The sequence below is a fragment of the Silene latifolia genome, chromosome X (genome assembly GCF_048544455.1).
Source record: "Silene latifolia isolate original U9 population chromosome X, ASM4854445v1, whole genome shotgun sequence".
Taxonomy (NCBI): Eukaryota; Viridiplantae; Streptophyta; class Magnoliopsida; order Caryophyllales; family Caryophyllaceae; genus Silene; species Silene latifolia.
The window spans coordinates 223,394,153-223,466,241 of record NC_133537.1 but is presented as its reverse complement, the minus strand read 5'-3'; the positions used below and the strand labels follow the sequence as shown (position 1 = coordinate 223,466,241).

Genomic DNA, 72,089 nt, shown 5'->3' with positions numbered 1-72,089 from the left:
CTATAACGTAAGTTTAGCATGCGATTTATGGTCATAAACGAAAAACAATAGAGAAACGATAAAGAACAAGAATCAACCTCGGGTCCTTTGTAAATACGGCCTAAGAACAGAAATCAATATAGATTTCCTCCTAATCGTTGCACCCAAGATCGTCTGAGACTATGCCCCTTGTGCTAGAAAGTACTCTCTAAATGCCTTGCAATATTGAGAGAGTTTTTGTGAGGTTTTCGATGTGAGATCTAGGTTTCAGAGAAAATGCCTCCAAAAACCTAATTTTTTGTGCAAATGAAAATGCATTAGGTCAAAAAGGAGAGAAACTCCCCTTTTGTTCCATTCGGCCGTGAGGTTCATTAAGGAGGGAGTGGGCTTTCCACTTTCTCCTTATTTTAACTCGTGGTCCGACTCAAAATGCTAAAATGTATATGACGGGATTTTATTATAAATCGTCATCGGTTATCGGTTATTAAAATATCAACTAGTAACATGACTCAGTCGATATATTAATACATGTCCGACAATGACAATATTGTATAATTAATTAATTCAATATACATTAATTAAATATAATCGTTTATATTCGATTTACGAATTAACTGCTTAATTCGCCTTAGCCATTATTATTTAATCCGTATTAAATAAATATCTCAACATCGCGTTTGACTAATTATTAGTCAATAATAACTCCGACTAACTGCTTAGTCATATTAGGCATCAACATGACTGTATTTTCATACTGTCACATCTCTCAAACGTATCCTATAGGTGTGACTTTTAGGGACCAGTTGATCACCGCCATCTGTATGACAATAACGTCAAACTTATCTAGCAAGCCAACCGTTCTTGATAAACGTGGACCAACTGTTAATAATACAAAAGTATACCCTTTGATCCTTTTAGAGATTTAAATGTTATTGCACTAACTGTAGAGGACACCAGCCCCAACAGTTAACGCCACTTTGACTTGTTTGATGACCTTCACCTTGTTCCCATCATCAAGCCAATGTAACGCATATGGTTTGGGATGAGGTATGGTATCCAATCCCAACTTGTCCACCATCTTTGTAGAAGCAACGTTGGTATAACTCCCTCCATCAATGATTAGGCTACACCACTTGTCCTTCACTTGATATTTGGTGTGAAAAATCTGGTTCCTTTGTTCTGCCTCAATTGGTGTGGGTTGAGTCTGCAAAGCACGAAGAACTAAAGCACAATCATAGTTAGGAGCGTCATAAGTTTCGACATCTCTATCGTTCCCCTCCTCTTCTCTTTCTTCGAAGTTGAACACATCACCCAATCGTTCTTCTTCATCATACAACTCGTCTCGAACGGCAATAGCTTCCCTTAGTGCAATGTTTCTCTTATTTGGGCACGCATTCTAAAAATGCCCAAATCCTTGGCATTTGAAACACCGTACTCTAGATAAACTTGTCTCCTTAGGAACGGGTATCTTGGGAGCGGACTCAGGGGTGGAAATCGTCTTAGGTGTAGTCTCAATCGTATGACTACTCGGACTTCCCCTTGATTGTCCTTCGCTCCTCCAGCTTCGACTACCCTCACCATGAGTTGGGGTGAGCTTGGCCTTCCCTTGAGCTTCGACCTTGAGACATAGATTACACAAGGAATCGAAGTCAGCGTAAGATTGTAATTCAACTGAATTGGCTATGTTACGATTTAGTCCACGAAGGAATCGAGCCATCTTCAAATCTTCACTTTCCTCTAATCCTCCCATCAAAGTAAGATTTTCACTCATTTATGTAATCTGAGACACTGCTCCTCTCTTGAGTCAACTTAGCAATCTTGCGATACGTCGTGAGCCTATACGTGGCTGGGACGTATCTCTTGCGTAGCTTCCTTTTGAGAGATTCCCAAGAGGATATCTTTTCCTTTCCTGCCCGGGCACGTTTTACCTTAAAGCCTTCATACCATAGGGAGGCTCCACGACTTAGTCGTAGAATGGCGTACTTGCAACACTTCTCGTCATCTAGGTCCTTGAACTCAAACATCCGTTCAATTTTCCTCTCCCATTCGAGGTAATCCTAGGGATCCGTGACTCCCACAAACTCGGGTAGTTCACTTACTTTGAATTCTTCTCGACTTTGTTCACCTCGACGTGGTGTTCCACGTGGGCTAAGTTCCGAAAGATTTTGTAGTGCTTCTATAACACTTTCAAGGAGATTAGGATTATCGGGATCCATATCTTTTTTTTTTTTGGATGAACAGTACCGTGAACAGTGCTTTTTTTTTCTCTGATGAACAGTACCGTGAACAGTATTGGACGTGAACAGTAACTTCTTTTTTTTGTGTGAAGAAATCAAGACCCCTGGATCGTCTCAATTAATGGAAATCAAGAGCCGAAGCTCTGATACCACAATTGATGTGAATCGCAAGCGGAAGTCTTAACTTGTACTAGCAAATAGACGAAGGATCCGAATGCACTAGGTGCAACCCGATCAATCCGTATATTCGTAGCGAGATTTGAATGAAAAAGAAGGGATATTTGTCGTAGCTAGACCTATAGCTACGCCAATGGGTGAATTGTTTGATACTCGTCAAACAATCTGACTTAAACTTAGGATCACGTCCCTCGTTCAAGCAAGGTGCGAAATCGTGTTTCGACCTCTTAAGCCAAACTACTCATGTAACAACACAAGAAGACAAGAAAAGTTTTAGATAATACAATCAAGTTTTTACTTCAAATTGTATGATAAACAAATGAGGACTACAAGCCTTATATAGGCCGAAATCCTTGATGCCCAAGGCTAGTCTTTAATGCCTTGTTGTGAATTCTAGGCTATGTGGAAGAACTAGGCAAGACTAAACCAAAAACTAGGTAAGACCTTTGTAAAAACTAGGCTATGACAAAAACTAGGTGAGCTTATTCCATGCATTTGGTCTTGCCCATTTTCGAGGTCCATCCCTTGCTCCACACGGTTTTACCCGTCCCATTGGCGGGTGATCATGCACTTTTCTCGACTCTTATTTGAACCGATCCATGCTTGGTGACTCGGGTTGTCTTGGTTGCTTGTTTCGAGAATTATTTCATCAAGGCGATTCGTATTCACATCACTAGGATTGTAAGATATAAACCAACTCGATCCATCACAACAATAATTGCTTGCTTATAATTTGAGAATATGTTTGTATGATCAATTCCCATGAATCCCCTATGACCCCATAACACCCTAGTGCCTTTTATCAATTGTTTACACCCCTTTTTAATCATCTTGCTTGTTTACTTTCATTGCTATTTAGTTTAGTGATCTTCTATTCAAACCCCAAATTGTGACACCCCTAGACACCGCTAGTTGCAATTGAAAATCTCATCTCAATTCCCGTACCATGGGATCCGACCTTTACTTGCCTCTTTACTAATAGTAGAGTTGTTTGTGGAGTTATAAATATTGTTTTGGTCTAGGTGCTCCTAACGACAAGTACCGAACACTAAACCTCTCAAGAGAGTCCGACCAAAAATGGCGCCGTTGTCGGGGACGGTGTTAACTTGATTTAGATTTTCTTAGATTGTTATTAGTTGTGTCTTTCTTTGCCTTGGGGAAGTAAAACTCCTCAAGGTTTGTTCTAATTATTTTCAAGTTGTTTGATATTTTGCAAGATGGATCTTATAGATTGTTTTGTAGAGGACCACTTAAGTATACCTTTGTTCAAAGACCCCATGCAAGCATTGGAAGCCTTGGAAGCAAGTGAGGCTAAAAATATGTATTGGGAATTGGAGGTAGATCTTTTTGAGGCCGCTCTAGCTAACAAAGAACTTACTCATGAGCAATCCGAATTAGTACATAACATCTTTGTGAAAGCATATCAACCTATTGAACATGAGCAATCAATCCTAGAAGAAATCTTACAAGCCCAAGAGCAAGAGGAATTCGTCATGGAATTCGAGTATGACAAGATTGATGAGACCGAAGAACAAGTTGAACATGCTATGAGAATGGAGTGTCTAATGGAAATGGAGCAAATTCTCAATGAACCTTCAAAGGAGGAAAGTGAGGTACAAATCCATACTTTAAAACCCCTTCCCCCAAATTTGAAATATGCTTACCTTGATGAATCAAAGACCAAACCCCGTGATTGTTAATGATAGACTTGATGAAAGCCAATTGGGAAAATTGCGTGATGTGTTAAAGCAACATGAAAAGGCTATAGGTTATAGTCTAGATGACCTTAAGGAGATAAGTCCCAACTTTTGTATGCATAGAATTCATCTAGAGGAGGACCATAGACCTACCATCCAATCTCAAAGGAGATTAAACCCCCACATGCAAGAAGTTGTCAAGGGAGAGGTTATGAAATTACTTGATGCGGGAATCATATATCCCATATAGGACTCTTTGTGGGCTAGCCCCGTTCAAGTGGTACCTAAGAAAGGAGGTACCACGGTGGTGACAAACGAAAAGAATGAGCTAATACCCACAAGGAAGATCACCGGTTGGCGTATGTGCATTGACTATCGAAAATTGAATTCCGCAACAAGAAAGGATCATTTCCCCCTACCATTCATTGACCAAATGCTTGAGAGGTTAGCCTCCAACAAATTCTTTTGTTACCTTGACGGGTATTCGGGATTCTTTCAAATCCCCATACACCCGGATGACCAACATAAGACCACCTTCACATGCCCTTATGGTACTTTTGCATATAGGAGGATGCCTTTTGGCTTATGTAATGCCCCCGCCACTTTCCAAAGATGCATGATGAGTGTCTTCTCCGATTACCTAGAGACCATAATGGAAGTTTTTATGGATGATTTTAGCGTTTATGGAAAAGACTTTGACTCATGTTTGCATAATCTTTCTCTTGTATTGCAAAAATGTGAAGATGTTAGTCTTGTTTTAAATTGGGAAAAGTGTCACTTCATGGTCAATGAAGGAATTATTTTGGGTCATTTAATCTCGGAAAAGGGCATCGAGGTCGATAAAGCTAAGGTTGAGGTGATAGAGAAACTCCCACCTCCCGTGAATGTTAGAGGGGTGAGAAGTTTTCTCGGTCACGCGGGTTTCTATCGCCGTTTCATAAAATATTTTTCAAAAATAGCGAAACCCCTCACTCAACTCTTACTTAAAGATGCCCAATTCCATTTCACTGATGAGTGTGTTGAAGCCTTTAATAGAATCAAGGAAGCACTAATCTCGGCACCGATCATTCAACCTCCAAATTGGGAACTACCGTTCGAGATTATGTGTGATGCTAGTAACTACGCCGTTGGAGCGGTTCTTGGCCAACGGGTAGGAAGAGCTCTTTATGCCATCTACTATATAAGCAAGACTCTTGATCCCTCCCAAGTGAACTATGATACCACCGAGAAAGAGCTTCTTGCCATTGTCTATGCTTTGGACAAATTCCGTTCCTACTTACTTGGATCCAAAGTGATTGTCTTTTCGGATCACCGTGCTCTCCGACACCTCTTGATAAAGAAGGAGGAAAAACCAAGGTTGTCGAGATGGATTTTTCTTCTTCAAGAATTCGACTTGGAGATAAAGAGACAAGAAAGGAGCCGAAAATGTAGTGGCGGATCACTTGTCAAGAATCCGGTTTCATGATGAACAATGAGAAACGCCGATCAATGACTCATTTCCCAACGATATCTTGATGGCCATTCAAACACAACTTGAAAGGAAAATCACCCCATGGTTTGCCGATTATGCCAACTATATCGTTGGAAGAGTACTCCTTCCAAACTTGAACTACAACCAAAGGAAGAGGTTCTTATTCGAAGTAAAAAGGTACTTTTGGGATGACCCAAATCTCTACAAAGAGTGTAGTGATGGGATCTACCGGAGGTGCATCCCTCAATGGGAAGTCCAAGGAATCTTGGAAGGATGCCACTCATCACCTTACGGTGGGCACCATGGAGCAAGGAGAACCATTGCAAAAATTCTTCAATCGGGCTTCTATTGGCCTACGATGTTTCAAGATACAAGGGAATTTATCATTCATTGTGATGCTTGTCAAAGGGCGGGGAATATCTCTTGGAGAATGAAATGCCACAAAGGGGCATACTATAGGTGGAGATCTTCTACGTTTGGGGGATCGACTACCAAGGTCCGTTTATGACATCCAATGGGAATAAGTATATCCTTGTGGCCGTAGACTACATCTCAAAGTGGGTGGAGGCAATTGCCACCCCAAACGATGATGCAAAGACGGTCACCAAGCTCTTCAAGAAAATAATCTTCCCAAGATTCGGAGTCCCTAGAGCGATCATAAGTGATGGAGGAACGCATTTTCATGAAAAGAAGCTCGCATCCCTTTTGACCAAGTATGGTGTTCAACATAGAACCGGCTTGGGATATCATCCTCAAACAAGCGATCAAGTTGAAGTTTCGAATAGAGAGATCAAGCAAATTCTTGAGAAAGTTGTAAACAAGACCCGAAAGGATTGGAGCATAAAGCTTGATGACGCTCTTTGGGCCTATAGGACGGCCTATAAGACTCCGAGCCCTTAACCTTGATCTCAAATTGAGTGGTCAAAAGAGGATGATACAAATTCAAGAGTTGGAAGAATTCCGACTACAATCTTATGAGAATGCCAAGATCTACAAGGAAAAGACAAGATTGCTCCATGACAAGAGGATCAAGCAAAAAGCCTTGCACAAAGGGGATAAAGTCCTTCTATTCAATTCCCGCTATCGACTCTTTTCGGGAAAGTTGAACTCTAGATGGATAGGTCCCTGTGTGATCACCGAGGTTGGAAAATATGGGGATTTTGAAATCAAAGCGGAATATGGAAGCAAGTTCAAGGTCAATGGTCAAAGATTGAAGCCATATTATAAAGGAGCATTTGTTGGAGAGGTCGAGGTGTTAGGAATCAATAATCTCATTAATTTGACATATTCATATATGTGAGAAATTATTTAGTCATAAAATAATTACAAATCTTATGCATGCAAACATAAATAGAAATAAAGAAGAAATCGTTTTCCTTACTATGTGATTTCGGTTTTATGGGCACCAACAAGATCTCCTTCTTGTTAGTTCTTCAGCTTTCCAACAATGGATGAACAAGATTCAAGTTTAGAATCTCTCCCAAAAGCATATACCCAAGGAAACCTCTTAACAACTAATATTATTTTGTACTAGAAATAATAAAAGTCTTACTTAAAAATTGATACAAAATAATTTGTATTGCTCTTGAAAATTTCGGTCAAGAGGAAGTGATTATGTGAGTTTTTCTATCTCTAAAATGTTTCACAAAAATGTAGAGAATTCATTTTCTTACTCTAGAAAATATTGAAAGAAAAGTAGATCTATATACTTACATATTCATATATGTTTTAATTTAATTTGTCATAAAATTAACTAATGATCTTATGCATGCAAACAAATAAACAAAATAAGGAAGAAACATCCTTTCTTACATTGGATTTTCGGTTCAAATGGGCACAAGAGAGATCACCTTTCTCTCTTGTTCTTGAGCTTTCCTTTTGGATGAACATTGACCCAAGTATAGGATCTCTCCCAAGGATTTATACCCAAAGCTTACTCTTAATTAAAATTAATATTATAGATACTAGTACAATATTAATCTTGTAGAAAAATGACCCAAAAATATTATAAGACACTTAATATTTTCGGTTTTGGGAGGAAGAAGAAGAGAGCTTTTTGTCTCTCTAGAATTCTTATTTTGGATGAGTAAAGAATGAATTGCACTAACTACATTTTTTTAGTGTATTATTAGGTGAAATAAGAAGAAAAACCAAAATGGTTTTTCATCTCAAAAACCGGTGGGAAGGAGGGGCAAAGGGAGCCAATGCATGCCTTTGTTTATCTTCACAAGGTAAACTAGGGTTGCATGGCTACTAAAGCAAGTAATCATTATGTTTACCACTTATAATATAAACACAATATTTAGCCTAAACCCCTCTTAATTTCGGTACATAAGATAATATGGATTCCATATTATTTTTGTCATTTTGTCAATATGTCACATGTCATATGTAACATAAATTTGTTATGTATTTTTAACATGTTAAAAATCAACGTATTAATAAAAATACGTCATATACAAAAAATAGACTTAGTAATTCATAATTACTTGTACCAAAATATTTCTCCAATTATAAATCACAATAAATTGTATTTATAATAATTCATTCAAATTTAATTGTTTCCTTAAACAATAATTTCATCTGAGTAATGATACAATTCGATTACTTAGACCGTATCTCATTTAATCAAATTTCAATGTGATACGTAAATTTTTACTTCCAAAATCGTCCGTCAATTTTCAAGTAATTTAATTAACTCGTAACGTTATACGATTAATTAAATGATCAATTAAGAGTGTTGCCCTATAGGTATGACCTAGGGGATCAACTGATCACCACCGTCGCACGACAGTAATGTCAAACTCTAGTCAGCTAATCATTACCGATATGGGCTTGCTTGGATTGAGGGTAATAGGAGGGGAATGAATAGGGGAGTAATATGTGAGGTGTATTTCTCGTGTTTGGTATGCGGGTAATTATTCACCTCCTGGAATTATTACCCTTGTGAAGGGGTAATACATTACCCACCCTCCCCCCTGGGTAATGATTAAGGGAGTAAAATATCTACTCAGTAATCATTACTCTTTTGCCAAACATATCATCAAGGAACTCATTACCCCACTAATTAATTTCCCCAGTAATTATCGCCCAATAAAACTTACCCCCTTAATAATTCCATGGATTCCAGGCAAGCCCTATATGTTGATCAGTTGACAATAAAAATTACTTCCCAATTGTATTCTTTATAATGAGATTTAAACATGTGATCATCATGATCAATAGTCGTGATCGCATTATTGTCGGAGGACACATATTCCAACAATCTCCCACTTGTCCTCGACAAGTGTGCGTCACCAATTCTCTTGTCCTATTACTATCTCCCACTCAATGCAAGGTGTCTTTCAGGTCGTACTTGCAAGTGATCATATCGAGAGTGGTTTCGTCGATCTGGAGAATAACAGATTGACCGGATTTATCTATCATAGATACCTTCCGAGCGTGGCCACGCATTTCCAGTTCATTACTCCTCGAGTGGCCCTGAGATATTGTTATAACCCTGACTAGGGATGGACAATTCCTATCGCACTCATTCCCTTCGACTAGCCACAGCCATCATAACCCAAAATATGCCCATTTGACCCCATTTACGAAGGTCGTAGTAACACAAATCAAAGTTAATCTGAAACTGTGCCATCTTAAGCGAATAGTCTTTAGTCAAAATAATCGACTCATTTGAATACTATAGCAGCTCTCGCCACGACCAGGCTATATAAATTTGCCAGAACTCTATAAGCGGTCATTAGGCCCGACAAAATGTTCCTAACAGTCTGCCTATGTGATCGACTAGTCATCTCACATGACTCTATGGCACTTGAACTTGCCATCAATCGCATCACACTCTAGTCACTTCGAGACGTCACCTCATGTAAGTAACTATGGGCAAATACAATGTTAATCCATGTTCACTTTAACAGGGTTCAATTGTCTCCACAACCCGTTTGGATATAACAATGTACAAGGTGAGTTAATAATAACTCAAACGACAAATGTCGACATCACACTCGGGTAGTCAATACCATATTACAACCTTGTGATGTATATCGTAAGTGTAAATACTTATTGATTGCAATAGAAGTTAAACATGCCATGTGTCCATGTGTTCAAACTTCTTATAATCGCATTTTCCTTTACATTCATGTTCTCTCTCATAGCATGAATCTTACCAAGTACACATCAAGGTTCCCGACCTCGATTTTGGTTCTTTATCTTGAAAGAACTTCCTTATCGATTATCACATAACGAACGAATTTGTGGTGAGTGATATAACTTGTACTGATCAAGTACTCCATCCACACACAATGCACTAGGTACATGTTTTGTAAAGTCTTGCAACAATTTGTCAAGATTATTAGCCTAGCACTTCTTACAAGTCCTAGCTTAGTTAGGAAAGATTAGTTTTGAGTAACTTCTTATTCAACTAAGTATCTTTCCAATAACCTCTTATTTCTCCTTTTGATTTGAAAAGTTTAGGATTTTCATAAATCTTTACGTGTGTTCGAACTTTCTATAATATGTGCAACCTCTTAACACATAATAGAGTATTCTGTCAAACACCGAAATCGCTCATCGGATTCTACTCGAGAATTCATGACGTTTCTATTATGGCTTACCAATCAATCATCATGCTCTTATGCATATGATTCATAATTGGACATGTACATGATTATTCTAATGGCGAAAACATTAGTTACTAATAATCATGAGATCAACCATTCATAGGTTCAATGAACGACCATGACTGCTAATGGCAATTCCATTTTCATCTACATGAATAACCTATGTGAATGTTGATACGATGTGTATCTCTTAATACTAATCCAATATTTCTTATCGTAATTGGATTCATCATAGTCCAAATTCATCCAGAATTGAAAACTCAAAACTTCCTCTATGAAGGAAGGTATTAGCTCGTCATTCTTCAATGAGTGGTGAGTTGTAAACATTCAAAGGATGATAGCTCCCACTAAATTCCATGTCTTCACATGATAATTTCTAATGCTCCCACTTAATTCCACATGTTTCGAAATTGATTACTCAATTGAACACATTTCAAAATTTGGAATGTATGTTGCTTTGCAAAGTTATTAAGATGAAACCATATATGTTCCCATCATATCCTTTCAAAATTCCTATTTCGGAGAGGTCTCATTTTAACCTTATGGAAAGAGATTTTAAATCTCTAACACATTCATGTCATAATGATGTGTGGCAATGTCATTTATTAAATATAAGTAATATCTAATACATATTCTTCAAAATATCCCTTTTAGAAGGAGGTTTAACCAATTCATTTTCATAATGAGGTTAAGTAATGACATCTGCGTGGTTTAAAACTTTGGCTATTGAAGATATCGGTATATCAATCCTTGCAACCTCTAGTCATAAATATCGCTTATTACTAGGATGTTACATTGATTCATTTAGGCTCTTAAGTAAATCTCAAGGTTGAAACTATTGGTCAAAATTTATCATAAACTTAGTCAAAAACTCTTGTTAAGACTTTACATTAGTCATTTTGTTTCAAAACTTTCTTTTGGTCTCCTCGTGTAGTTATCATAAGAATATACTCTTATGATTACTTCACTTGGTCTCTTTAGTCATATAGACCTTACTTGAGACCATAGATCTCATCTATTTGGTATACTATGTGAATAGATATACCCTTATTCAAATCATTCTCTCTTGCGTAGATCTCATTTACACAAGTACACAAATTTATCTTGTCTCGTGTGTTGTGTCCTCATTTTTCTCCCACTCTATCTTTAGAATAAATACACTATAGATTCAAAGATAGCATATGAGACACAAATAATGATGTTGAAGTTATAAGGAGAACTATCTCATAGATTGACTAATAGTTTTAGATTTCATATGTGCACTTGGTGATTGACATTCCTTTGATCGAGTTCATAGACTCAAAATCACTTTATAAATGATCATACACAAGCCTTAAGCATGTGGACATATAATGAAACCCGTCATTATATTTGTCTATTAGATCACTTTAAGTTATATGTTTCTAAGATCAAGCATTTAAATACGGATTTTAGAACAAAGGGATAAAAATGATAAAACGGGTGACTTGGGTTGCAAACCAAGTCACCATTATCCAAAATACAACCCATTATCCAAAATACCTTTCCATGTCAAACACGGAAACTTGAGGTTCTAAAAATCCATAACATAATTTAAAATAAGACAATGAAAAGCAAAGCTCCATAAAAGCTATCCCTAGCTTCTTGATGGTTTCTCATGCTTGCTTTTCCTTTCCCTTGTCTTTGCTTGGTAGAGGCCCTATTTACAATAAAAAGGGAGATACATTATCACAACTTTGTATCATAATACCATAGTTGAATTAGAAACATAAAAGAAAGGATAGTCATTTACCTACTGGAGTGATCTTTCCAGCCTTAATATCACCAAGGTATTTGGAACAATTTCTTTTCCAATGTCCCATACCATTACAATAATGGCATTTATCAAGAGGACCCTTCTTGATTTTTGAAGTGCTAGCTTCACAAGTCCTAGATTTGGTGAATGTGGGAGCTTGCTTTTTACCCTTCCTCCCATTCTTCTTGAACTTCCCCTTACTCTTAGTGCTTATGTTAAGCACATCCTTTTGAGGGTTCACATTTAACCCCATGTCCCTCTCGGCTTGCATAAGTAACTTGTGCAATTCTTCAAGAGACACATCCTTGTCTTGCATGTTAAAATTCACCCGGAATTGAACATATGCTTTGACTTTGGACAAGGAGTGTAGAATCCTATCTACAACAAGTTCTTTGGGGATTTCAACCTTTTGAATCTTCAAGGTCTCGACAAGCTCCATAAGTTTGAGCACATGAGGGCTAACCTTTTGGCCCTCTTTGAAGTCGAGATCAAAGAATGCCGCGGCCGCCTCATATTGGACGATCCGCGGAGTTTGTGAAAACATTGTCACAAGCTTGGAGTAAATCTCATTAGCATTGCCCATTTTAAAGGCTCTCCTTTGGAGGTCCGCCTCCATCGCAAATATCAAGACATTTTTCATTGCGGCGGACTCCTTTTGGTAAGCCTCATATGCTTCCCTAGTGGCGGCGGTCGACCTAGTAGTAGGTTCGGGAGGAGAGGCCTCGGTAAGGTAACGAAGCTTGTCGTCACCTTGGGCGGCCAATTTGAGTTGGGCATCCCAATCGGAGAAATTTGACCCATTCTTTTCAAGTTTACATCGATCCATGAAGGATCGGAGCCATGATGAACTAGCGAGAGGCGTGGCGTTAGGGGTTGGTGTTGCCATTTGTTATGAGAAAAAGAAGTGGTCTACAAAACAAAATAGAAGGAGTAAAATAAATGTCGTTTTAATAATAATAATACTCGTAAAAATTTAATTTAAACAAGTTTTATGCATTTTTCTAGTGACCTCTACCCAACTAGATAAATGATTCCAAGACCCAAATTCATATCAACTTAGGGCACGGTGTGCCGAAATACCCTTTATTAACATAACTCGGTGGATTAACCTTTTAATCGATTCTACTTTTAGAACTCTTGGTCGATGATATTTACATTAATATTCATCTCTAGCCCGAAACACATCCGGAAATCGTCGTGAATACTTTCGTTGAGTACAACCCAAATTTCGAATAAATGTGTCCATAATCCAAACCCATGTCAACTTAGGGCACGGTGTGCCGAAATACCCCTTATAAACATGAATTCGGTGGATAGACATTCATCACCCACTTCCCCTACGTAACAAGGTTTGTACCCGGTATGGCCGAGTGCACTTCCTCACAAAATAGGTTTTCATGGTTTCTACTATTTGGTAAGGCTATGTCTCAATTGATTGTTTTAGCGAGAGGTCATGTCAATTTATTATCTATCACGTTTTAAGTGAACTAAAGCAATGAACTACGATAATTGTAATTGACACGGTCGATAAACTCGATGAAAGAAGATGATGCATGTTTTAGTTATGGCGATTTAGCGATGCATGCGACATATAAATAAAATGCAAACATAAAATAAATCCTAGTATGGCCTTTCCTAAAATAGAAAAACTATTTAACTATTACAAATTCGAAAACCAACTCCATTGGTCCCTTAAACTTCGGTTGTGGCACGCATCTCGAGGTAACACCGTCTTTATGTATCGCCATCTTGAAGAAATCCGTCTATGGGAACTCCGAGATAAATTAAATTACATAACAAAATACATAATTTCCTATTATACATTTGTAACTAAAATAAAATAAATCTATTAAATTACAAAACGGTGATACGAGATCACAATAAAATTACAACCGAATCGATATTCCCATACATTTCGGGAAATACCAATTAAAACTAAGGCCATACTAAGTAAAAATTACATAATTCAAAATTACATAAATTAAAATTATGACAATCATAAAGAAAATGCAGCATTGTAATATGTATGAACATGCCCAATTTTATGCTAAATCGCCTTTAATTAGCCAATATCGTATATTACTTGGTTTTTACGGATTTGCGTGATTTCAACATTTTACAATCACAAAAATTACATAAATTCATATTTATGCATAAGTTAATTACCCTAACCTCTTAGGACACAAAATTTAGTCTTCACTAATTATTTGACCATAATTAACTCATATTTCTAAAATTGTTCATAATGGACCAAAAATTACAAAAATAAGCTATAAACTTCAAATAAATCACAAAATTTCAAATAAATTTGAAATTTGAAATTTAAACTCATGAACATTCTGGAAAAATAGCACGACACTCATAATGTTCAAAAACTTAGGTTAAAAATTTGGAAATTTTTCCGGAAAAACAATGTTGCGGTTTATCGGTTTTTAACAAAATAATCATAAAAACATGGAAAAATTATATTCATCAACTTTTCAATTTTAGATCTGAAAAAGGTAATAAAATGCAACATATAATGTTTTTCCTTAGTCATAGATTATGTTTTATTAATTTTTCACTAATAATGTCACTATTTATGCTATGTTTCTTCAAAAATCCATAAATCATGCAAAAAGACTTCACTATAGCCTATTATTTTACACACATCTTGTAAAATTGCATGCGACAACATACTAAATTTCTATGACCAGATTCGAAATTTATCTCATATTAACCTATTTGTTACTTAAATCCAAATTTAACAATGAAAAATCCATTTTTCGAGCATACGAAGTCCAAAAATTATGAAAATTTACAGGTTATCTCAAAATAATATATGTGACAACATATCCAAAAATCACTGGAAAATACGAAGTTTAGCTAATTTTAGTCCGAAAATGACATTTTTACTCATAAAATCATATTTTCATGCCATTATTGTATAATATGAACAATAAAAATCCGTAAATTTAACCAAAATATCCTAAAACATTTTAGGACCAGAAATTTTAATATGCATGAATTAATTTCGTGATATATTATAATAACACAAATTTTACAAGTTTTATATGTTAATCTTTATAACTCGGAAAAACTTTTAACCGATTTGCATGCAAACAACCATGGCTCTTGATACCGTTTGAAAGAAAAGTAGATCTATATACTTACATATTCATATATGTTTTAATTTAATTTGTCATAAAATTAACTAATGATCTTACGCATGCAAACAAATAAACAAAATAAGGAAGAAACATCCATTCTTACATTGGATTTTCGGTTCAAATGGGCACAAGAGAGATCACCTTTCTCTCTTGTTCTTGAGCTTTCCTTTTGGATGAACAAAGACCCAAGTGTAGGATCTCTCCCAAGGATTTATACCCAAAGCTTACTCTTAATTAAAATTAATATTATAGATACTAGTACAATATTAATCTTGTAGAAAAATGACCCAAAAATATTATAAGACACTTAATATTTTCGGTTTTGGGAGGAAGAAGAAGAGAGCTTTTTGTCTCTCTAGAATTCTTATTTTGGATGAGTAAAGAATGAATTGCACTAACTACATTTTTTTAGTGTATTATTAGGTGAAATAAGATGAAAAACCAAAATGGTTTTTCATCTCAAAAACCGGTGGGAAGGAGGGGCAAAGGGAGCCAATGCATGCCTTTGTTTATCTTCACAAGGTAAACTAGGGTTGCATGGCTACTAAAGCAAGTAATCATTATGTTTACCACTTATAATATAAACACAATATTTAGCCTAAACCCCTCTTAATTTCGGTACATAAGATAATATGGATTCCATATTATTTTTGTCAATTTGTCAATATGTCACATGTCATATGTAATATAAATTTGTTATGTATTTTTAACATGTTAAAAATCAACGTATTAATAAAAATACGTCATATACAAAAAATCGACTTAGTAATTCATAATTACTTGTACCAAAATATTTCTCCAATTATAAATCACAATAAATTGTATTTATAATAATTCATTCAAATTTAATTGTTTCCTTAAACAATAATTTCATCTGAGTAATGATACAATTGATTACTCGCATCGTATCTCATTTAATCAAATTTCAATGTGATACATAAATTTTTACTTCCAAAATCGTCCGTCAATTTTCAAGTAATTTAATTAACTCGTAACGTTATACGATTAATTAAATGATCAATTAAGAGTGTTGCCCTATAGGTATGACCTAGGGGATCAACTGATCACCACCGCCGCATCGACGTAATGTCAAACTCTAGTCAGCCAATCATTACCGATATATGTTGACCAGTTGACAGTAAAAATTACTTCCCAATTGTATTCTTTATAATGAGATTTAAACATGTGATCATCATGATCAACAGTCGTGATCGCATTATTGTCGGAGGACACATATTCCAACAATCTCCCACTTGTCCTCGACAAGTGTGCGTCACCAATTCTCTTGTCCTATTACTATCTCCCACTCAATGCAAGGTGTCTTTCAGGTCGTACTTGCAAGTGATCATATCGAGAGTGGTTTCCTCGATCCGAGAATAACCGATTGACCGGATTTATCTATCATAGATACCTTCCGAGCGTGGCCACGCATTTCCAGTTCATTACTCCTCGAGTGGCCCTGAGATATTGTTATAACCCTGACTAGGGATGGACAATTCCTATCGCACTCATTCCCTTCGACTAGCCACAGCCATCATAACCCAAAATATGCCCATTTGACCCCATTTACGAAGGTCGTAGTAACACAAATCAAAGTTAATCTGAAACTGTACCATCTTAGGCGAATAGTCTTTAGTCAAAAGAATCGACTCATTTGAATACTATAGCAGCTCTCGCCACGACCAGGCTATATAAATTTGCCAGAACTCTATAAGCGGTCATTAGGCCCGACAAAATGTTCCTAACAGTCTGCCTATGTGATCGACTAGTCATCTCACATGACTCTATGGCACTTGAACTTGCCATCAATCGCATCACACTCTAGTCACTTCGAGACGTCACCTCATGTAAGTAACTACGGGCAAATACAACGTTAATCTATGTTCACTTTAACTGGGTTCAATTGTCTCCACAACCCGTTTGGATATAACAATGTACAAGGTGAGTTAATAATAACTCAAACGACAAATGTCGACATCACACTCGGGTAGTCAATACCATATTACAACCTTGTGATGTATATCGTAAGTGTAAACACTTATTGATTGCAATAGAAGTTTAACATGCCATGTGTCCATGTGTTCAAACTTCTTATAATCGCATTTTCCTTTACATTCATGTTCTCTCTCATAGCATGAATCTTACCAAGTACACATCAAGCTTCCCGACCTCGGTTTTGGTTCTTTATCTTGAAAGAACTTCCTTATCGATTATCACATAACGAACGAATTTGTGGTGAATGATATAACTTGTAATGATCAAGTACTCCATCCACACACAATGCACTAGGTACATGTTTTGTAGAGTCTTGCAACAATTTGTCAAGATTATTAGCCTAGCACTTCTTACAAGTCCTAGCTTAGTTAGGAAAGATTAGTTTTGAGTAACTTCTTATTCAACTAAGTATCTTTCCAATAACCTCTTATTTCTCCTTTTGATTTGAAAAGTTTAGGATTTTCATAAATCTTTACGTGTGTTCGAACTTTCTATAATATGTGCAACCACTTAACACATAATAGAGTATTTTGTCAAACACCGAAATCGCTCATCGGATTCTACTCGAGAATTCATGACGTTTCTATTATGGCTTACCAATCAATCATCATGCTCTTATGCATATGATTCATAATTGGACATGTACATGATTATTCTAATGGCGGAAACATTAGTTACTAATAATCATGAGATCAACCATTCATAGGTTCAATGAACGACCATGACTGCTAATGGCAATTCCATTTTCATCTACATGAATAACCTATGTGAATGTTGATACGATGTGTATCTCTTAATACTAATCCAATATTTCTTGTCGTAATTGGATTCATCATAGTCCAAATTCATCCAGAATTGAAAACTCAAAACTTCTTCTATGAAGGAAGGTATTAGCTCGTCATTCTTCATTGAGTGGTGAGTTGTAAACATTCAAAGGATGATAGCTCCCACTAAATTTCATGTCTTCACATGATAATTTCTAATGCTCCCACTTAATTCCACATGTTTCGAAATTGATTACTCAATTGAACACATTTCAAAATTTGGAATGTATGTTGCTTTGCAAAGTTATTAAGATGAAACCATATATGTTCCCATCATATCCTTTCAAAATTCCTATTTCGAAGAGGTCTCATTTTAACCTTATGGAAAGAGATTTTAAATCTCTAACACATTCATGTCATAATGATGTGTGGCAATGTCATTTATTAAATATAAGTAATATCTAATACACATCCTTCAAAATATCCCTTTTAGAAGGAGGTTTAACCAATTCATTTTCATAATGAGGTTAAGTAATGACATCTGCGTGGTTTAAAACTTTGGCTATTGAAGATATCGGTATATCAATCCTTGCAACCACTAGTCATAAATATCGCTTATTACTAGGATGTTACATTGATTCATTTAGACTCTTAAGTAAATCTTAAGGTTGAAACTATTGGTCAAAATTTATCATAAACTTAGTCAAAAAACTCTTGTTAAGACTTTACATTAGTCATTTTGTTCCAAAACTTTCTTTTGGTCTCCTCGTGTAGTTATCTTAAGAATATACTCTTATGATTACTTCACTTGGTCTCTTTAGTCATATAGACCTTACTTGAGACCATAGATCTCATCTATTTGGTATACTATGTGAATAGATATACCCTTATTTAAATCATTCTCTCTTGCGTAGATCTCATTTACACAGGTACACAAATTTATCTTGTCTCGTGTGTTGTGTCCTCATTTTTCTCCCACTCTATCTTTAGAATAAATACACTATAGATTCAAAGATAGCATATGAGACACAAATAATGATGTTGAAGTTATAAGGAGAACTATCTCATAGATTGACTAATAGTTTTAGATTTCATATGTGTACTTGGTGATTGACATTCCTTTGATAGAGTTCATAGACTCAAAATCACTTTATAAATGATCATACACAAGCCTTAAGCATGTGGACATATAATGAAACCCGTCATTATATTTGTCTATTAGATCACTTTAAGTTATATGTTTCTAAGATCAAGCATTTAAATACGGATTTTAGAACAAAAGGATAAAAATGATAAAACGGGTGACTTGGGTTGTAAACCAAGTCACCATTATCCAAAATACAACCCATTATCCAAAATACGTTTCCATGTCAAACACGGAAACTTGAGGTTCTAAAAATCCATAACATAATTTAAAATAAGACAATGAAAAGCAAAGCTCCATGAAAGCTATCCCTAGCTTCTTGATGGTTTCTCATGCTTGCTTTTCCTTTCCCTTGTCTTTGCTTGGTGGAGGCCCTATTTACAATAAAAAGGGAGATACATTATCACAACTTTGTATCATAATACCATAGTTGAATTAGAAACATAAAAGAAAGGATAGTCATTTACCTACTGGAGTGATCTTTCCAAATTTTTAATATCACCAAGGTATTTGGAACAATTTCTTTTCCAATGTCCCATACCATTACAATAATGGCATTTATCAAGAGGACCCTTCTTGATTTTTGAAGTGCTAGCTTCACAAGTCCTAGCTTTGGTGAATGTGGGAGCTTGCTTTTTACCCCTCCTCCCATTCTTCTTGAACTTCCCCTTACTCTTAGTGCTTATGTTAAGCACATCCTTTGGAGGGTTCACATTTAACCCCATGTCCCTCTCGGCTTGCACAAGTAACTTGTGCAATTCTTCAAGAGACACATCCTTGTCTTGCATGTTAAAATTCACCCGGAATTGAACATATGCTTTGACTTTGGACAAGGAGTGTAGAATCCTATCTACAACAAGTTCTTTGGGGATTTCAACCTTTTGAATCTTCAAGGTCTCGACAAGCTCCATAAGTTGGAGCACATGAGGGCTAACCTTTTGGTCCTCTTTGAAGTCGAGATCAAAGAATACCGCGGCCGCCTCATATTGGACGACCCGCGGAGTTTGTTAAAACATTGTCACAAGCTTGGAGTAAATCTCATTAGCATTGCCCATTTTAAAGGCTCTCCTTTGGAGGTCCGCCTCCATCGCAAATATCAAGACATTTTTCATTGCGGCGAACTCCTTTTGGTAAGCCTCATATGCTTCCCTAGTGGCGGCGGTCGACCTAGTAGTAGGTTCGGGAGGAGAGGCCTCGGTAAGGTAACGAAGCTTGTCGTCACCTTGGGCGGCCAATTTGAGTTGGGCATCCCAATCGGAGAAATTTGACCCATTCTTCTCAAGTTTATATCGATCCATGAAGGATCGGAGCCATGATGAACTAGCGAGAGGCGTGGCGTTAGGGGTTGGTGTTGCCATTTGTTATGAGAAAAAGAAGTGGTCTACAAAACAAAATAGAAGGAGTAAAACAAATGTCGTTTTAATAATAATAATACTCGTAAAAATTTAATTTAAACAAGTTTTATGCATTTTTCTAGTGACCTCTACCCAACTAGATAAATGATTCCAAGACCCAAATTCATATCAACTTAGGGCACGGTGTGCCGAAATACCCTTTATTAACATAACTCAGTGGATTAACCTTTTAATCGATTCTACTTTTAGAACTCTTGGTCGATGATATTTACATTAATATTCATCTCTAGCCCGAAACACATCCGGAAATCGTCGTGAATACTTTCGTTGAGTACAACCCAAATTTCGAATAAATGTGTCCATAATCCAAACCCATGTCAACTTAGAACACGGTGTGCCGAAATACCCCTTATCAACATGAATTGGGTGGATAGACATTCATCACCCACTTCCCCTACGTAACAAGGTTTGTACCCCGGTATGGCCGAGTGCACTCCCTCACAAAATAGGTTTTCATGGTTTCTACTATTTGGTAAAGCTATGTCTCAATTGATTGTTTTAGCGAGAGGTCCTGTCAATTTATTATCTATCACGTTTTAAGTGAACTAAAGCGGTGAACTACGATAATTGTAATTGACACGGTCGATAAACTCGATGAAAGAAGATGATGCATGTTTTAGTTATGGCGATTTAGCGATGCATGCGACATATAAATAAAATGCAAACATAAAATAAATCCTAGTATGGCCTTTCCTAAAATAGAAAACCTATTTAACTATTACAAATTCGGAAACCAACTCCATTGGTCCCTTGAACTTCGGTTGTGGCACGCATCTCGAGGTAACACCATCTTTATGTATCGCCATCTTGAAGAAATCCGTCTTTGGGAACTCCGAAATAAATTAAATTACATAACAAAATACATAATTTCCTATTATACATTTGTAACTAAAATAAAATAAATCTATTAAATTACAAAACGGTGATACGAGATCACAATAAAATTACAACCGAATCGATATTCCCATACATTTCGGGAAATACCAATTAAAACTAAGGCCATACTAAGTAAAAATTACATAATTCAAAATTACATAAATTAAAATTATGACAATCATAAAGAAAATGGAGCATTGTAATATGTATGAACATGCTCAATTTTATGCTAAATCGCCTTTAATTAGCCAATATCGTATATTACTTGGTTTTTACGGATTTGCGTGATTTCAACATTTTACAATCACAAAAATTACATAAATTCATATTTATGCATAAGTTAATTACCCTAACCTCTTAGGACATAAAATTTAGTCTTCACTAATTATTTGACCATAATTAACTCATATTTCTAAAATTGTTCATTAATGGACCAAAAATTACAAAAATAAGCTATAAACTTGAAATAAATCACAAAATTTCAAATAAATTCAAAATTTGAAATTTAAACTCATGAACATTCTGGAAAAATACCACGACACTCATAATGTTCAAAAACTTAGGTTAAAAATTTCGAAATTTTTCCGGAAAAACAATGTTGCGGTTTATCGGTTTTTAACAAAATAATCATAAAAACATGGAAAAATTATATTCATCAACTTTTCAATTTTAGATCTGAAACAGATAATAAAATGCAACATATAATGTTTTTCCTTAGTCATAGATTATGTTTTATTAATTTTTCACTAATAATGTCACTATTTATGCTATTTTTCTTCAAAAATCCATAAATCATGCAAAAAGACTTCACTATAGCCTATTATTTTACACACATCTTTTAAAATTGCATGTGACAACATACTAAATTTCTATGACCAGATTCGAAATTTATCTCATATTAACCTATTTTTTACTTAAATCCGAATTTAACAATGAAAAATCCATTTTTCGAACATAAGAAGTCCAAAAATTATGAAAATTTACAGGTTATCTCAAAATAATATATGTGAAAATATATCCAAAAATCACTTGAAAATACGAAGTTTAGCTAATTTTAGTCCGAAAATGACATTTTTACTCATAAAATCATATTTTCATGCCATTATTGTATAATATGAACAATAAACATCCGTAAATTTAACCAAAATATCTAAAACATTTTAGGACCAGAAATTTTAACATGCATGAATTAATTTTGTGATATATCATAATAACACAAATTTTACAAGTTTTATATGTTAATCTTTATAACTCGGAAAAACTTTTAACCGATTTGCATGCAAACAACCATGGCTCTTGATACCGATTGAAAGAAAAGTAGATCTATATACTTACATATTCATATATGTTTTAATTTAATTTGTCATAAAATTAACTAATGATCTTATGCATGCAAACAAATAAACAAAATAAGGAAGAAACGTCCATTCTTACATTGGATTTTCGGTTCAAATGGGCACAAGAGAGATCACCTTTCTCTTTTGTTCTTGAGCTTTCCTTTTGGATGAACAAAGACCCAAGTGTAGGATCTCTCCCAAGGATTTATACCCAAAGCTTACTCTTAATTAAAATTAATATTATAGATACTAGTACAATATTAATCTTGTAGAAAAATGACCCAAAAATATTATAAGACACTTAATATTTTCGGTTTTGGGAGGAAGAAGAAGAGAGCTTTTTTGTCTCTCTAGAATTCTTATTTTGGATGAGTAAAGAATGAATTGCACTAACTACATTTTTTTAGTGTATTATTAGGTGAAATAAGATGAAAAACCAAAATGGTTTTTCATCTCAAAAACCGGTGGGAAGGAGGGGCAAAGGGAGTCAATGCATGCCTTTGTTTATCTTCACAAGGTAAACTAGGGTTGCATGGCTACTAAAGCAAGTAATCATTATGTTTACCACTTATAATATAAACACAATATTTAGCCTAAACCTCTCTTAATTTCGGTACATAAGATAATATGGATTCCATATTATTTTTGTCAATTTGTCAATATGTCACATGTCATATGTAACATAAATTTGTTATGTATTTTTAACATGTTAAAAATCAACGTATTAATAAAAATACGTCATATACAAAAAATCGACTTAGTAATTCATAATTACTTGTACCCAAATATTTCTCCAATTATAAATCACAATAAATTGTATTTATAATAATTCATTCAAATTTAATTGTTTCCTTAAATAATAATTTCATCTGAGTAATGATACAATTCGATTACTCAGACCGTATCTCATTTAATCAAATTTCAATGTGATACGTAAATTTTTACTTCCAAAATCGTCCGTCAATTTTCAAGTAATTTAATTAACTCGTAACGTTATACGATTAATTAAATGATTAATTAAGAGTGTTGCCCTATAGGTATGACCTAGGGGATCAACTGATCACCACCGTCGCACGACAGTAATGTCAAACTCTAGTCAGCCAATCATTACCAATATATGTTGATCAGTTGACAGTAAAAATTACTTCCCAATTGTATTCTTTATAATGAGATTTAAACATGTGATCATTATGATCAACAGTCGTGATCGCATTATTTTCGGAGGACACATATTCAAACAAATATATGTTGAAGTTGTGTATAAATGATGGAGGAAAAACTCTCTTTTTCTCACATGGAAAACCGGTTAGAGGAGCTCATTGGGGAGCCAATGCATGGATCTAATTTCTTCCCAAGAAGTGTAGGCTTGCATGGCTACAAGCAAGGTCTTATCATTGTGTTTTCCACTCAAAAATAAAAACACAATATACACCTTAAACTCCCTCCATATTTCGGCACTTTTATAAAATGGATGGTCCATTTTATTTTTGCCATTTGTCAATTGTGACAAATGTGACATGTTACTTAACATGTGAAATTGTAATGTATTTTTAACATATTAAAAATCAACATACTCATAAAATATGTCATTTACAAAATCGACTAGTAATTCGTAATTACTTGTACCTAAATGGTTTATCAAATTTTAAATTACAACATCTTGTATTTATAATAAATTATTCATTCAATTTCAATTGTTTCGTAAACAATAATTTAATCTAAGTAACAAGACAATTTGATTACTTAGACCGTATCTAATTTAATCGAATTACAATAAGACACGTTAACATTACTCACAAAATCATCCGTCAATTTTTAAGCAATTTAATTAACTCGTATCGGCATACGATTAATTAAATAATCAATTAAGAGTATTTCCCTATTGGTATGACCTAAGGGGATCAACTGATCACCACCGTCGCACGACAGTAATGTCAAACTCTAGACAGCCAATCATTACCGATATGTGTGGACCAGTTGACTGTAAAATATTACATCCCACATGTATTCTTAAAATGAGATTTAAACATGTGATCATTATGATCAATAGTTGTGATCGCATTATTGTCGGAGGACATTTATTCCAACACGAGGTCACCTACCTCGGGCCTCCTCATCCTTGAAGGAATCATCAAAGGGAGAGTTTGGTGGAGTCCTCCCTAAACCACCACTTGTAAATATACTAACCCTCTAACTTGTATTTATAATTTTGTTGCATTCCTTTTATCATAAACATAAATTCTTTCCATGAGAGTAAGTGAGGGAGGGTCACTAATAATTCTTGAATGAAGGAAGGAACTAATTTTCAAGTGTGGGGAGCCTTTTATCGGAGTCAAGGAAATCAAGGGAAATCCGTAGCTAGGAATCCGAGCATCTAAACAGGGAATCCGCCCGGTTTGAAAAAAGACGCCCGTATTATTGAGAATCCGCTCGTCCAGCAGGAATCCGAGCGTCTGATGACCAATCCGCTCGTCTCTTTGGTGCAACATTTTAAGAAAAGTTCCTGTAACAGAATCCGCTCGGCTTTGAGAAAAGACGCTCGTCTTGCTTCAGAAAAGACGCTCGTCTTGTGCTCGATCCGCTCGTCTTGGCTGCTTCAAAATTTTGCAAAATCCGTTGTAAGATAATCCGAGCGTCTTCCCAGGAATCCGCTCGTCCCAGAATGAGAGAATCCGAGCGTCCCAAGCCCTAATCCGCTCATCTCCCTGCGGTCTTCACTCCCGATTTTCCCAATTTTATTTCTCCCCACCACACAATTTGTGACACATCACCCTTCCTTCCACTTGTATTATAAAAATCCACCTTCTTATGACTCCAAATTAAGCATATCCCAAACACTCTTTTATTCCACAAAATCAAAAAGCCCCAATTTCTAGGGTTTCAAAAGCAACATTCAATCCACAAAGAGCATCTTCATACTTTAACAAATCAAAAATTCCAACTGAACAATCAAAGAATGGGACCAAAGGGATCTTCATTTAGGGATAGAAGAAGACCAAAAGTAAGAGGAAGCTCTTCTACTTCTCACATCAGCACTCTAAGGAGGGAGCATGAAGAAATTGTGGACCTTACAAGGCTTGATGACTTCTCAAATGTTGAATTCGTCAATGATGTGCAAAGGCTCGTTTTTCACCGACTTCTTCGTAAGAACATTCTCCCTACTAAGTTTTTATGTCATAGAACTTTAAGGAAGCTTGGGATTTACCATCAAATGGAAGCCCTTTTTGAGTTGTTTGGTCTCTCTACCCTATTCCACATGCACGAGCAAACTTACCGATCCCTTGTTCTTGAATTTTTAAGCTTCTTGAAAATCACAACCTTGAATAGAACGATATGCATAGAATTTAGGTTGGAGAGTGTTTCAAGAATGATGACTCTAGTGGAATTCGCTAATGTGCTTGGTCTCGATGTCTCGCCTACCCGGACATCAAAACCGAAGAGGTATAGTGTTGCACCCTTATGGAGGGCCATGACCGGCCGAGATTTCATGTACATCAAGGAGTGTCTAGCTTTCCACATTCAAAATCCTATTTTGAGACTCACTTACCGGTTCCTTTCCGGCACCCTCCTTGCTCGCCGAGACCCGGCAATTGTGAACGAACTCGATCTTGTGTTCATGGAGTCTTATCTCGATATCCAAGGAAGGGGTGGATACCACTTTAATGCGCCTCTTGTGCTACTTGAGAAGTGGGCTAAGTTTAGAAACGGTGATGATGATGGGATGAAACACATCGTTAATGGAGGGCTCATTACAAAGATTGCAAAGCATTTCAATCCAAAATTTAATGAGAATAATGAGTACACTCCTCTTTCCGGGAATACAAGGATAAATGAAGACCTTCTTCTTGTGCATCATCATTGGATAACCCTTGAGGGGGTTGATAAAAGGATCAAGTGGATAACAAAAGGAAGTGATCCAATCTACTTACCGATGACCGAACTACCAAGAATCTCACCAAGAAGGGGACCTTTATCACCAATCCCATCCTACCTCATCCCCGCAAACCCAACCCAAGTAAGGCAAGCACCACCACCACCAAATCCCCAACAATAACAAGAGCAACAACCACAAGATGGGAAAATCAAAGTACCTCCCTACCCTTTTCCATATCAACCGTACAACCACCCTAACCCCTTTATCCTCCTCCGTGATGACTTTGTAACGGGAATTCTCCAAGACTTGCACTTCCGACAATATGAAGCTACCGTGGACAATTATTATGCACTTTACCCTCAATACCACGATATGATTCAAAGGGGGAAGATTAGTGAGGAGGGAGCATTTCCCTCTTGGGCACAAATGGATATACTCTTCCCCAATTTGGAAAGAGCAAATGAAGGGGCAAATGGGCGACAAGATGAAGGGAGCGACAAATCTTGCGGTGGGGATACGGTGGAGCTTGGTAGCGAAGAAGATGAGTTCATGGACCCTAATACAAGTGATGCATCCAAGGAAATTTGGGATAGTGACCTAGAGGGAGATGATGGCAATCTCTAGAGGATCTCTTCATAGCTAGATGGAGCGGGCATGAGGCACCCATCTCAAGCTTAAGTGAAGTTTCCTCATCTCCTCTCTTTATTTTCAATTTTCATAAAAGAATTTAATGTTTTGTTAACTTTTACAATGTTTGACTTTAACTAGTTTGGAGAGTCCTAGCAACATGAGGACTAACACCTCGGCCCCATTGAGGTGTTCTTTTATTGTTCCCATTTAAAAAATCCCAAATGACAATTTGTTTCATGCATTGCATCTTGTGTGCATGAACTACCCCAAAATTTAAGACATTAGAAATAATGTCTATCTCGGTTTGGGGAAGTACATGCATACGCAACGGGAGGTAATCTAAATTACGCTCTCCGTCATAAACAAAAAACCCATGCATCATGTAGTGTAGATTAGTATAGCTTGCATTTAGTATAGAAATCATGCATCATACTTCCATAATTTCCTATCATATTGGCCATTGAGGACAATGCCCATATTAGTGTGGGGATGGGAAATTCTAACATAACTTTTATTCAAAAATCCAAAAAAATCAAAAATTTCGAAAAAATTGAAAAATCCAAAAACAAGTTCATTTCCTTTGTAGTGTAGACTTGTATATATTGCTTGTATATATTATGTTTGTCTATCCTTGTTCACATTGATCGACTACGCCACATCCGAGACATGAGGATATTGAAGACCGCATGGTATAATCTTTCAAATCTCCTTTTTCCTCTTTATGTTAATGACTATGTGGCTTTATTTTGATTGATGCGGTATAAACAATGTGAATTTAGGACTTGCATTTAGATTATATGGCATATTAGTTGGTAGAATCATATGCATTAGGATGTATATATGTTAGTTGCATCATGGCATGTAGTTTGCATGTTAGAAAATTTTGCGAAACCGTCTACTTGGGAAGCTTGACAAATGTATATAGGCCCTAGTAGATGTTTTTTCTTCTTAAGACTTTGCTTGTTAGAATACTTGTAAAACACCCTAGGATGTGTCATGCTAGTATCCTTTGACCCATGGATTAAGGCCTAGTCAAGAGTATGGTGTGATAACTCCTTGGCTACCGTTTATTCCAAGGTGACCCTTGAAACCATGCATCCATCATCCATGTTCTACCACATTTTTGTCATCAAAGGGAATGGGCACAAAAAGAAATTGATTTGAGTTCAAGAAATGAAATGAAAAGTGAAAGTGAAAGAAAGTTTGCAAAATGCATCAAATGAAAAGAGGAGCAAAAATAGACTCCTAAAGCTTCAAATATAAGCCACCCTCACTACATATGTGGTGACTTTGAAAATGTTCAAAAGAAAAATGCAAAAAGTTGAAATGTTGTCAAGTATTGAAAATGCCAAAAATCAAAAAGAAATGGCAAGAAAGTGTTCTCAAATGTTATATGCCACAAGAAATTGGGGAGAAAAACAAACAACAAAGCAAACTCCCAAATGAAACTCAAATATCTATTGATCCCTTTATCCATCGTATCCATTTTTGTGCATGGTAGAGAGGGGACGACCCTTCTTCTTGTCTAGGCAAGAGGGGAAATTCCGCGATCCTCCAATGTTTCTAACACCATAGGGAGTCTACTCTTAATAAAAGCATTTATCGATTGAGGACAAAGGTACCCTAGCTTGACACAACTTGGAGGTGATTTATTGGTATCCTTCTAGGCTTAGTAGTTTGAAGAAATTGCATCTATGAAGGATTTTGTACCCTTGAATTGTTTCCCTTGTAGATAATTTCCGCCACTTAGATGAGGAAAGTGGCTATTCTTTTGTAGATGCATCCATTACTTGATTCTATGTGCTTTAATGCTTGGATGTGTCGCCATTTTGGCAAGACCCACCTTGCCTTGCAAGAAGGCATCCTACCTCATGGTTGTCTTGTTGTGAGTTGAAGGGGCGGAGTGAGACCCGCTAATCATCTCATATCGTCTATGCTATTAGGTTAGTTTAAATAATGGTCCTAGTCTTTGTCACCTCTTTACTCGGGACGAGCAAAGTTTCGGTTTGGGGATATTTGATGTGACCATTATTTGGGCATATTTAGTCCCCGAATTAGCCCCGTTCCCATGCGTTTTAGTGCATATTTGGGTCATTTATTGTCTTTAGTCCTTTATTTTGCATATTCTTTGAGGTTTTAATCCCTTGGTAGGAAAGGAGTGCAAACCTTGCATTTTCATGGAAAAATGGAGCTAAATTGATTGAATTCAATGACCAAGCATCAAAGAGAAGACAGGACTAGAAGGACTTTGTACATATTGTAGTAGATGGGCAATGATGAGAAAAGATCCTTGTATCCCGGAGGAAATCCTCAGGGATTGTATGAAGAGAGGAAGAAAAGAAGAAAGGAAGAAGCTGATCTACCATCCGAGCGGATTGCCCACAATATGCCCGTCCAAGACAAGCAATCCGAGCGTCTTCCTCAGAAGGCCGCTCGTCCAAAACCACAACAATCCGCCCGTCCACCCCACAAATCCGCTCGTCCAAAACACCCACAATCCGCTCGTCCCGTGCTCTGGACGCTCGGATTGTGTGACAGCTAATCCATCTTCTACTTGTTCTATGAAGGATGCGCATACCTCGGGAATGACTAGCAAAAAGGAGACTCGCATATTTTTCTGAGAGGAGCGATTCCTCAAGGACTTAATCGTCATTTAAGCCCTTAGTAAACCCTAATTTGTGTACCTAATCCCCACTATAAATACCCCCATTAGTCTAATTAGATAATCATGTTCTTCTTAGCAATCTCTAGTGTAGTTTATATCAATCTGATCTCTCTTTAATCTTGTAATCAACTTTTAATCAAGTCTTAATACAAATCTCATTTCCTTAATCTCTCTTTTGTTCATCTTTCATTTTGGGTAATTGAAGATTATTTGGGTTATTATTTGACAACCTTCCAATCAATCATCAAGTACTTCTATTATTCTTTGCTTTATTATTGGAATCATTAGTAGGTATAATTCTCTTAATTCCTTTTTAATTATTGTTAATTATCTTCATTTATTCATCATGTTTTACTTTGTTGGTATGATTGACAACCTTGCTAGCATGTTCAACATGATAATGAGTGAGTAGTTTCCTTAACTAGGGTTAATGGGTAATTAGGGGAAACCAACATGGGGGATGGTTCATGCTTAAATTAATATGTTTTCATAGTTTATTTGCTTGTTTGTTGTGATCTCAACTTATGCACATGTTATGTTTGATGAAATGTGAGCCTATGAATCCTTGCATTTTTTACCCATCACCTATCTTTTCAATGAGACTTGTAAGACATAAACCAACTCGAGTCTCATTAGACCATGCATATAGTTGAGTAGGAAAGATTAAGTCGACTTGTAGGTGTTGTACAATCTAATCGATTCGGCTCTGGGACCCAAACTTTCCTAGGATTGTAAGATATAAACCAACTCGATCCATCACAACAATAATTGCTTGCTTATAATTTGAGAATATGTTTGTATGATCAATTCTCATGAATCCCCTATGACCCCATGACACCCTAGTGCCTTTTATCAATTGTTTACACCCTTTTTTAATCATCTTGCTTGTTTACTTTCATTGCCATTTAGTTTAGTGATCTTCTATTCAAACCCCAAATTGTGACACCCCTAGACACCGCTAGTTGCAATTGAAAATCTCATCTCAATTCCCGTCCCTTGGGATCCCGACCTTTACTTGCCTCTTTACTAATAGTAGAGTTGTTTGTGGAGTTATAAATATTGTTTTGGTCTAGGTGCTCCTAACGACAAGTACCGAAAACTAAACCTCTCAAGAGAGTCCGACCACAACCCTTACCTTCCTATAATTAATTGTGCCTATTTCCCTTCAAACAAAACTCGTCCAACTCCCTAAATCAACCCAACCTCACAAACTCCCACCTACCAACCGTCCATGTTCCTCCTCACCTACCCTTATCATTGTTAATATGGTAAAAACCTCTTACAATACCAAACTTAAACCTACCCTCATGTCAACCCCTACCTCACCATCAGACCCCACCTCCAATCCATCCTCCTCTCAAACCGACATGACCAAAAGCAAAGGATCCTACGCCTTTCCAATTAACCCGACACCTGAAACCCCTCTCGAACCCGAAACCTCTCTTGAACCCTCACCCATAGCCACTCTCTCTCCCAAAAAACCCATACCCCATGAACCCCCGATCTCCTCCATGATCGGGAAGCGAACCCGTGCCTCCAATCGGAAAACCACTCCCTCGGTAGGGTTGTCATCGGCTACGGTCACCATTCTCGACGGGGATAATAATGAAGACGATCACCTTGACCAGTCCCCTCAATCAGAGGAAGAAGTGGATCAAGGGGATCAGGAGTTTGTTGTACCGGCCAAATCACAGCGAGGGGTCAAGAGGAAGGGAACAGTCAATCTCCCCGACATAAATGTGGAAGCCGAGGGTGATGAGACCAATATAGAAAAAAGATGTGACTGATTTGAATGGGGATACTCCTGCTTGTGACATATCTGAGTCACCAACACAGACAGATAAAGAAAAGGGAAAGGTCTCTGACAAAGATGAAGATCTTGGGGTTGAGGATATTGTTCCTAAGAAAACAAAAGGGGGAAAGTTGAAAACAGGTCCACCACAGAAGAAAGCCAAAGTTTCGGCTGTGTCAGGGAAAAGGGAAAGTCGTCTTTCTCAGACCCAATGACTCGGTCCCTTTAATATCTAAGTGGGATGTGGATTCCCTGTGGGCCCAAATCGACGTCTTAGATCTTCCTCCCTCGATCTATCGTCACTGTGAAAGGTTGATCTCCAAAGATGTGGTTCACTCGACTCGGATCTATGAAAAAACATGGTATGACTGACCCGTATTTGACAAGGTCCGGGAAATGTTAGCTGTTCAAAAATGGGAAGATTTAATAGAGATCAGGGAACCGGTGTTTGTCTGTGAAGTGGTTCAATTCTATGCATCTTTACGGGTTGATAAATCTGGAACCTCTCTCACTGCCAAAGTCAATGGTAAGCCTTTAACCCTCACTCAAAGTGATATTTCTAAGATTCTTCAAATTATGAACGAAGGTTATGACATCCTTCCATCTGAGACTTGGCCCGCCCTTGACTATGCCTCCCCTTTGACAGTCGTTAAAACCGTTTACCTGAAAGCAGTAACATGCGGGGCTGTTGGAAATACCCAAATCCCTCCCCCTCTCCGCTTGATTTTTAACATGTTGTGTCGCACCCTGTACCCATCCGGTGACCGTACAAAATTGTCCATTGCCCAACAATATCATATCTACCACATCGCTACTCACATAAAAATTAACCTACCCAGCCTTATGTTTCACCGCTTTTCTGAAATGACCGCCAAACGTCATGACCCCAAAGATACTAGCATTATCCGTCTACCATATTGTATGTGGGTGTCCAAGGTCTTGAAAGCTAAGGGTTTGTTACTTTCAACTAGTGTGGGGTGTCTCAATTGTTGTGACACAATGAGTGATGGTCAATTTGGGAAGATGCTAATTAGGATTGGATGATAAGTTACGCCCGGTGAAGTCTCGTGCTAAGGGCCGAGAGTCGGCCTCATCTAGTAAAGACTCGGGTCCCAACATGGCAGCCGTTCTAAAGGCCGTGCAAGACTTGGGTGAATGGGTCAAAGCTGATTTGGAGAAGAAGAATGTTGCTATTAGTCGCCTTAAGAAGGCCGTGGATGGGCTCAAAGGGGAAGTAGATATCATCTCTACCCTCCTTCAAGCTAAGGATGATGGCAATTCCGAGGGAAATTCTTATGGTGACCAAGTCTCCTTCTCTTAGACCCAAACCGTGTCCATAATCAAGCTCTTTTGCCGTTTTGTTTACACCCCCTACCCTTCACTCTCACTTTTAATTTGGTGGTGTAATCTTAAACTTAAACTAGCCGTGGTGAACATCGTTTGAACTATGTTTAAACTGTGGTTTGTGTTGACTTTGTTATCTTTTCACGACTATGCTTATCTTTATGTGTTTTCTAACGTATGTTCTCCCTTGATCAAACGATAGCATCGTTGCCCTTTTGATGATGTCAAGAGGGGTAAAAGGTAAAAACCCATGTTCTTGTCTTCTATAGTAATTTGATTAACCTTTGCTATGCTCTAATTTTCTCGATTAAACCTTGATATGTGGCTTATTATCTATGTCTAGTCTATCTTGCTTTAGGTCTTTTGCTTCATTTGGTTAACATACTCTAATTTACATGTTCTTGGTGATTTTTGACTAAACACGAAAGGGGGAATATTAGCTTTGATAGACATTCGTTTTTTGTTAGGGCTTGTCATCATCAAAGGGGGAATTTGTTGGGTTCTCTTAATTGATGATGACATACCCATTTAACTTGTGCCTTCTTAGTTTACTATTTCAGGTTTAATCGATCAATTTGAAAGTCTTAATCAATCAAGGATCATCAATCGTTTCTACCCAAGATATAGAGTCGCTTGGTCAACCTATGTAAAAGATAAAAGAGTAAAATACATGTAATAGTGACAGTCAGGCATACCGTCACTTATAACGGGTAGTAGTATGCTTGACCATCTCGTTTGACCCGTCACACTTGAAGCAAATATTTCATTTCAAATATTTCATCTTTTTCAAAATGGGCTTTCATACTTCAGATTTCAAACTTGAAATATTTGGAAGGGTGGTCTTTAGAAAAGAATTTGTAAAGAGTACTTCAAAAGATTTCCTCTTTTATGATACACCTTTGCTTGTTTTCTTATGAAACTTTGTTTGGTTCTTTCTCTCTTTAACAAGAATTGTCTTCTTACTAATGTCCTCTCCTCTTTGTTTCTGAAAACACAAAGGCTCTTTAAGGTTACTTACAAACTCTCTTTTCTCCTTTTTGCTTCTTAGAAATAAGTCCTTTTGGTGCTAGTTTTGGAAGGTCAAAACTTTTGTCTCATGACCAAAAGTTTTGACCACAAACCCTAGCATGCACCCATCCGTTTTTTCCTCTATAAAATGAGCACCACCCTTCACTTTGAATGTAAGACTTTTACTTAAGAAATCAAAGCATTTTGCAAAATAGGTTTTAAGAACTCAAAGGTTTTAAATTTGCAAAAATCTTCTAAAGTCTTCAAGTGTGTCAGTCGAAATCACTGTTATCTCATAGTATTGTACTCTCTCATCTAAAAACTTTTGTAACAATAAGTTGTCCTTCTCAATTCTTTTCAAAGAATCAGTCTAAGGAAACTTGGTTTCTAAACATTCTAGTTAGAGTGTAGAGTTCATAGACGGAGTAGTCTTAGAACTCGTGTCGCGACCGTAGTAGGTTGTTGGTCCTTTTATCGTTAGTGTTTTAAAGTAGTCGGAGTAGATTACCTCACTTATCAATAAAAGAAGATTGAACGTAGGCCTTTAGAGTGTCGGCCGAACCAATTCAAAATCGCTGTGTTGTTTATCTCTTCGCTTTTAATTCCGCTGCAACTTATTTACTCGTTTTTATTTTACGATTTTGTTAGTAACAGTACTGAATACTGTCACTCTTGGTTTTCTGTTTTTACTTCATAAACTAAGACCATCGAGTAACAGTCAGAACAACTGTCACTTCCAAACATCACTTGTTTCTTCGAGCTTCCGTGATACACATTTAATCATTTCATTTAATTGATGTATCCATTCGCTCTTCACATTGTTCATCAACTTATCTTTAAACAATAAAGATTTAAATTGAAATTTTTAAAATAGTACCTAATTCACCCCCTCCCCCTCTTAGGTACTTAGAATCCATAACTCTTTATATATTAATAATAATAATAATAACTAAAAAAAATATGATAATTATAATATAAATATTATAAATACTAATAATAATAATAATAATAATAATAATAATAATAATAATAATAATAATAATAATAATAATAATAATAATAATAATAATAATAATAATAATAATAATAATAATAATATCTGGGTGGCCTTGGTGTTTATGCGGCCGGAGATGTTTTGTTCTATGCTTTTATTGCGTCCCGCTTGCGTCTGCTGGGTTTTGCGAGCTAAGCTCCTCGGCCCTTCTCGTGTTGTAGCTGCCGGCCCTTTTTGATGATGCCGCACGGTGTTTACGCAACTACGAGGTTCGATATTTTAGGTCGCCCTAGTGAAATTGCTGCCCCCAAACTTATGAAGAAATTGGCAGACATTTATTTCACGACGGTTGCTACTGCCTCAGAGTCTGTTTTTTCTTTGACACCTCGCCGATCGCTCTATGGCGGTCTCGGCGGGGTTCTCACTCCTCGATTGGTTGCGTGCGGTTCCTATCTCGGGGTTGGGGCGGACTATGAACGGGAGGACTTACCGTAGTGTCTTTGGGTATCGTCAGGTGTTCCGTTATTCTCGATATCTAGGCCCCGTCTGCTTGCTCTCGGGTTTTTGTTGGGGATGTTTTTGGGGACCACGCTGTTTCTTGTCTTTGTCTTGGGCGTTAAACATCGGCATAACCTTGTCCAGGACACTCTCTTCGACATCTGCTATAGATCTGGTATTTACGGGGGAAGGAGGTTGATATCGGTTTGGTTGATGGGCATGGTGGCTCTCTTCGTCCTGCGGATTTATTGCTTTATTCTTGGGACGGGGGCGTGATGTGTGCGTCGACACGACGGGTTCTTCACCTTTGACTCGGTGGGTTGGCGATTTTGTGCGGGCGGGTTGTCGGCCGATCTTTGCTCGGCGAAAGTGTGCTAAGTATGGGGATTTGTGCGCGGTAGCGGTTATGTTTCCTACCTTTCTCTTTCTCTTCACTCGGGAGTTGAGTTCGGATCTTGTTGCCTTGCTCAAGCGGATCCGGAAATTCTCGGTATCTCGGGATCTGGGGCTCGGGTAGCCGCTTACATTTTTACTCGTATTAGCTTTACTATTGCTAAGGGTGTAAGAGCCCAGATTGTCTCTCGGCTCCCCACCAATTTCATGTAAACATTTTGTTTTTATTATAATGAAAGCTGCGCGCATTTTATAATAATAATAATAATAATAATAATAATAATAATAATAATAATAATAATAATAATAATAATAATAATAATAATAATACTAATAATAATAATACTAATAATAATAATAATAATAATAATAATAATAATAATAATAATAATAATAATAATAATAATAATAATAATAATAATAATAATAATAATAATAATAATAATAATAATAATAATAGATGTAATATAATAATTTATTAATACTCCCTCCGTTTTTTCATATAGGACTTTCTCACATATCCCTTCTCACTTCAATATCTCTTAAAATATAAGACTAAATATTATGATATGTATACTCATATAAAGAGTTTTCGTAAGGAATTTAATGGTACCATTTTTATATTTTTTGAACTATTTTTTTAAATATTAAAGTTAAAGGCTTACCGCGTAAATGCAAAGCGTCATATATAAAAAAATGGAGGGAGTATAATAATAATAACGGAAAATTCACGTGGTACCCTCGAACTTTATCATTTTGCACGTGGTACCCAACTTTTTAAGTTTGTGTACATAATACCCTCCATCTTTAATTTTCATGCACAACACATCTTTTTGTCGCTATAAAAAAAACGCAATTGTTCATAACTCCTAGACCGGAATTCGGAATGGGCCAATTTTTTTTCCTAAAATGATTATCTCGCCATAATCTACGATCTAAGAAAAACAAAATTGCCGACAGACATTTTATAGGGTTTTTTTAACGAAAATTTCAAATCAACCATATCTTACGATCTTAAATTTCCAAATGACCATTTTCGTTTTATCAATTTATAGATCTCGAAAAGGTAATCAATCTGGAAAAAAAAATTAATTAATTCCGATCTCTGGTCTATGATTAATGCTCATTTGAAAATTTTAAGAACGATAAAGAAGACACGTTGTGCTTGAAAATCAAATCTCAAGTATACCATGTGCACAAACTTAAAAAGTTGGATACCACGTGCAAAATGGCAAAGTTCGAGGGTACCGAGTGAATTTTCCGTAATAATAAAAATGTTATTAATAAAAATGAATATATTAATAAAATAATAATAATAATAATAATAATAATAATCTCGGGGTTGGGTCAGACTATGAACGGGAGGACTTACCGTAGTGTGCTGGGGTATCGTCTGGGTGTTCCGTTATTCACGGTATCTATGCCCTGTCCGGCTTGCTCTCGGGTTTTTGCTGAGGATGTTTTTGGGGACCACGCTGTTTCTTGTCTTTGTACCGGTACCGTGGGCGTTAAACATCGGCATAACCTTGTCCGGGACACTCTTTTCGACATCCGTTATAGATCCGTATTCTTTGCGGGAAAGGAGGTTGATATCGGTTTGGTTGATGGACATGGTGGCTCTCTTCGTCCTGCGGATTTATTGCTTTATTCTTGGGACGGGGGCGTGATGTGTGCATTGACTTGACGTTTCTTCTCCTTTGACTCGGGCCGGGATGACGGATTTTGTGCCTGGCGGGTTGTCGGCCGATCTTTGCTCAAATGAAAGTGTGCTAAGTATGGGGATTTGTGCGCGGTAGCGGGTTATGGTTTCCTTCCTTTCTCTTTCTCTTCACTTGGGGAGCTGGGTTCGGATGTTGTTGCCTTGTTCAAGCGGATCCAGAAATTCTCGGTATCTCAGGATGCGGGGGCTCGGGTGGCCGCTTACATTTTTACTAGACTTAGCTTTGCTATTGCTAAGGGTGTGGGAGCCCAGATTGTCTCTCGGCTCCCCACCAATTTCATGTAAACTTTTATTTTTCTTTTAATGAAAGTTGCGCGCATCCATAAAAAAAAATAATAATAATAAATATTAATACTAATAATATTGCCATTAATCATAATAATAAAATAATAAATAAATATAATAAGTATAACTAAAGTAGTAGTAATAATAATAATAATAATAATAATAATAATAATAATAATAATAATAATAATAATAATAATAATAATAATAATAATAATAATAATAATAATAATAATAATAATAATAATAATAATAATAATAATAATAATAATAATAATAATAATAAATATAATAATAAATATAATAGTAATATAATAAATATTAAAATAAATTTAATATAATAATCAAAATAGTAAATAAATTAATATAATAATAATGATAACAATAATAATATATTATAAAATAAGAATAATAATATTAATGTTGAAATAAACTAATCTGAACTGAACTGAAGTGGTCTGAACTGAACTTAACTGAATGGAGCTGAACTTAATAAAGTTGAACTGGACTGAACTGAACTTATTAGAACTGAAATTAAGTCGAAAAAAACAGGGCCTTAGTTCAAAGAAGTACATTTTACAATTATTGCCTATGTTTTATAGTCAGATATATTTGCATATCGAAGGAATTATGTTACTAGTAATTACGAGATTCAGATACGATGTACATAATTCATTACATCGTATCTAAATCTCGTAATTACTCGTAACAAATTATATTAAGTTTGACAATGATTATACAGAAAAGTAAACTTATTGACACTTGTATTTTAATTCTCTTTTGTCAATTGTCTTGATATATGCGTATTTGTATTTCTCATCATAAAAAGAACTAATTACTGAAATTAAAACTACAAAAAAATCCCAAAATGTAAAAGTAAGTATTAGAACATCAGTCAATGCTACATAACTTCTTCATATTGAAAGGCACGACGAGGTTTGGTGGGCCACTCCAAAATTCTTTAGCAAATTGTTCATTAGCTTTCTGAGTCGTATGTGCAGGATCAAAGAATAAGTGAGATGGTATATCTTTGCAAAGCGTGAAATTAGCCTTTTCCATACAAGTGAATTTGGCATGAAATCGACCACTTCCACAACACGCGGTTTGAGTTTCCTTGAAATCTAAAAAGAAGAATTAAAATTAACAAATTTAGCACCAAAACTCTAAAACGGTTAAAATAAATTTTCATTATTATCATGCTCCCTCCCGTCTTTTTTTTTTTTATCTTAAACTAGTATTGGTGCCCGGTTTCGCCCGGGCTACCTCTACTTACCATTATTTTTTTCAATTAAATAAAATTACTTAAAGTTGTATAACACATAAATTTATCATTAATATATTTTTCTATGACATATCCATTACGGAAATAAACTTTGAGACAAGTCACTACTCCCGCTATTAATATTTTACTCTTATTAATGAAACAATAGTAATAACATTTCACTACTTGCCCGTAATTATTGTTACTTTCACTACTCCCGCCGTAATTATTGTTACTTTCACTACTGTCGCATTAATATTTATAATTTCACCACTCCCGCCGTAATTATTGTTACTTTCACTATTGTCGCATTAATATAGATTATTTCACTACTCCCGTTGTTGTTTCTACCACTTTCACTAATCTCGCTGATAATATTGTTGTTTTTACTATTCAAATGAGTGATTACTGAAGTATCATATAACTATATCCAATGTTACTACAATTCTTTTCTTTACTGACGAAATTACTTTTACTACTTAGGCATGCAATTTTAAGAGGATTATGCATTAAATTAAATCGAAAGAATTATGCAATATTATATATTATGGAATCTAACTTGAATTCTTTATAACCTACTAATTATATTTTTGTATGTTAAATAATAACATCTATACATCTAATAAACTATAAAGTTTAATAAATTTTCATAGATTTTAAATTTAATACATAATTTTATGATGATAATAATTAATACCATAAGTGTGCATGTTTATACAAATTAATTATTTTATTTTAAGTAAATTGACCATCTTCTAGTCTTCTATAAATATTTAGGAAAATTACCAATCATCTTCTTTCTTTTAGTCTCCTTGAAATTGATCATCTTAATTAATTATTTTATTTTAAAGAAATTGACCTTAGTTAATTATTTTTTTTTAAAGGATATTGACTATGTTTTAGTCTCTTACAAATGTTTAGAAAAATTACCATGCTTCTATATAATTTAATTTTAACCCAAACTATATAATATTTGCATTGAGATCCCTTAGTCGGGTCTATCACACGGTGCTAGTGATTTAAAACTATATAGTATAATTAATTTGTATAACTTTCTTTAATTACATTGAAGTCCCTTGATTTCTGGATTTAATATATAGTACTAGGTTTGGTGCCCGGCTACGTCCGGGCTACCTTTACTTACCATTTAAAATTTATTTTCTATTAAATATGTTTCGCTAAATTTGATTAACACATACGTTTACAATTTATATCTTGAAATTATGATTAGATCTAAAATTTAATCAACAAATTATGTGACACGTTCACCACTCCCGCTGTCAATATTATTACTTTCACTATATCCCCTGTTATTACTATTATGTTCACTACTTCTTCGGTTAATGTTGTTTGTTTAACTACTCCTGCTATTTTTACGGTTAACCCGTTAATTTTGTCAAACTCATATATTTAAATAAATTAATATTTTCTTAAAATCGAATTGATAGTTAATTTTTCATACTCTCTTTGTTGTTCTTACGGTTACTTTCATTACATGTTTTGTAACTATTATAGTACTATTACTTTCACTTCTCCCGCCGCCATAATTTTTTCTTTCATTACTCCCGCATTTATTATTGTTAATTTCACTACTCTCATTGCTGTTAGTATGACATTCACTACTCTGGTTGCTGTTGTTTTCACTACTCACGTGGGTGGTTACTATCATATCATAGTAGTTGATTATCTAGTTGTATTAGAGTTATATATTTAAATAAATCTTAGATTAGAATATTATTTAAGAGCAATCATTATTATTGGAAAATTATATTTTTTTGGAAATCTAGATTGATTTATTTACCTTTTAATAGTTTCCAAAATATAAAATACTTATATTATATTATATTCGTGTATGTTAAATAATTAACATCCTTATACAAATTAATACCATAAGTGGGGCATGTTATTTTAAGGAAAATCACCATATTATAGTCTTCTCTAAATTTATACTTTAACCAAAACTCTATAATATTTACATTGAAATCCCTCGGTCGGGTCCATCACACAGTGCTATGATTAAAAACTATATAGTATAATTAATTTGTATAGATTTATTTAATTACATTGAAATCCCTTAATTTCTGGAATTAATATATAGTATTGATTGATATGTCAGTTCGAATATATTAACTTGTGATCCATAATAATAACTTTAATTAATTACCTCTCTTTTTTTCATATATTCTTTGTGCCAAATTAAAGTCAATGAACAGAAGGAGGTAGTACAAGTTATAAATTGAAGACGTACCATATTTAGCGCCATTAAGCACACGGGCCATTAAGGATGTATAGAAATCATAAATGATGTACTTAAATCCAGGTAATTGACGAGCCCATGCATTAGCTAATGCAGCAAATCCAGCGTTGTGCAATTTGGCCAAATCGTTTAGGCCCTCTGCACAATGTGCATCATCTTGAAGGTATAGCGGTAAGCACCCCATCGGCCCATAATTTTGAAATGCAAATTTCCTTGCTCCTTGCTTGTACATTCTCTGACAACAATTTCTTTTATTAGCAAATTTAGCAAACGTGCTTGGTAAATAACAGATTTTATGAAATTTGTATTGAAAAAGATAGAGAGTTACGGTGATGGCAACAGTAAAATTGCCGAGAATTTTGTTGACAAATGCATTGACAAAAGTAGAATTGAGTGGTTTCTCATTTTGTATCCAAATGTCAGTGTAGTCATTGGAGCCAATGTTGAAGACTAGCACTGCTTTGGATACGATCTCCTTGGTTTTCTTCTTTCCATATTGTAACTTCATCTTCCCAACCATTTCCTCAAATAAGTCTGTTTGCAACTTCAGATTTAGCTACATAAATTCACCGTCAAACATAACAAAATCAGTCAGATGATCAGATCACACGTCTTTGCAACTTTTTAAATTATAAATAGTCCAATTTTAGACCTTCGCATGGTGCATGTACATACGACTCAAAGTACAAAAAATAATGCTCTATGCTTGATGCTTCGGACCGTTTGTGTATTACTACTACTCACTCACCAGCAATTTATTTGTTTACTATGTATATAATTTTTTTAATTGAAAGTAAACAAATGATTGAAATAATAAATGGAGCACAACTTGTCTGCACTAGTTTCGTTTTAATCATATTTGACGTTGGTTTATATTAGTAAAAATTGTTTATAAGAAACAAACGTAATAATATAATATTGAATGTGTATGATAGGATTCGATGAACGCATGGATCATTATCAAAGACATCCTATTAAACAGAAGTACATATCAAACATAAATAACCATCTAAAAATATTGCAACTATTATCGGGTGTGTTTCTAATTTTTCTACAAAACAATTAACTTTGGTCTAGAAAATTGATTTAGACAAGTCAAATTTTAAATGGAAATTTGACTTATTCGGTTCTAACTTGTTACCTAAATTTTCAAATGACCATTATTTGTAGTACGGAGTATTTGTGTAGTTTGTGTATGTGGGTGGAAACATTCATAACGTTGCTTATACAATTATACCTACCTACCAGGCTATCACGTCACTTATTGTTTTTTGTAATGTATAACGACTAACGAACCAATCAAAACTGAAGAATTCGCCAACACGGATCAATTATTAATAAAACGACGTAGAGACGTACATGAATACATACCGAATAATTACGACCGTCAACAAGCACACCAGCTGCTGCACCAGCGAAGTTGACGGACCTCGAGTACTCGACTAGTACAGGATTTCCGTATGGTTCTGGAAATGGCTGATTCGCGTGTTGAGCTGCCAATAATACAAATATTTGTTTTAAAAAAAAAAAAAATACAAAGGTAAATAATTAACAGATTCAGAGGGAGTACCTAAATAATCGGGAATTAGAAGACCGTCAGAAAACCTACCGGCAGGTCGCTTGAAGTAGGTCTTACCATAAGGGTAGGAGTCTGCCATTGGTCCCATGCCCAAGAAAAAGGCTATGCCTGTGTCGTAAAGAGAATCGCCAAAGATATATATAGGACATGTAACGGCCTTCTCTACAACCTTTTTTTCGACAGCGTGATCTGGTGCCTTGTTTGTAATATCATTTTTAACCATTATTGCTGGAGTATTTATTGGTGGTGTGCTATCTCGAATGTTAATTGTGGCAGTATTTGGCACCTCAAGTGGTGACGACGACGACTTTCGAGGAAGAGTAAAGGGGGCGTCGTAATTCAAAGGAGAGTAAAGTATCAATGTTATGCACATAAGCATTACGAATATTGTAAGCACCATACCACATCTTGATTTAGCCATTTGAAAGTAGTGGAACATCTTCTTATTTTGAAAGCTCATCCTGGAAACAAAGATCAATTCACTCGACTTTTACATATATATATATATATATATATATGTATATATATATATATGTATATAACTCGGATTGATCTTTATTTGTATATCCTTGAATTTAGTTTTGTTTGGGAGTCTATGTTTTCAAAATTGAGTTATGAATGAAAATAATGGATTTTGATGTCAACCAAGTATTACTAAGTTTTGATGTTTTGTTGATGAATGAAATTGATGGAGGCATGTTTGTGTGTCATACATATATTTAAAGGCGGCATTAGCAAATAAGATGATAGACTAATTCTAAACTTGTCTGTATCATTGAACATTTCTGACATTGTGTGTATTATTATATTTCCCGCGACTTTCATCCTTTGAGTTTTATGTAATTAACATCCTAATCCTCCTAATACCTTTTATTTCATCAAAACGTGTTTGAATCTACCTTGATTATTTCTACCATTACCAAATTCATCTAGTTTCAACTTTTTTAGATTTCAGTTAAAACAATTAAAAAAGAATACCAAGGGACTAATATTTAACTACAATAATGTTCCTTCTTTCTTAGCTTCCCCAAATTAATTATAACTAACAAAACTTTACATCCCTTAATTAAATTTATATTTTAAAAACTGTGGGAAAAGCAATAGGATCGTTGTGTTCGTTAACTCCCCACTACCATGTTGTTGTACCTCCGACAGCTATTAGAGTCCTGGTATGCTTACACGCCCCAAATCCTAAGTCTCATATATTAATGGTGCATGGACTTCATAAATTGTCGAACAAAATTTTAAGTCCATCCAAATTCCAATGTATTTTGCCATTAGAGCATCTCCAATGGTTACCCAAAAGGACTTGCTTACAAATAAAAAAAAATTCAAGTTACTTGCTTAACCATTGGAGCACTCCTATTGAACTAACTTAAATTGAGCAACTAGCTTCATGGAGCTAGTAGCTCAAATGGTCCTACAAAAAAAATTTGCCAACTAAACTAATACACTTGGAAATAGGCATGAAGTACAATTGCATTTTCAGAAATGTTGTTGTGCATATGGGCCCATCTAAGCCACAACACTAATAGCTTACCATTGTAGTAGTTTCTAGCTTAAAAATGTTGTAGCTTGAAAATCTTATGTGACAATGGTAAGCTAGTAGCAACTAGCTTACCATTATGAATGCTCTTATATTCCATGCCCAACTAAAACTTTCGAATCAACACAAATTACCATAAATAATGTTCCCTCCGTTCTGGCAAAATGTTTTTCACTTTCGTTTTTGGTGTATTATTCAATAGTTACATATTTTATTTTCATTTTGGTATATTTTGTCATCTTCGGTGTGCAATAGAAAATTACTTATATCTGGAGAAATTTTCAGTTCTAACTTCAAGTCCAGTTTATTGTTGTCATTTCAGTTTTTTGTCAATAATGTAAACAATAACAAATGGAGTGATTGTTTTTCTAACTCCCTTCGTTTTTCTATTCGTCGTTTTAAAAGATTTCACATAACTTAATAAGTTATTGTAAAAAGTTCCACTAATAATTAAGCGAAAAAATGACCTTTGCAAATAAAAGTAAATTACTCCCTCTGTCCCTGTTATTTGTTGTCATTTTCCATATTTGTGTGTCTCAATGAGTTGTTGTCCTTTCTATTTTAAGAATGAACATGATGAACAATTTGATCATTCACACTCATTTTGTTCCACTTGTCATTTAGTAATTGACCTCTTCCTCTTTGTTTGGTCTTTATGCCAAAACAAAAGGACAACAATTAACCGGGACGGGGGGAGTACTATTTATTTTGAAAAATGTATAAAACATGTAATGCATGGAAACACTAAAATGACAAATAAAAAGAAAATGTGAACTTTTCTAAAACGACAAATAAAATGAAACGGATGAGGGAGAAAATTATAACTATCATGATTTTATCATTTTAACAATCTTACTTGTTTGAACATATTCATAATGTAAGTAGATTATACATTCGATGTATTACCATCAGTTGTGTTGTTTCGATCTGAACATTATAATAAAGTTTTTAAGTGTTATTTTAAAGTTTATGAGTTTTACTATAAAGGTTTTGAGTTCACTCACTGGAATATTAAGCTCAAAAAATTGCAATATAACTCAAAAACATTACATATAAGTTTAGTTAAATTTAACTTTTGAGGGCAAAAAATTAAAATGTAATTTATAAACTTTAAAAAGCCCAGAAAAAAAATACACATAAGTTTAATAACAAATGTGTTAAGATTATAGAGAGGGGATGAATGCATAAGGGAGAATTGTATTATTGAATGTTATTGTGTTTGCCATTAGAATACATCGATATATATAATAACCATAATACTCTAAACCTAGACGGTAGCCGTCGTAATTCATGACTCATAACCTAACCCTAATGATAGGTGGCCCTAATGGACCTAATATCCTAATACCCTCCCGCAATCGTAAAGGCAGTACATAGTACGGACTTTACGATTGGAGATTTACGATAAAATCATAATCAATAAAAAAACGTCTTCATCTCGATCTTTCTTCATAAAGCTTCTCATCTTCACAAGGTGGTAAGGGGTGCGTATAGGACTCGCCAGACAACTTTCATTGCGTATAGGACTCGCCAGACAATTTTCATTGCGTAACTCGCCAGTTTTTCAGTGCGTAACTCGCCAGTTTTTTTTTTCAAATGCGTAACTCGCCAGTATTTTTCTTTTGTACCACCTCGATCAAAATTGAAGATTCTGAATTAAATTTCAAAGAAGAGTTATTTGGTAGATTATTTTGATCTGACTTGCTTTGGTACGGTTTCCTTATTTTGCCATATGTAATTATATGATGATGATTGGATGTTACTCCTAGAAACCATTCAAGTGGATGCCAATGACTTCTGGAAACTATCAACGAATTGAATTTATGAGGGAGGATAAACATTTTTTTTTTTTTTGATTGAGAAAATCATTCTACGGTGTTTATTGAAAATCCCCTACCGGTGGGTGTAAATTTCCGGTCACCCACCGGTAAGAATGCGGAAGCGGTTTTTAGAGTCCTCAAGAAAGAGGCTCTGATACCATGTTAAGATTATAGAGAGGGGATGAATGCATAAGGGAGAATTGTATTATTGAATGTTATTGTGTTTGCCATTAGAATACATCGATATATATAATAACCATAATACTCTAAACCTAGACGGTAGCCGTCGTAATTCATGACTCATAACCTAACCCTAATGATAGGTGGCCCTAATGGACCTAATATCCTAATAAAATGAAGCCTGAGATAATACATCCGAATATCCGATATATGTTCCTATTTCTGAAACATAACACGAGTATGTTTCGTATGTCTTTTATCAATATTGTGTTAGCTTTGAGCTTGAATTTCAACAAAATAGTTTAACATTAAAATATTACTTATATAGAAGTCTCTACATTTATCAAATTCAAAGGTAAAATGACTTGTCTACTAAATTCTATAACAATTAGTCTCACTATAGATGGATATATCCGTCTAGAGTGAAAGACGGGTCAAATATACTTTAAGTGGTCACATTTTTGGGCCCATCATACAACTTGTTGCTTCTCTTATGCTTAAAGTGGGTGAATATTTGGTCTGTCTATAACTATAGACGAATATCTCCCGTCTGTAATGAGATTTTGTGATTCTATAACTATACGTGAGAAAGTATTGTATCAAAAAAATTACAAACCAAGTGGGGCCAATCATGCAGAATCCGATGGCGATATTCAAACTACAATTGGACGATCTTACATTTTAATACGGTTTTATTAAAAAGATACGGAGTAATTCATTTAGTAGCATACTAGCATTAAATAAATAATGTTATTATATGAATGGACAGTCTTATAATGTAAGATCGTCTTAATTTATAATTTCTGTTTGTTTTTGACAATGTATAATTGTGTATTATGATCCCGTCGTATTTTCTATAATCTTCTAAAGGTCAACAAGCATTTTGTATTCGTAAATGAAATCTGGTGCTTTAGTGCACATGCAAATGGAATCAAAAACTGAAATAGAACAATGAATTTTGGTTGTCCTAAGATGGTCGTGGCTAAAGGTTCGTTACGTGATCTCCCTAAGAGCATGCACATTAAAGAGTATCTCCTCTTCCTCTTATTTCCTCTATTTTTTTAACACCTCATTTTCCACTATCACCATCTTCCTTCTAACTTTTCTTCCATTTTTTCTCCACATCAAAAATGATCCTCTCTTCTTCCTCTTTTATATTTTAATTATTTTTATAATAGTTGATAAATTTATAAACATAAATTATAATCCACATGGTCTAACTTTATGGGAGAATGGGCACAAGGGCCTAGGATTAACTTCCTCTAAAAATAGAGGAAGTCTTCCTCTTCCTCTTCCAAAGAGGATGTCCAAATTGATTCCACATTGAAGAGGACATCCTCATAGAAGAGAGATAGTGCTAAGAGGATGCACCATCCTCTTCAATGTGGATGCTCTAAAAAATGGGGGTAGGCATGACCTTCCAAATTAAAGTCAATAGTATTACAATTCCAAATTGCAGCTTTTTTTTTAATTATTATTAGTATTGTTATTTTATGTGCTACTTGATAAGCTTCTTATTAAGACCAACCTAATCAGTGAAATCGTGGAGGGATTAAAGACAAATAATGGCAATTGGTAAGGTGACAACGACCTAAGAAGCCGAAGACAGATATGCTCAGTGACGGAGTCAGAATTTGAATATAAAAGGGCGAAAAATTTTAGGGGGACGAACGACTAATTTCATAAGGTACATGATAAGGCTAAAGTCGTATTACCTATATCAAAATAAACCTAAATTACTACTAACTAATAGCTAGCGGTAAGAAGGGCCGAATCCACAGGGAGGCGAGTTAATTATTCTAGTTTGTTGATATTTAAGTCCGTCTTAAAGTAATCGTTTTCTTGAAAGATTTGATTGGTTTGCTAAAACTAATTGGATGTAAATAAAAGATAAATTTAATAATATTAAAAAGTCTAGGGATCAAGTTCACTAGGTAGTTATCCGAGGGTGTCTTTTAACTAATTGATAGAGCGACTTATGTTGTTTAAGGTCATATGATTGGTCGATTCTAATATGTCTTTTAGATCTAACTTAACATGCGGTCGCTATCATTAAGTTAATTCTATTCAGTTATTGTAGCCTTTATTAGTCTTAACCCGGTCGGTGAATATCCTAGTTTGCAACACTAGTTAATTAATCCTGCAGAAACTAATCAACTAAATTCCAACAATCAACTGAACAACAACAAAGAAGCAATTTAACTAACAATTCATTAATTACCCCCACTACGCCAAATCTGGCAATCAATAAGAAGCGTATCATAACGGTTTAATGCATTTAATAACGACACTTAGATTACCGTTTTCCAAATATTGGCAGAAACCTAGACCGCGCTAATAGAAATAACGGTTTCCCTCGAAAACCGTTGTTATTATAATTTGACAACGGCTGCTTAACAAATCGTTGTAAAAAACGTTTAACGGTTTTCAAAAACTCGTTATAGAATCACTCTTATCAACGGTTGTTAGAAAACCATTACCAGATTAAAATATCGGCATTTCGAAAACCGTTACTAAATTAACACCAGCAACGGTTTTTGTTACCCGTTGTTATGTTATAGCTACGGATTTTCGTAACCGTTATTATTTTCTATTATGAAATAACGGTTTTTCAATTCAACCGTTGTCAGTATTTGATTAGATTTTTCAGTTTGACTACAGCATTCAAAAATTTATCAGAACTTTAATAAATATTCAATTTGACCAATAATATTCAATTTGACCAAAATAATTCTATAAATATGTCTTCATAATATTTTAGGTCAAATTCTAAATTATCAAACATTTACTCTTTAATTTCTCCCTAAAAAAAATATGGCTAGTGTCGGAGCTACAATCACATTCTCGTTACGCACAGCCTTTTACTTGCATTCTCCATAATCTCCCGGATCATTATGGTGTGAATGGAAACGGTTTAAACCCTAATTTTGGGTGGTTGACGCAAATGCTTTATGACTCCAGTTTCAACGCGGTTAAAAAAGTGTACCCTGTGTCTACAAACAAGCAAGGTTTTGTAGGCTTCGCTTTTATCCTGTTTGACGAAGCCAACTGCCATGATAGTTTTCGTTAGGCAAGAAAATTCGGGGCGAGATTTGCGGGGGAAGATGCGGGGAAAGAGGACTTTTATTCGGATGATAAACAACAAGGCCATTATCTATGGGTTGTGACCCATCTTGATCATCAACTGCTGACACATTGCAGGAAGCATTACATTCTTTCCACCGTGCATATGTCATGGGAGAAAGAGGTCATTCCACCTACACTTCCCGTTGATAATGAAGGGCCGATCTACGACTTGCTCTATACCGAAATTCATGATGAGTATCCTAATATTTCATCAGATTCTAATAATTAAGTCTTTAATTATTATCTGGCATTGTAAGTTGTATTTGGATTATGGTGGTGGTTTGAATTAAAGTTTAATTATTTATGGTTTTTGTTACGTTTTTTGTTACCCCATCCTCTGAAATTCAGAGACAATATCACCAGAAAAATATCTAACTTTTATTATAATGACTTAGGTTTTTTAGGAGTACATTAAAATATTAAGCTAAAGATATTTATCGCGTAAAACAAGCGTTGACAAACGTAAAAAAGCAAATGTGTAGTGTGGAGTTGAATGGAGAGAGTATGTTTTTTGTTACCTCATCCTGTGGAATTCAGAGACAATATCACCATATATGTCTCTTTCACCTTCAGCCCAATCCACACAGTCGTTTTCCCATTCCAACGGCACTGTCCCCTACTCGGCAATGCGACCTTGGCGGTGCAGAATCGGAAGTAGTAGGAGACGGTCAGATTCATTCGCAACCCATAAATATGGGCCTACCCGCTGATCATCGTGTTCAAACCAGAATCTCGCTGAGTCATTGTTATAGAATGCCCGCTCAAGTTTGCGAGCCTAACGAAAGCATTCCCACTCCTCACCCCCACCAAACTCGATGAGGGCGCACCGCCCGAAGCCACCATGCACATCATTGTCCGGGTAGATAGTTTGAACCAAATTCAATCCAGCTAACTGAATCAAACCTATTAACCAGTCAAGGCTATACTAGAGTATAGCCTTTCCATGCTCGTCCTCTGTATACGGGAGATTATAAATAATGCACGTAAAGGGTTTAGCGTACATAAATCTACTTGGAGGTCCTGCAAGAGGTTCATATGACGCTTCATCATCATCAACGAATGAATAATATGAACCACTATAAGTTGATGAACTTGACGATATAATCGATGTGAAAAATTAATGGAGGACTTAACAAGTTAACAATTGGAAAGTGCAAACGGTACAAGTTAAGATTGTGAAAATTATAATTCTACTTATAATGAGTTTGGGTTGTATTGGAAACGGTATAATAAGATAGTAAGAATTGAAACCGGTATAATAATAAGATAAGAATTGGAAACTTAACAAGTTAAGAATTGGAAAGTGGAAACGGTACAAGTTAAATAAGAATCGGTCAACTCTACCGTGTTAAACATATAAGCTTACAACGACTATCCAAAAAACCGTTGTCCAATGAGTAGGTTATCAAAAAACCGTTGTCTAATTAGTAAAAACAAAACGGTTATCAAAAAACCGTTGTCCAGTGACTAAAAACACAACGGTTGCATGCCCTGTAATTTTTGTGATTTGACCAATGCATGCCTTGTAATTTTTACTTTTTCTGATTCAAAGTTGCAGTATTGCGTGTTTGACCATATGTATAACACAAAATGATAACGGTTCTTTGTTAAGCCGTTATCATATTACATATATCAACAACGGTTGGACAGAACCCGTTTTAAAAAAAAATTGTTTAATTATTTGTGATTTTCTAGTGTTTGTGGTTTGACTAATGCATGCCCTGTAATATTTACTTTTTCTGATTCAAAGTTACAACATTGATTGTTTGACCGTATGTATAACACAAAATAATAACGGTTCTTTGTTACGCCGTTATCCAGGTCGTGTAAGAGGGGTATCGACGCATGTTGGTATCATTAAGTATTTTGGGAAAACTACTCGAAGTAGTGATGATTCCAAGAAGGTAATCTATAAATACTGTATTTGAACCAACGTAATTTATAACTATATATGCTGACATTAATTTCTACTAGACAGCTACAGAAAATATCCAGGTTGAGGGTGAGAATGTTGGAAACTGGGGAAAAGCCATCAGAAAAAGAGTTGGATATGGTTCAAGAGGTCATAAAGGAAGCAGAGGATGAGGAGGAGGAGGAGGATGAGAAGGAGGAGGAGGAGGAGGAGGAGGAGGAGGAGGAGGAGGAGGAAAAAGAGGTAATAATATTTATGTCTTATATATATACAATGTGTTATATGATTTGGAAATCAGTACGTGTTATATGGACAAGTGTTAATGTACAGAAGGAAGCCGAGGAGGACATGACAAGGGAGAAGGAAATGGCAAAGGAGACTGAGGTGGGAGACGAGGATCGATATCAGGCAGTTGAAGAGGAAGAGGAAGTCAGGAAGGCCGTGACACATGATTAGATTGAGGTAGTTGATGATCAGACGTTCTTCTCTACACCGAAAAAGGTAATAGCTGCTAGTTTATAATTAGCCATCTCAGTACACGTTTTTTACTTATGAAATTTATTAAAGGTAGTGAATGTATGTGTACTAATTGATTAAAGCTGTCGTAAAGGGCGATTGCAAGGTGGCTTGTCGTCTGTTCTATTTACTGGGAAACAGAAAGTTGTTGTTGCCAGGGGATACGTGTTCGCTTACGACCGGCTTCAACAAGTTAAGGTTCATGGTTTACCCCTTTGTCACAATTGCAGGAAAGTGGAAGTGTCCCAATTATATAAAGACGAGTATGGGGAAGTAAAAGTACCATTTTCTAATGAGGAGATCACTTATTTGAAAGAAGCCCTAAGCTCTTATGTGCAATGGCCTAACAACCTCATCAATGTTGTCATCCCCGAGGTACCTATACGCAGACGTTAATTATTACTTATTCTTTAAATATATTAGGGTACAAATATTAACACATCGTAAGTACTTTAATCTTTACATTTGCAGAAGTTAAGCAAAGCCATGGCAATAACTAAAGCAATTACTACTACGTCAACGAAAGTTGTTGCAGTCAAGCCTGCTTATGATTCTTATTATGAATCGTGTGAATATAAGAAAAAATGAAAATCGTTTGAAGGCTTTGCACAACCTGGTCAGAAAGAAGTCACCTAGAGGGGATGTAGTCATGATTAACATTGAAGAGGAAATTATGGGCGCAGCTGATATAGCCGTACTGGACCCGAAGCAACTGATGGAATTTGTCGACCTTGACAATTTAGATGATGTTCACATTTTGATTTGGATGAAGTAAGTTTTATTAATAAAACTATATAGTCATTTACATTTACGAATAATGATGTTTGTTTAAATTATCAATTACAATAACAGTCTTCATTCCATGTGGCGTAATAGGTACCTCAATAATCAGTTCGCTGAGTGGAAGGTCCCAATTCACACCTACGGATTCTTGAGTCCTAAGGCGTTTTCTGTGCACATAATTTCATACGAAGAAAAAATCAATAGTATCGCTCGTCGGTTGATGTCGACCAAAAAACTATGGCTTGCCCCCTACAATGAGAATATCTATGTATAGTACGTGATTATTGTAATGAATCATGGTTCTATAAATTTATTATTAACATGCTTAAATGCGTGTAAATGAACTAACAGGTCAATGTCCCAAATTGAATAGGAAGCATTGGGTGCTACTGGCAATCCAAGTGGAAATAAAAACAGTGTACTAGATTAACTCTCGTGAAGGCAAACCCTCTGACAGTTGTGTAAGGATGATAACTGTGTACGTTTACAACCTTCAATAATGTCATTTTTTATTGTATGACTTGAGCCATATATATGCAAATAATAATGGCATGTGTGTATTTATGAATTAGTGTTTTTGAAGTAAAAAAAAAGATTATGTCCACTTGGGAAATATGAAAGCAACGTTGTTCCCAATTTTATCACGCCATTAGTAAGTGTATTCTTAATAATTACTCGTATCATTTAATTTATGTTTTTGCGAGAGGTTGATTATCTAATTTAGCTGATTTGTGTGTGATTTATATAATAGTCTCCTAAAGCACCAGATGACAAACAATGCGCCTTTACGTTTATCAGTCCATGTGGGAGGTTATCAACAAAAAACTATCTACCATTCCGATACGGGTTAGTGTGATTTAAAAACTATTTCAGACGTAAATTGAGTTCAATTCTGCATACTTCCATGTATTATATCTATTTTGATTATGTATATTTTGAATTATGGTTTCCACTAATACTCAACAAAGCCCCAGAATATTCGCCAGAGGACATCAACCAGATGAGAAATATGTGGGCTAGTTATGTTGTTTCATTAGCGGAGTCTCAATAGTTTTCTCATGCTTTATGTACGAGTGTGTATATATAGAGCCATTGTGTATTGACTTCTTTTGTTTTTTCTGAGGAAGTTGTGTTTTGGCTTTTGATCATCCTATTTGTACTGTTTTTAAACTTGGTTTAATTGATCACAAGGTGTAATATTTTAATACAGGATTAAATTTTTGCACTTCACAGTTGCTGGAATGCTATTTTTCAGCTGCTGCTACAAACGCTGCTGAAAAAATAGCATTTCAGCAGCTGCTAGAACAAGTTAAAATCATTTTAAAAAAAAAAATAAAATAAAATAAAAACGATAACGGTTAAAAACAACTCGTTGCAAACAATTATTTGACAAGATTTTATTTAGATAAATAACCGTTGACATATTTTCCCTCCCATTCAAAACGCCAAAAATATAAGATAACAAACGATAATCGTTGTCGAGTTCAAAACTTTTACAACGGTTTATTTAAGTAGAACCGTTGTCAAAATTTCATCAACAAAAATAGATAACGGTTACATACCGTTGTCAACAGATGAATATAACAACGGTTTTGCACGCAATAAAGCCGTTGTTAAATTTTGACATTCAATTAAATAAGATAACGAAATGAACCGTTATCATATATAATATTTAACAACGGTTTTAGAACGATAAGACGTTGTCAATAGTAAACTACGACAACGGATTTGAAACCGTGCTTAAGATTTAATAACAGCTTCTTAAAAGATTTTATAACGGTTCTTGATGTTATATAACGGTCGCGTGTTATATGTACAACCGTGGTATATATTTAAAAACCGTCGTTGCAATAACGGTCCCGTGTTTCTATTTAAAAACGGTAATTGCATTATTTGACCATTATTGAAGGTCTTATTTAACGTAGTGCCCCTTCTTACAACCTAGATCCTCATTCACCCTAAATTATGAAATTAGCTACTCGTACTAATATTAACAACAATGATAACGATAGAAGGAAGCATAATTAAGAACATGATAAGATGAACAATAATAAAACAGTTGTAATAATAAGAACTTTGAATTAATCAATAACTAGAGAAAGATTAGTACCGTAATTAATTAGGGAGTACAGATTCGGAAGCAATACGTAAATAAACTGAATCTAAAGTATTCTAGGAGTTTTTAGGTTAAAATAAGATGTAAATTATAATAGGGCACTAATTAGGTATTTATAGTAAACATAAACCGATTTAGGAAATTTGCGCGGAAGTCATCAAGTCGGGGTATACTCGATCGAGTCCTACGGAAATCCATCGAGTACACACACACTCGTTCGAGTCCTTGTCAACTTGATCGAGTACTTCTCGTTTTAGCTCATTTCTTAATCTAATCTTCTTCAATTCTCTTCCTTTATTCTTCTATATTTCCGTGCCATGCTTCGTGTATTCCTTCATGTCATCTCCGCGGTGCTACATTTAATTCTTTTGCTCCATAAATGCATCATTACTGCATTAAATACCAAATAGCGGAAGTAACGATATTCTAATATAAATGGCATATACACAATGTAATTTAGCACGAAAACCGTATCAAAAGTAACTAAGGGGAGGCATATAAATTTATATAAATATGACTCATCAAACTCCCCCAAGCCATCTCTTTGCTTGTCCCCAAGTAAAGCATCACACAATACATAAGGCAACCATACAATTGGCGAATAAATAACTCAGAGCTAATGTTTACTGCAAATACAAATCCCAAGCTATCCATATCTATAACAAAGCTATGACCAAGGTGTACCAATAAAACAAATTCAAAGGCACGGGCAATAGAAAATGCAGTTCAAGTCTCATGTCACCGTACTATAGACAAGTGCCAAATACCTTTCAATCTTGCAAAACAAATTAGTCGGATTCTCGCGGATTCACTCATGCACTCATACATATAGCTGATTTATGTTTAAGATAGGAAGAATCAAGACACTCACTCAACTTATGAAACATGCATGCAATCTAATGTGATAGAAATTTCTCCAACTAATACACATTCACAGTATAGATAAAAGTACATGTATCCAGAACAATAAGGTGTCAAATGGTTAAATGGTATAGAAGTGGATTGTGCCAAGGCACGTATGGATATGTGAGGCTAAGACGGTAGTCGCAGCGCTAAAACCAAAACCAATCTATGATAATAAGCATAAATTGTCTCAACAAGAGAAATTATCTCAACTTTGACAACACATGAGAGCCAAAAGAACTACTCTCCAACAATGCATTAAACTCTAGTAACCAACCTTCTGTTCCCTTAACAAATGACATTGAAGCATATTTTTTTCCTTTTCTTTTCTTCGTTTCTTTTCTTCTCTTTCACTTCTTTTCTTTTTTTTCGAATTTCTTTTTTTTTCTTTTTCTTTTGCTTCATATTTTTCTTCATTTTCCAACATAAGAGATACAACACAATTGCTAACAAATTCTACTACACCCACAATTGACAATAATAGTCCCAATCCGAACTATAGTAGCAAAATAGACATGATAAACAAGCAACTGCGACTGTCCCGATAAGGTAGACAAATTCTAGGATTGTAGCTAATAGAAGTAGGATATGAAATGGCTACAAGGGTTCAAACGGGCAAAACAAAAGGTAAAGTAGGGCTTATTTGAACGGTAAGAACTGCCTTTCCTCATGTACTCAATCATATGAACACGTAAAAGTTAAGAAACTAATGTCACACTTATGCAGTTTGATATTACACATTCCACAAGGAGAACCATACTCAAGCCTATTTGACAAATGAGACAAGTTTATTGATGTTCCTGGCCTAGGCAGCTCTATAGACCTCAGAATTTAAGTAGTTTACCAATCATAATTTTGTCAAATCTAATTAGTACAAGGCATTTCAATACGTTCAAGACTTGAGTTATGAGCTTTGTTTTCATGAATAACGAGTCAAAACAATGTACATGGACAACTATATTGGGATTCAAATGTAAAAACAATGCAAAATATCATCATTGATATTCAACTAGTTTAGATCCCGCGCAATGAATGCGCGGTATTTATAGAGATACTAATATAGACCTCGTGCAATATATGCACGGTATTTATAGAGTTTTAATTTCTAGTGTATTATTTATAGAATTTAAATCGACAATTCACTTATTTTTCATGTTTCTCCTTAATGTATTTTACTTGGAGAGATAAATAAAAATTTAGATCGTAAGAAGAAATAAAATGAGTATTTTTTTTATTTTTTTACTGAGAAATTAATTATGTTAATTTACAAATATTTACTAAGAACATAGTTTTAGCTACAAATTTTTATCATAAAAAGTCAATGAATTTTTAACAAATATTACTAATACCATATTTGTAACACCCCCATCTACCAAGTAGCCTTAACAAGACCTCCCCTAGCAGATACGGGCATTACCATCTCGGTTGCTCGAGGAATAGTATATATATCATAACGTCAATAAAAGAACTATTTAAGTTTATTATAAGTTTAACTTAACAAAAGAAAAGATACAACTGATCAACAACAACTATCAACTATGTGATACTACTCCATGCCAAGACTCGGTGAAAGACTCGTCCCTCCAACGTACCCAGATAAGCTCCACATATCAACACCTGCTAAGACTGACTGCTCACTATAATGGATCACGGCAGACACATAACAAGAAAGAAAGGCAAACAAAACCACGCAAGGTCAGTAACTGAAGAACAACACACAAAACAAGGTACAAGATACACACACACCCATCTCCAACTCCAATCATCCATCAACCCGAAGGTAAAGTCCTGCCAGGATATCTATCGCAACAAATATTCCATACCGCCAGTGGGCACCGCAGCCTTACCGCCTAAGCCCCACTCAAAACCATAGAGCGAATAAACCATGTCCATTAATGTGCACATACTCCTTGCACTGTAATACCCTAGGACAGTTACTATTCCAAGGTAGAATAGTCTGAATTGAAAAACTCTTTGGATTTTTGGACTGGTGACTGGATATAATTATGAACTTAAGCTCCACAGCAAGGCACATGATACTTAAGATAATAATTTAACAAATTTAAGACTCAAATCCATAGCAAGGCACAGGATTAAGACTCAAACTTGAAAACAACACAACTGAATGAATCCACGGTAGGGCGCATGATTGACTCAGTTATGCTAACAGACTTTGTTCAACTAACTACAATAAGGCACAAGTTGGTTAACACTGGACTCAAACTACAGCAATGCACAAGTTTAAAAGTTGAGAGAATTCCCAAGGTTTAATTTTTCATTCATCAAAAGTCTACTTTGTACAATGGATATGAGGCTCCTTATATAGAGCTCTATAGTTAATCTTTACCCTTGAAATTAAAGTAACACCTAAGGGCTCAAAAGCCTTACAAAATTAGTTGCCAAATATTCATAAAGTCTCCGAATAAGAATAAGTAAAGCTGATGTAAAACAGACTGCTGGAAATTTCAGAAAAAAAAAGTAAAGAATTCTTGTCCCTTTCCTGAAATGGCAACACATTTTTGGTCCTTTGGGGCTTGTGTTTGGCCTTCTTGATTATTATTTATAGGCTTGAATTGGACATCCTGTACCCCTTAACATCATGAGTTAGAGCTTGGGACCCTCATCAAATAAAGGAGATTAATTTTAGATAACAAGAACTGTTGGAATATGTGTCCTCCGACAATAATGCGATCACAACTGTTGATCATGATGATCACATGTTTAAGTCTCATTTTAAAGAATAAAATTGGGAAGTAATATTTTACTGTAAACTGGTCCACACATATCGGTAATGATTGGCTGACTAGAGTTTGACATTACTGTCGTGAGACGCTGGTGACCAGTTGACCCCCTTAGGTCATACCTAAAGCGTAACATTCTTAATTGATCATTTAATTGATCGTATGACGATACGGGTCAATTAAATTACTTAAAATTGACGGACGATTTTGGAAGTAATATTTACGTGTCTCATTGTAATTTGATTAAATAATATACGGTCTAAGTAATCGAATTGTTTTATTACTTAGATGAAATTATTGTTTAAGGAAACAATTGCATTTGAATGAATAAATTATTATAAATACAAGATGTTGTGATTTATATTTGGTAAAATATTTTGGTACAAGTAATTATGAATTACTAAGTCGATTTTGTATATGACGTATTTTTATTAATGCGTTGATTTTTAATATGTTAAAAATACATAACAATTTTATGTGACATGTGACATGTGACAAATTGACAAAATTGACAAAAATAAAATGGAGTCCATTTTATCTATATGTACCAAAATTAAGGGGAGTATTAGGAATATATTGTGTTGATTATGTTAGTGGTAAACATAATCATTTCCTTCTAAACCTAGCCATGCAACCCTACTTAATCTTGTGAAGACCACCTTGTGCATGCATTGGTCCCTTCCTCCCCATGCCACCCGGTTTTTCAAGAGGAGAAAACAATGGGTTTTTCTCCTCAATTTTACCTAATATACACTACCAAAACATTTTAGTGTATCATTCATTCATTCATCTAAAAATTAGAATTTTAGAGAGATAAAATCTTCCTTCTCTTCCCTCTCTCTTAACCGAAATAATTGAGAGACCAAATAATATTTTGGGTCAATTTTTATACAAAATTAATATTGTTCTAGTAATTATAATATTAATTTTATTAAGTTGTTATCTTGGGTATAAAACCTTGGGAGGGATTCTCTACTTGAATCCTTGTTCATCAAATTAAGGAGAGCTCAAGAACAAGAGAGTAGGAGAACTCTCTTCTGCCCTTTGATCCGAAATCCATGTAAGAATGAAGATTTCTTCCTTATTTTACTTATAGTTTGCATGCATAAGATCATCTTTTAATTTTATGACTAAATTAAAATCAATACATATATGAATATGTCAAGTATAGAGATAATGATTTCTAACAAGAACAAGACTGATTATTTCTCTGATCCTGGACCCTGAACTTATGAGTTCAGTCAGCTGACCTTAGGAGCTTTATCTAAGAGTTTCTCATGTACTCTTCTTATAGCTTAGGACCTTCATGTTGATGCAAATAGGATAGAGCCCTTAGTTGGGCAGTTCCCTTAAGGTTGCAGGCCATTGCATCCAAGACAGGACAATGCAGTGCTCAATATAAACTAGGGTGTCTCCTTACACCAGGTGGTAGCTAGACGAGTCATCTTCCTTCTCCAACTTTAGTCACCTTAAGCAAGGCCCTATAACTTGAGATATGGAATTTTGATTAAGATCAGGTCAGAAATGGCAGTTCAGTAGCTGTTATGTTTTCAGTGATGATTTAGAAAAATTGTATCTCCTTGCTCAAGTGGACTAAAAATATGAATGATAGCTCAAATGAAATTTATAGGAGCTAGCTTTCATCTTCAAAAAGAATTAACCAAAAACTGTGAGTTAATCTTGAGATATCAATTTTTGAACACTGATAGGTCATTTTCAAAAATGAGTTGCATTCGAAGCATGGCAGTCTTTGAAACTTGATTCTGAAAAATCCATACATTAGATCCTCTTGATTGCAACTCTATTGAAAATAGACTCTCTTAAGATTCTAACCATATAAAGAACATGAATTTTAGTGAAGTAAAACCCCATATGTGGCCATCTGACGTTTGGTCTGGAAATCTAATGTTGATTGGGAGAATTTCATGTCCCCTGAGCTGATTTTGATTGAGTGAAGTACATTCAATTGAGGGATTGTCTGGCACCAACCATTGGCATGTTCTTGGCTTACAAAATTTGAGTGACCCCTACCCCTAGCTTCTGCTGCAACCACCCTAGGTTGAAAAAGATTTGCCCTCAAATCTGGAGGGCAGAGGTTGAAAAAGAATTTCCTCATTTCAAGGGTTAAATGTGGCATCCTTCCCCTGGATCAAAGACTAAGATAAGATGCCCTTGTCTTGGGGCAAGATACCCTCCAAACTCAGATTATTTCTTTAAGGTAGTACCAATCCTCCCACCTGGATCAAACATCATACAGAAGCTCCTTTACTCTAAGCAGGAATCAGGCTCTAACATATTGCACTCAGCTCAGTTTGTGGGTGAGGTCTTTTGTCATTTCTTCCTAGATTAAAAATCAGGAATGTAGGTGGCATTGGTGACCTTGTATCACCCCTGATTCCAACTCTAAGACTTCCCCTCCCCCTGCTTGTGCCTCTTGAAGACTGGTCCTATCCATAAGTATGCTCCCCTGGACCAATTGAGTTTAGGATATGTACTGACTCCCTAAGAAACTAAATCCCAGGCTGAATTTGCAGGTCATCACCCATAGAGTACTCATATGTGCAATCAACATACTCAAGAGCAGCATGGTGCAATGCTCCCCCTGGGTCAAACAGTCTCTTATCACCAAGCCCTTCAAAAGAATCAGATTTGAGTAAATTCTGAGGTCGTGCTTCACTTATTTGGAATTGTAAAATCTGAATTCTTCTCAGGTCTTGATCCGTTTCACCCCTTTGTGCACTTTTCAGAAATGATCCCACTCTTGTGTTTTTCAGGTAGGTCATGTGTTGTTTGAAGTTTTGAAAGGGTGGGTGTGTAATAAGAGGACTTGAGGTTCCTTTCATTTCACGGAGTTCAAGGTTTAAATGTGGGTTAATGCCTGAAGTCAGGCCTGATATGTTTGAGTATGTGACACCCCAAGGATCTCCCTGCGACCTGACCTTGCTTGAACTCCCTTGATCTCCTTCCCTAGACAAAACCACAATTGCCTGTGGCCTGCTCTTGTCTGAACCCCGCTGATTTCTCCCATTGGACAAAATCAGAATGCCTGAAACTCCTCCGGGATCATGTATATGATTTGTACAAGATATTCCAAGTAAGCCTAAAAAATTTCCACAATTACTTGGAACATTGATCATCTCAAAACACAGAGATTTCAGAATTAATTTGTTGTTATGGGGTTCTGTTAACAATTCACATGGCCCCTCAAGAGTTGAGTTATCAAGGCCCTTCCTCAGGAGGCTTGTGACCATTGAGGCAAAAGAGGGCTCACAAGTTTCACCAAGCTTGCCGCTGTCAAGGTCCCATACAGGTAAGATTTCCAACTCTGAGCCGTGGCCTGATATTGGCCTTATGACCCTACCTTGAAGTGATTTTCACCCTGAATTTCTCAACATAAAGGCCTTAGAACTGAAGACCTCCCTTCTCAGTTAAGGTGGTAGGTAGAAAGCAGCCACCAGGCACTCAAGATACTCATTAAGAGGCACCTTATCAAGCCTGCCTGTCCTTGCACTCCCAAGTTCAGCACAACATTACTCAAGGTGAGGGAGTGTAAGCAAGGATTAATCTTCCCCAAACTTGCCATCAGCCTTATTAGCATGTAGTAATGAAAATGTGGGGTAGGAAGAACACATCTTATATCTCCCAAATGGTTGGTTTTGAAGTTATGGCCCGGTCTGATGTAGGGTTCCAGGTTTGGCAAGTTTGATTGCGAAAAAACCCAAGACTCTCTCCTGACTTTATCCCTGACTGAATCCCAACAATCTCTTTCCCTGAACAACACCATGGGCTGTCTAGACCTCCAGGTTTGAAGGTCAGGCAACCTTTGGTCCACTTTCAGCTCTAAAGGACCCAAATTAGAGAATTGGTCTTTGTTTTCACAGTGGGTGGGAGAAAGGTTTGTATTGGACAGTTTTTGGGGCTTAGAAGATGTAATATTAGGATTTTCATCCTCCTCCTCATGGTTAGTAATCAGGGATTCATTTTCCATGGGGTTCAAGCACCTCAGTAGGCAAGCATCACTTACAGAGTTTACTTATCAAGTGGGCAAGCCATCTTCCCCTCAGTTTGCTCATTAATTTCAAGTTCAGGTTCTAGGTTCATTTCATATATAGGCTGATAATTTTCACATGGTTTGATATCCCCATTGAGACTCTCAAGTTTCTGTCTTATGGACTTTATAGTGATTTCTGATTCATTCAAGACACATGAAGGAGCATACTTCTTCCTCATGTGGTGTTCAAGTTTTGGCCAAGTTTTAACCATACCCCTTCCTTCCATTCTCCTTGAAAAATTCAGATTATGAAACCACAATAAAGCACCACCTTTTAGACAAGACACAACTAGTTTACACTTCCTTGAATCAGACAGATAGTGGTTCTTAAAATAGCATTTGAGTTCATACAACCAAGAGAAAAAGCTATTATTGTTGCTACCATCAAAATCAGGGAGTATGAGGGTTTTACCTCTGCTTCTAAGGGCAGGAAAGGAGTTTGAACAACCAAGCTTCAGTTGGAGTTCACTTTGGCGTAAACCAGGTGGCTCAACATATGACTGGCCTCCATACTCAACTGTTGTACCCAAGCTATCTCTTTCAGCTTTAGATCCCTTTATCAGTGCCTCTAACCTCTTCATGATAGCCTCCACGGACTTGGAGATAGAACTAAGGTAATGTTGCTTCATCTTTGAGCAAGAAGCACAAGGAGTAGTATCTATAACTACTGGTTTTCCCATAGAAAACAGATTGACAAACAGTTTCACAAAGAACAGATTTTCAAAATCAAAAGCTTTGATAACCTCTCTTCACTCATTGGTTGTTTTTGTATATTTAACGTAGTTAGGATAATAAACTCTCAACCAAAGCTTATCCCAAGACAAACACAAGATGGAATTGTATTATAAACTGGCTCTAATTACCAATTTGCAGTGTAATACCTTAGAACAATTACTATTCCAAGGTAAAACAGTCTGAATTGAAAAACTCTTTGGATTTTTGGACTGGTGACTGGATATAATTATGACCTCAAGCTCCAAAACAAGACACAGGATACATAAGATAATAATTTAACAAATTTAAGACTCAAATCCACAGTAAGACACAGGATTAAGACTCAAACTTGAAAGCAACACAACTGAATGAATCCACAGCAGGGCACATGATTGACTCAATTATGCCAACAGACTTTATTCAACTAACTACAGCAAAGCACAAGTTAGTTAACAGGCCTGGACTCAAACTACAGCAATGCACAAGTTTGAAAGTTGAGAGAATTCTCAAGGTTTAATTTTTCGTTCATCAAAAGTCTGCTTTGTACAATGGATATGAGGCTCCTTATATAGAGCTTTATAGTTAATCTCTACCGTTGAAATTAAAGTAACATCTAAGGGCTCAAAAGTCTTACAAAAGTAGTTGCCAAGTATTCAGAAAATCTCCTAATAAGAACAAGTAAAGCTGATGAAAAACAGACTGCTGGAAATTTCAGAAAAGCAAAATAAAGCATTCTTGTCCCTTTCCTGAAATGGCAAACACATTTTTGGTCCTTTGGGGCTTGTGTTTGGCCTTCTTGATTATTGTTTCTAGGCTTGATTGGGACGTCCTAGACCCCTTAACAGCATGAGTTAGTGCCTGGGACCCTCATTTAATAAAGGAGATTAATTTTAGATAACAAGAACAAGACTGATTGTTTCTCTGATCCTGGACCCTGAATTTATGAGTTCAGTCAGCTGACCTTAGGAGCTTTATCTAAGAGCTTCTCCTGGACTCTTCCTGTAGCTTAGGACCTTCATGTTGATGCAAATAGGATGGAGCCCTTAGTTGGTCAGTTCCCTTAAGGTTGCAGGCCATTGGATCCAAGACAGGCCAATGCAGTGCACTCAGGAACAAGGCACTTCTTTCAGAGGCCACCATTTGCTGCTCATTATAAACTAGGGTGTCTCCTTACACCAGGTGGTAGCTAGATGAGTCAACTTCCTTCTCCAACTGCAGTCATCTTAAGCAATGCCATAAAACTTGAGATATAGAATTTTGATTAAGATCAAGTAAGAAATGGCAGTTCAGTAGCTGTTCTGTTTTCAGTGATGATTTAGAAAAATTGTATCTCCTTACTCAGGTGGACTAAAAATATGAGTGATAGCTCAAATGAAAGCTAGAGGAGATAGCTTTCATCTTCAAAAAGAATCTACCAAAAATTGTGAGTGAACCTTGAGATATCAATTTTTGAACACTAATAGGTCATTTTCAGAAATGAGTTGCATTCGAAGCATGACAGTCTTTGAAGCTTGATTCTGAAAAAACCATACATTAGATCCTCTTGATTCCAACTCTATTGGAAAATAGGCTCTCTCAAGATTCTAACCATATAAAGAACATGAATTTTAGTGAAATAATGGCCATCTGACGTTTGGTCTGGAAATCTGATGTTGATTGGGAGTATTTCATGTCCCCTGAGCTGATTTTGATTGAGGTAAGTGCATTCAATTGAGGGATTGTCTGGCACCATCCTTTGGCATGTTCTTGGCTTACAAAAATTGAGTGACCCCTACCCCTAGCTCCTGCTGCACCCTTTGTGACGGGAACCACAAGGGGCATATCAAGGGCGTGAAGCCATTCCCGATGATGACTCCACTCACCCAGGGATGCACTGTTGGAGTAAGCGTCCTCAACAATAGTGCGATCACATAATTAAACATCATAATTAAATCTCATAATAAGAATACGTAAGGGATGATTCATTATATAGTCAACTGATCAATATTAATCGGTAATGATTAGCTAACTAGAGTTTGACATTACTGTCGTTTGACGGTGGTGATCAGTTGATCCCTTAAGGTCACACCTATATAGGAAAATTCCCTTAATAGATAAGTTGATTAATTATATATCGATACAAGGTTGATCAATTGCTTAAATTGAACAATTCTTTTGTGAGAGAGAATATTGATATCTTATTATAATTTGATTAAATAAGATTTATTTTAGTAATTAAAAGATTTTATTACTAAAATTCGTTGTTGTTTGTAAAACAATTAAATTAAGAATGATTGATTAATTATAATTGCAAAATGTTGTGAATTATAATTATATGACCCATTTTATCTATGTGATCAAGAATTACTAGACAATTTGTTATATGTAATTTAATTAATGTATATATTGATATTTATTTGATAAATATGCATTAAATTAATTAATAACATGTTACATGCTACATGTAACATATTGTGTGACAAATGACAAATTGACAAAATAAAATGGAAGTCCATTTTATCTATAATGACCGAAAAAATGGAGGGACTTATGTGTTAGTGGGTGTTTTTTATTTAATTGTTAAATAGAGACACAATGATAACCTAATACTAAGTAGCCTTACACCTATTTTCTTGTGAAGAACAAAAGGAAAAGTAAAGGCCATGCATTGGCCTTCTTTGACCTCCAAAACCGGTCCCCCCTTCTACAATAAGAGCTTGGCTCTTATTTTTCATTCAACCAATTTTTATACCAAAAAATTGTCTTGTGTATCCTTTTTCTTCTCACTCTAAAAATGGTTTTAGAAGCTCAAAAATATTGTTCTAGATCTAATAATACCAAATATTACTATAGTAGTAATAAAATTATATTAGATCCAAATTTAAGGTTACTAATTCATAATACCTAGTTGGAAAATGAATTAGTGTTATGGGAATGTCTTAGGTGCAATTGAAAGGAGAGTTTCTAGCTTGAAACTTGGGAGGATCATCCTATTATTTATAGCTCAAGAACAAGTGAAGGTAGGAGACCTTACTTGTGCCCATTTCGAACCATTTAACATTGTAAGGAACATTGTTTTTCTCCTTATCTCTTTTATTTTGTTATGCATGCAACTAGATCCACTAGTTCTAAATCAACAAGTTATTTAGATCACCATTAGAAGAGTCTAATAAGGGTATATGAATCTAACAATTGGTATCAGAGCTTTGGTGTTGCATGCATAATCGGTTTGGTTTTTCCGAGTTAGATGTAACTTAATATGATGTCACATGCATATTTTACAGATTTTAATATGATGTCACATGCATATTTTACAGATTTTATGTAAAATTTAAGTTAAATGTGATTTATTATGCATGATTTATAATTTTAATGGTTAAAATGATATAAATAGTGACTATTTTTTAGCAAAAATTGCTAAAATGAATTTTATGGAATGAAATTTTTCCGTAATGTATTATATTTGATATTAACATCAGATCTAAAGTTGCATAATTAATTTTGATTCATTTGGTATTTTTATTGATTTTTATGTGATAAAATCGATAAAAGGGCAACTTTATTAGTCATAAAAATAAATTCAAAATTTTTAGTTGAAATTTTTCCATTTCCAAGTTCTGGAAATGATTTAAGAATGTTCAAAATTTTGATTTTGATTTTTCCATAATTTTTATGTTTAATTTGGATTAAATGGTAAAAGTTATGATTTATATGATTTATTAATGAAATAAATTATAAATATTTTGTGGGCAAATTTTATTGAGTTTTTGGAATCTTGGTAATATTCCAGTATTTTCAAAAATGCGATTTCGATTTTTTCCAAATTTTTATGACTTATTGGGAATTATTTCATAATTGTTATGACTAAAAGAAGTTTAATAAGCAATTATACAAAACCAAGTTTAATTATTGTCAAAAATTGAGTAAAGACTAATTTTTGAGTCCTAAGAGAGTTAGGATAATTAACTTGGGCTTAAATTTGATTTAAGTATTGATTTGTGATTTTTTTTTTTGGTAAAATGTAAGTAATATTAAAACCAATGAACCAACCAATTACATCAAAACCGTTTTAATCAACTAGAAGGAAAGCTATACAAATGATTCTAACGAATCCATTGTCTATAACTATCATGCTCTCTACCTTTGCACATTCTCTGCAGTCTCATCTCAATATCCCCTTTAACTAATTTGACAATCATCTCTGGCCGAGGGACCCTATTCTCAATCCTGCATCTATTCCTTGCATCCCAAATGTGATAGATCAGACCCTGTAAACACGCTGCAATAATCTTCTTCCTTAGCAAGCTTTTAAATCTTTTACGAGTCCACCATTCCACATACTCAGTCACAGGTACCTGAATATGCAGCATGGTGTTCAGCAAATGCAGACACAATCTGCTGAAAGCACATCTAAAGAATAGATGAGAATGGTCTTCACCATCATCTCCACAAAGCACACATTCAGAATCATAGCATATGTGCATCTTCATCAACCTATCTTTCGTCAATAAACGCCCCTGTACAGCAACCCATCCCATAAAACAATGTTTAGGTAAACTATACCTATTCCAGACAAAGTGATACCATGGGACTTGTTGACCAACAACACCTCCTAGCCAAGAGTAACCTTGCTGGATTGTGTAGGGGTTACCCCGCTTCAACCACCAAGAGCCCACATAACCCTGTTTGAGTTTATCCTTCACTCCACAGATCTTCCTCCAAGACCAACTAGCTGTAATTTTGGGAGCATAAGAGAACCAAGCAGCATTTTTCATATAAATAGCATGGATCCATTTCACCCAAAGGTGATCCTCTTTATGTGCAATCCACCATATATATTTACCAAGCGCAGCCACATTCCACCTTCTCAAATCAACAACACCCAAGCCACCTAACTTCTGAGTCTGACAGCAAGTATCCCAAGATATTACAGGGGGAGAGTGAGCTACCTCCTTTCCCTGCTATAAGAAGCTCCTGCATAAGGCTTCAACCTTCCTTAAAATGCTGGTAGGTAAAATAAAATCCTGGCCCAGTAACAATGTAAAGACCCAAGCACATATTTGACAAGTACCAGACGACCAGCATAGGACAATTTTCTGGTGCCCAGTGCTCGAATTCTCTCAACTACTCTATTAACAAGTTAAGCACACTCCAAGGCTGTAAGACGCTTAACAGCCATGGGAACTCCCAGATATCTAAATGGAAGCTTTCCTTTAGTAACACCAGCTAGCTCACAAATCCCTGCCACCTCTCCTCTGTCCATTCCATTACTATACAGACAAGACTTCCCTTTGTTCATACACAAACCAGAAGCACAAGAGAAAGTCTCAAAAGCTCTCAATAAAATCCCAACAGACTTCACATCACCTTTTTGCTAAACATTAAAAGGTCATCCGCAAAACAAAGGCGAGTAAGTTTTAAAGGTTTGCACAAGGGATAAAATTTGAAGCCATCATACTCCCGAACCTCACAAAGAATTCTACTCAAATACTCCATGCAAATGGTAAACAGTAAAGAAGACATAAGATCACCTTGTCTAATCCCTCTTCGAGCTTTGAAAAACCCAAAATTTTCACCATTTAAGGCAATAGAGAAAGATGGGGTTGTCACACATTCCATAATCAGCTTAGTGAATTGAGAAGGGAATCCTAAAGCACAAAGCATCTCCTCTAAAAATCTCCACTCTATGCTATCATAAGCTTTCTACAAGTCCACTTTAAACATAACCCTAGGAGAGCAAGCTTTCCTACCATAAAGTTTCACCAAATCTTGGCACACCAATATATTTTCAACTATGTCTCTACCTTTAACAAAAGCACTTTGATTAGGGCTTATGATTGAAGGCAGCGCCTCACTCAATCTATTACACATAAACTTAGCAATACACTTGTAGTCAGTATTGCAGCAAGCTATAGGGCGAAACTGAGCCACAGATTGAGGCAACTCAACTTTAGGAATCAAGGTGAGAATAGTATTATTGATCTGTTTTAACAATCTGCCATGAGCAAAGAAATCCATAACAACATCAACAACACTAGGCCCTGTGACATCCCAAAGTGTCCTTAAAAAACTGGATGTTGTATCCATCAGGGCCAGGGGCCTTGGTCCCTGGAATAGAGAACATAGCCCTTCTGATTTCCTCCCCATTAACAGGTTTGAGGAGCTTTTGCCTTAATTCATCAGTGAGCACATTTTCTTTCTGTACAGTAGGGATATGAATAGAGGTGACATTCTTATGAGTGCCCAAAATATATTTAAAGTAGTTTTCAAAAGCCTCATTAATCCCGTATGCAGAAGTGTCACAATTCCCATTCATATCATTGATTTGCACAACTTTACTCCTATTCCTGTGAGCTCTTATACTGACATGGAAATATGCTGTATTATCATCACCATCATCTACCCACTCTGCCTTATCTTTTTGAGCTAAAAATTGATGTTTAGCCTCCATCATAAGAGCATAGTCCTTGGACAAAGCTCTTTCAGTATCAATCAAACTAGCATGCATAGGTTGAACTCTAAGTTCCTTTTGCACTTGATGAAGAGCCATGAGCACAATAGCTGTATTGTTCTCAATATCATTAAAAGAATCCCTATTCAACATCTTTAGTTTGTATTTGAGCATTTTCAATTTAGAGGTAAGTTGAAACATCAAAGTGCCTGTAATAGATACCTCCCAGTGCTCTCTGATAACTTTCTCAAATTCTGGGTGCAAGGACCACATGTTAAAATATTTAAAAGACCCCTTTTTCCTCTGCAGCTGTTCATTAAACTAGACCACACACGGGCAGTGGTCAAAAATCCCTTCAGGCAAAAAATTAGCATAAGCATCAGGGAACAAATGAAGCCACTCATCATTAACCAGAAACCTATTAATTCAACTATAGACTTTAGTAGCCACCTCTTGCTTGTTATTCCAAGTGAAAAAGGAGCCAATGGCATGAATGTCCTTAACTTGACAAATATCAAGGCAATCTTAAAAAGGTTGGATCTCTGCCAAAGATACATCCGAGCCAATCCTCTCATGATCAGAAAGAACATTATTAAAATCTCCCCCTATAGCCCAAGCTCTAGAACTAATGCCAACATACTCAGTCAACTTCTTCCAAAGAACCCTTCTTAATGCAGACTTGTTAAACCCATACACAATAGTCAACCAGTATCTCCTATCATTTGCCTTATCCCACACAGAACTATGGATAGTCTGGCTTGTAATATCCACAATATCAACTTCAAAATAAGCAGGATTCCAAATTAACCATACCCTACCTCCTTTATGATGTCCATTATTGGTGCAAATTGCCCAACTCGAGCAAATATTATTCCTAACCCTAATCCAATTATTACTTTTAACTCTAGTTTCAATCAATCCAAATAGCCCAATTTTATTAGAATGGAGAAACCATTTTATTTCTTTTTGTTTATTAAGGCTATTCAGACCCCTAATATTCCAAAATCCAATATTATCCATTATCAATTCTAGAGCAAGAACCTTCCTCAACCACTGTTCCACCTAAAACCTTCCTTCCATTAAATCCACCATTAGCCAACTGAACAGATTTTTGTAAAGCACTATTGAAAGTATCCATGAAGGTGTGCTTACCAGGGCCACCATTGCCTGAGAACACTTGTGTATTCATCCTTGACAAAATTTTGGCAGGGGTCATGGGATACACAGTTTCTTTAGGGGTGACAGTAACCCGAGGTGGCACTTTAGGTGGAGGGGTCACAGTCTTAGCCTTGGGAATATGAGGTGCAGGTACAGGTCCACCTTTTGCCTTGTTCACAGGTCTCCAAACTTGCTTAGGGACTTGTTTCACAGGCACAGTAGGCTTTGCCTGAGCCTTCCTACAGTCCCCTGTAAGATGCCCCATGCCTTTACAGGATGTGCAAAGAATGGGTAACCAATCATACTCCACCCTAACCTTCTGAATTTTTTCTTTCTCATCCATAAACTCAATAGTATCAGGGAACTGCTGATCCATCTTAACATTAAGGAGAATTTTGGCAAAATTCAACAGAGTCTTCTGCTGAGTAGGCTCATCACATCTAATAAACTCCCCAATGTAACTACTTATCTTCTTCAAAGCATTAGGTCCCCAGAATTTCAAGTCAAGCCCTACCAATTTGACCCATATAGGCACTTCAGAAACCTTATGCTTAATCAGTTCAGTTTCCGGAGTCCATTAATGGATTATGACAGGTTTGTTATCAAACATTAGTTGACCTGCATTAAGAGCCTGTTTTTGCATAGCCTCAGACTTGAATCGAACCAGAAAAATACCGTTTGGCAAAAAAGACACTTTATCAACATCAAAACGACTTCAAACCCTCCTAATGAATCCATTAACAACATTCCATGGTGGATTAGCACCTAAAATATAGCAGTAAACCGAAGTTTTCTAAAACTGTATCTCAGGTTCAACATCCTCAACAGATAATTGGACCATTACCTTAGGGTTTGCCGGGGAGTCGTGTTTCTGCAATCTCTTTTTAAAACTTCGCGTCATCACCTCTTTCCACGATCCATCAGCATTCTGACTTATCTCCGCATCAACTTTATCATCCAATTCCTCTGGAGCATCGTCCAAATCCAGTTCCAAATCATAAGGTAATAAGCTTCTTGCCGGATTCTTAGATGTTAGGGAAATGGATTCTTCATCATGATCTTCCAGTAATTCTTCCTCAATCAATATTTGTTTACTAGCTGACTTTTTTTGTGAATTTTTTTGTATTTTTTTGTGATTTTCTAGATCTAGCCATTGCAG

At 35.6% G+C, this 72,089-nt stretch overlaps 2 protein-coding genes across 2 annotated transcripts; both read right to left on the bottom strand.

The window, feature by feature from the left end:
• Positions 1–38,620: 38,620 nt before the first annotated feature.
• LOC141621718 (GDSL esterase/lipase 4-like) lies at positions 38,621–43,678 on the bottom strand. Its single transcript, XM_074437995.1, has 5 exons — positions 42,926–43,678; positions 42,727–42,848; positions 41,684–41,911; positions 41,347–41,590; positions 38,621–38,958 (listed from the first exon to the last, which is right to left on the bottom strand). The coding sequence occupies exons 1-5, from the start codon at positions 43,392–43,394 to the stop codon at positions 38,729–38,731; spliced, it is 1,293 nt and encodes a 430-aa protein (XP_074294096.1). The 5' UTR covers positions 43,395–43,678; the 3' UTR covers positions 38,621–38,728.
• A 23,746-nt stretch (positions 43,679–67,424) lies between these two features.
• On the bottom strand, positions 67,425–70,045 carry LOC141619402 (uncharacterized). Its single transcript, XM_074436418.1, has 5 exons — positions 69,393–70,045; positions 69,100–69,316; positions 68,788–69,024; positions 68,495–68,695; positions 67,425–68,225 (listed from the first exon to the last, which is right to left on the bottom strand). Exons 1-5 carry the CDS (start codon positions 70,043–70,045, stop codon positions 67,425–67,427), a joined length of 2,109 nt encoding a protein of 702 aa, XP_074292519.1.
• Between the last annotated feature and the right edge of the window lie 2,044 nt (positions 70,046–72,089).

Bases quoted from the DNA above. Each gene is read 5' to 3' on its own strand.
- LOC141621718 (XM_074437995.1), bottom strand. From the start codon at position 43,394: ATGAGCTTTCAAAATAAGAAGATGTTCCACTACTTTCAAATGGCTAAA. The intron at 41,912-42,726 runs GTATGTATTCAT...GAATTTATGTAG, and splicing joins TTGACGGTCGTAATTATTCG to CTAAATCTGAAGTTGCAAAC. The intron at 41,591-41,683 runs GTAACTCTCTAT...AATTGTTGTCAG, and splicing joins ATTTTACTGTTGCCATCACC to AGAATGTACAAGCAAGGAGC.
- LOC141619402 (XM_074436418.1), bottom strand. From the start codon at position 70,045: ATGTGGTCCTTGCACCCAGAATTTGAGAAAGTTATCAGAGAGCACTGG. The intron at 69,317-69,392 runs GTTTTTTAAGGA...TGCTCATGGCAG, and splicing joins CCTGATGGATACAACATCCA to ATTGTTAAAACAGATCAATA. The intron at 68,696-68,787 runs GTTCGGGAGTAT...TTTAATGTTTAG, and splicing joins TGAGTAGAATTCTTTGTGAG to CAAAAAGGTGATGTGAAGTC.